The sequence below is a fragment of the Lepisma saccharinum genome, chromosome 5, assembly GCF_977018435.1.
Source record: "Lepisma saccharinum chromosome 5, izLepSacc3.1, whole genome shotgun sequence".
Taxonomy (NCBI): Eukaryota; Metazoa; Arthropoda; class Insecta; order Zygentoma; family Lepismatidae; genus Lepisma; species Lepisma saccharinum.
In genome coordinates this window covers 73,670,130-73,742,218 of record NC_139233.1, presented here as the reverse complement: position 1 = coordinate 73,742,218, position 72,089 = coordinate 73,670,130, and the positions used below count along the sequence as shown (strand labels likewise).

At 40.2% G+C, this 72,089-nt stretch overlaps 2 non-coding genes across 2 annotated transcripts; both read left to right on the top strand.

Moving 5' to 3' along the window:
• The first annotated feature begins 47,054 nt into the window (after positions 1-47,054).
• Positions 47,055-47,136, top strand: TRNAS-UGA (transfer RNA serine (anticodon UGA)). The gene has a single exon. It is a non-coding gene; the product is annotated as a tRNA-Ser (tRNA).
• A 1,868-nt stretch (positions 47,137-49,004) lies between these two features.
• On the top strand, positions 49,005-49,086 carry TRNAS-CGA (transfer RNA serine (anticodon CGA)). Its single transcript has one exon. It is a non-coding gene; the product is annotated as a tRNA-Ser (tRNA).
• Positions 49,087-72,089: the final 23,003 nt, after the last annotated feature.

Here is a 72,089-nt window from a genome sequence, read left to right as displayed (position 1 = left end):
CAACTTCCGGTTTTCCGGAATCACGTTGATTTGCCATACTCTAATTCCCATAACCTACCTTCAAGCCGAATTTCACTTCTCTATCTTAAGAAGTAACATTTTTCAATATGGCGTCCATCAACTTCCGGTTTTCCACAATCATGTTGATTTAGCCGTGCTCTAATTAGCATAATCTACCTTCAAACTCAATTTCACTTCTCTACCTATTTTAAAAGTAATGGGGCCTACTGCACATACCTCCTAGTAACAGGTTGCCTGAATGACGAATATCGACCTTCTGCGCAGGTCGTTGTAATTAGTATAATATACATGAGCTTGTTGAAACTAATTGTTTCTATTGTTAAAAGTTTGCCAGAGTGACGGTCTTCAAAATTTTTGCATAGCTGATACCATTATTAACAAATTAATGAAAGATAAACTAGATAGCATTTATACATATTTTTCGGATAAATAAAATCCAGAAAGATCACGAATTACTTTTTTCTAAAGTTATTATAATTAGTTTTAAACAAAGAAGTGTATATTTATCGGTATTCCATTTGCTGCTGTGGAATGTTGATTGACAGTAAACTGTTATGATACGTACTGTAAGTTCCTGTTACGAATGTTACCCGCTTCATCCATTTCTACCCACGTACCGGTATTTTAATAACAAGCGCTGGTCATTGTGCTTCTATACCGGTTACCAACTTGTGGTTCCATTTCGTACCCGGTAGCCACCGTTCAGGTACAGTATGTACGGGTACGATCGTACCCGTTCCATCCGAGACCCGTTCCACTCAGTACCTGAAGCGAATGGGTCGTTGAGTAACGGTACGCCTAATTTACCCAGGTTGTAGGTAGGTCCAATCTGTCCGGTACTGTGTGGAACGCCAATGCTATTGTAACGCATATCGATAGTTCCGTTCGTAACTTGACAGCGTTACAAGTTGGGTTACGTTACAGGTCCCTGGTTTCTTCACCTCTTGCACTTTCTTCCCCGTGTTGGTCACGACAATCATCTTCACTCACAGTTACATTCTCAGGAGGTTTTGGTACCGGTAATTCTTCATTGTGACATACAGGTCTCATGGCTGATAATAAATTTGCGTACTGCACATCGTTCCTTGTTTTCGACGTGATTCCAGCTATTTTGGTCAGGCAGAAATAAGTCTGTTGTGTGATCTGATGGTTCCCTCCAAACCATGGGAACAGCAAACGACATGTGACGTGATCCTTTTAACCAGCTTGTCAGAAGTGTAACACAGGTCAAACAACATATGTGGGGGGGGGGGGTGTTTTGTCCTGATCCCCAACTTTACACCCAAAATAAAGTTCATAGCACTTCTTTATAAGAGGGATAATTCGTCGCTTTTGTGACTTAAATGTTAACTCTCCACATATATAACAAAACTAATTGGGGCTATTTACGCAGGTACGAGGAATTTTCTTATGCACTAACACTACACACTACTTCTGAAACTTCGAATCACAACCTAATCAAAGGCAGTCAATTCCCACCTTGTCAGAATTCACAATGCTGAGACGCACGTGACAACAAACAACACTGCGATTCTATGTTGTGGGGCATGACTCATCGACAGTGTTGCCATGCATCTATCTTATTCACGATTTGGTTTGTTGCAATTGGATGAAGGTCCCTGGCCTTAGGAACGTGCTGGTCATTCTATGGTCATATAATGACTGTTATTCAACAATATCTGTAGAGTAAATATAGCTTAAGCCACAGCCCAATAGGCAGAATTTTCATAAATTGCATTAGTTTCAGGTTAGTGTGTAACAAGAAAACTGAGCCCGATAGGAAAAAACTGATTTCATTTTCGAATTCAGCACCATCGACTTACCTTAGAACACCATTCACATTCCTTGTAACAAATTTCATGTTGACCAGTGGCCCCTGACCGCCTTTACCACCAGGGTTTCCCCCAGGTACCCATGTCATTCGACGCTGGGTGGGCGCTGGAGCCGCTTCCAATGTTAGAAAAGTTCCCGGCCTTGAACCGGCCGGGAATCGAACCCGGGACCTATAGCATGGTAGTCAGACGCGTTACCGACTGAGTCACCGGCACAGATAGACTAATCTGAAGTGCATACAGTTTAAAGTGGGATCCGAACCACTATGTGCGATCACCTGGTATCGTACCCCAGACCCCTTGATTACAAGGCCTTACCACTACGCCATCAGTGAGGCGCACACAATCTTTGTATTTTGACCTTTTTAAACCTATATGTATCATATAAGAGGTTGTTTAACGTTGCTATGCCTCTATGGATTATATTTAGCCAGTATCCGAGCACATAGCGTCAGGTTTCATAGAATATAAGCTTCTCTTCCATGTTTATGGTTTCCTGTCTGCAGTAGAAAAACTGGCAGGTTCCCATAGCTTTTCTTTCAATAGTCTTCCAATGGTTGCATATCATATCACTCAAATTTGATTCATTCGTTTCGAACACAATCCCCGATGGCGCAGTGGGATCGTGGGCGCCTTGTAATTAAGGGATCCCGGGTTCGATACTCGGTGGAGGAACATAGTGGTTCGGATCCCCCTTTAAATTATAGGTCCATTCACGATTAGCCTAACAGGACATAAAGTGGACTTAAGACACCAAATCAAGCAACTAACACAATCCCGTTATTGTCCAGATTATCGAATCCAGATCCTTCGTCGCGAATAACATAAGCAGGAAGACAACGTGAAATAACCGAACAGAAACAGAACCTAAAACCTACATCGGATAGATTGGATTAAGTCGACGATACAGCACGGGTTCTGAAATGAAAAAGAATACGAAAGTTGAAGGACCTCTATACGCACCCACTTTTCCTCCAGAAGCCTTTACGTAGGAGTGCCCTGAGGGAACTTCAAGGCCACGACGATAAAGTGCAATGACGGGACCAAAACATACGGCAGATAGCTGTGTTCCTCCTTATTTCGTACGCCATTGATAACTGGAACACGTGACCTCGTCTTTGGTAGAGCAGAAGCCTGCTTGCTTGCCACCACCCTTTAGTTCAGTGACCTTCGCCCGTAGTCAGCAAGAGTGAATGACTCACCATATACTTGTCTGTGAGGCTACACAAGAATAGATATTTCGTTAGTGGCTGTAAGTATTGTTTCATCTGCAGTTATATCAGTTACCATTTCAATAGTTTCCTTCCTAATGGTTACTTTAGTGATAAACATGTAAATTAGTTCTCGAGAGTGAACGTTTTATCTATTTGAACGGGGGATTTTTATACAGCCTGCATGTATTATTTTTTCCTGAAACAAGAAGAAATTCGAAGACGCAAAAAGAGTTATATAAGAGTAGTTAACAAAAGGAAAAAAGAAGAAGAAATCGAAAATGTAAATGCTGAAATAAATTATGGTAGAGATCGAGTGAATAACATTTTGTCATGGGGCCTCCTCGATGGCGTAGTGATAACGTCGTCGCCTTGTGCAGTGGCGCAGGAACGGGGGGTACAGGGGTACATTGTACCCCACTAAATTTTTGAAGGGGGGTACTGTACCCCCCGAAATCCGTAAAACGAGTTGTACCCCCTGTACCCCCCTTGTTAATTTGACAGCAGACGCAAGGTGAAAGATCCTATTTTAAGTTCACCCAATAAAAAAAGTGTACAGTAGACTCGCGATTAACTGAGGTAGTGGTTGGAAAACATCGCGCTTCATAACGCAACCCCCTGTTTGTTTATGGAGTCAAGTCACCGTCCGCGCTGCACGTGTTCGTTACATTGTCGGTGTATCCGATTGTTACGGTGGTGTTTATGTCTGTGTAGGCCAATTCTAAGCAGAAAAAGTAATCTTCTCATTTATGTTGTAGTTTATGTCTGTGTAGCCCAATTCTAAGCAGAAAAAGTAATCTTCTCATTTATGTTGTACTAGTAATAAATAATTACTATACAGTTTTAAGTGTTGTTTCGTCATTTACGACCTATTAGCACATTATCTCCGTATTATCCGAGTTTTTCCGTATCCGAGGTAGTCTCGGTCCCAATTAGATAGGATAATCGCGAGTCTACTGTATATTGTTTATAACTTATAGGCCTAAACATTATCTTCCTTACCACAGAAATAAACCATTCTAAACTTACTCTACTACATTGTGATTGCTACTAGTTAGTTCATTGACCTAAGTTCTTGAAAACCTGTTTAAGGGATGAAAATTGTTTAAAATGTGTGTGGAACGATGGAATCAGATTTGCTCTCAGACAATCACGCTGCAGACGAATGCTCCTTTGCGTAAGGGGGGGGGGGTACACTTTTCTAAAGAAGTGATCGCGTCGATTCGAAGATAAGATACAAATCATCATCAGAAGAGTATATGACTGATCCCATTTTCTTTTTAATATTTAAAATGGAATTTTCCAAAACAAAATACTTACACGAACGAGACGAGACACTACAGACCAACTTGGGGGTACAATGTACTGCTGTACCTCACCCATATTTATCATAACTTTGTAAGAGGGTGTTCGGAAAACTATACTTAAACCTACTATATATTAATAAGAGATTTTGAGAATAGAGTCGCGATTAGCCTGTCTGAGCATGACGTGAATCTAGAATAAGTTTTAATAACACTGAGTGGAAACCGAAACAAAAATAAACACAAACATGAACGAGAAGGACCTCGCCACACAGGAGACGAGATGAGGCTGTGACTCATCGCATCGCGATATCATTCCTAGGTGTAATGAAATTTTCCCTAGACATTTAAACAGGGTTCAATTTGCAATATTATCAGAGGAGGGGGGAGGGAATTATTTTTACCTACGTATTAGGTATACTTATAATTGGACATTAATCACTTAAAATCTAATTTTGGTATCAATGCAACACAAACACAACGCCATTTTAAGTTATACCCTAAAGTTAAACTGTAAGTCAGATGAATGCACGAGATAAATTAAACTCACTGCAGGTTCTATTGGTAGATTTTGGATTGGATTCGCAAGGTCTTTGAGTGAGATGGGAATGTTTGATTGATTTATTTGGTTTATTTTACTTCGCATATCTGCCACTTTTGGCTAATCGCAAAGATGAGGATGGGTGATGATATGATGAAATTGATGAACACTCACATGCCCAACCTGGGACCTCTGGCGTCAAAGCGCGCTATGCTAACCCCTCCGCCACGGAGGCCAGCGAGGTGGGAATGTGTTTTGGATTTTATTTGTAGATGCGAAAATCTTTATCTGTGACGTGCACATGCTTTTGCTTACATTAAAGTTTACCTTTTCACATAAACGAGAAATTGACATGTCACCCTAAAACACACGCATGTATCTGCATTTAATACCACTACATACGAAAGGAAACCTTGGGCGGTTCTTCATATTGTCCACCAAAGATTGAAACGAAAAAAAAAAACAACTTTTGAGCGTATGCCTTTCCTTGCTTCCTCTGACATCTGAAGGATTTCGGTTTTGTATATGTAATGATAGTACTTTCAGTGCTTGAAGAGTGTTATTAGGTACAGCTAATTAGATAACAAATAAATGCTTTGTCAAATGTTTCACAAATATTTCAAACTTAGAATTTTTACGAGTTAATCGGGAACCATCTCAACTCAGTTTTTTTTCTTTTTTTTAAATACAACGGCCTATAGATGTCTGAGTAAATACCAAATACATGGCTTCTAAAAGACATTGGATGTGGTACACATCTGCCATAAATTGTTTAAAGATATTTTTATGCGTAGCTATGGGAATTTAAAATTAGAATGAACTCAAGTGGAACTCTATAAGTATGATATATTCAATAATGTGGTTTCTATATCCAGTGGGTGGGAGATGATTATTCCTGGTTGGGGTGGCTCAAGATCCTCCTCACCCCCTTTAATCTCAATCTGCATTAAAATGAATAGATGTATCTTTGTTCGAAATTTTCACATTTCGAACTCCTGAGTTTCCGTTCCGTTAAATTCAAATAAGGCCAGAACGAAGTCCAGAGCTATATATGTTTCAGAATTGTTATCTGGTTTTAAAATCTGTTTAAAAAAAACATAAATTCTAAGAAAAACAAAGAAAAAAATAGTTATGCAAATTTTCCACTAAATAACAGGACATTCGTGTGGTCTGTTCTAAATTAGAATATTTCCCATGTCTTCAAATTATACCTAAGTATCAAGGACGTATTTAGGAGGGGGTCCGGACACTTCCCTGAAAGATTTACCAAGAAGTAAAAGTAAATAATCAAAATATAATTGTTTAGCATTTGTTATATAATCGATGGTTATTTCCGCTGAACTTATTGGAAGGCAATGAATTTGGCTCATACGGCTTTGAAAGGTTCCAAAGATTTATGCACACAACTAATGATAATATTCATAAAATATTAATCAGATACTGTACTTTTCGTTAATTGGATCTAACTTTTGTTTGTTATTCAATAAATATTCAATTATTTTTCTATTTGACAATAAATTCCTTGCCAGAGCAGTTGTTTTTATGCAAATCTTGGCGATCTTCACTGCATGCAAAATAGATGCTGTTATATCTCTATTATTTTACTATCTTTTACCTATTCATGTAACAAAAACAATACAATATTAATTAACTTACATATTTAATTAATATTTTATTATTATTATTATTATTATTATTGCAACACTTGGTTGGACCCACCGAAATGTATTTCTAGGTGCAGTAGTATGTGTGTTTATATATATATGGGACGCTGAATTTTGTACCCCCCCAAATGAAAAACGTTCCTGCGCCACTGGCCTTGTAATCAGTGGATCCCGGGTTTGATACACGGTGGATGCACATAGTGGTTAGTATCCCACTTTAAACTGAAGGTCGAGTCCAGATTAGCATATCTGTGCACCAAACAAAAACTAAGAAAGAAATTGTCACAGTGTAAGAAAATTTCATGTTCAACCACATACGAAACACAAGGGAATAATATATTGCAGTTTGGAGTTCACATCTGTAGCATCTAACCAGCACAATTATGAATCGCAACATATCGTATCAGATCCATTTTTATTATACATGTATGATAATATAAGAGAAGTAGAGGAAAGAGAAAACCAAGCGAAACACGGACGCCTGCTCCAGAATTTCAAATCTCGTTACATAAGGTTCTGGGTTGGAGTCCCGAACAGGCATGACTTTCTTGTTCTTGCCCTTTTATCTGCTTCATTTCATCATAATTCATCGTTATGGTTTACCTGCAGGGGAAGAATACTGGCAATAATTGCCAATACAAAGCCAATGACAAACAGAACAACTCGATTACGGAGGTGCCAAGAAGAAACGAGACTTGACAGTTTCTCCGTCTCTCGGTTTGTCGAATTGAAAATTGCTCTCCCGTTCTCGGTCTCGATTAGTTAAATATAGAAATCGAAAATGTATGTGAATGAATATACATGTATTTTATATATTCCGGTTTTGTAGGAGATTTCGTGAGAGATGAAATAAGTACTCTTCCATCGTATTTATTTTTATAATTTTTATTCCCTGTTCGATGATCGCGACGATAAGGACGAGTGACCATTACATGAAATTGATGACGAAATAGTCAAACACCCCTGACAAGGACGGTACTCAAACCCGGGAACTTTGGCGACGATATCGAATGTCAATCACTTAATGAGCTTGACCACCGAGCCTGCTTAATGTTGTTTCTGTCAGGTAATTCGTAATAATATCCCACATTCACTATCATTTGCTTCATAATTTATCTTATTGTTGTGATTAACCTGAATTCAAAGAATTAGTTGAAAGGCAAAAATGCAAGATTGAATGTCTCTGATGTTACTTCGTGCCGAATAATATGACGTGGTATTATGATATGAATTTATTAATCATATAATATGCCTATTCATTCCATTGATTGATCCCAATTGAGCACACAAAATATGCTATAATGTCCACTCCATGGAGGAGTGGTTAGCACAGCGCGCTACGATGCCATGGGTCCCTGGTTAGAATCTCGACTTGGGCGTGGGTGTCCTTGGTAAGTGTCCCTTCATCAATTTCATCATAGCATCACTCATCTTCATCGTCGCTATTTGCCAAAAGTGAAAGAATAGCAAATCTAAATAACAAACATCCAATCAAATCGAACATCTCTACCGATTTAATTCTATACGGTACCGAATTCCCACTTTATTACTGCATCTTAAGTCATTTTACAGCATCTCAATTGTTTTCCGATTCGAAAACATTTGGAATGTTGTTTTGTGCAGTTGATTGTGCATTGTTTCGTTGTTTGGATTGTTTAATTAACGTCGCATTAATTAGTTTTAGACCAATCGTGACGGGGGAAGCAAGAGCACAAAGAAAACAAAAAAGACAAGGAAGAGACCACGGCTTTCTTTAAAGATAGCATCCCGTGAATACAACTCAAGTGGCTGCAGAATATTATGAATAAAATTTATTTCGCTTTTTCCTTTTATTTCTGTTTCAGTTATTTTACTTCGCTTTTCTTCTATCACTCGCGTTACTCGTGTCGGTGAGGAAGAATTATAAACTCGTGAAATGGACGATGGTACAAAAAAAAAAAAATATATGCCTCTCCCACGGTTCGAAACTGTCAGTACAAAATATTGTCTTATTTTTAAAATTTACGGGCAAATATGGTTTGTCACGTAGCAATTTTCGCTTATCTCTTTCTCAAGGGGTTCCATTGCCTCTCTGATGTCGTAGTGGTAACGTCTTCGCCATGTAATGAAAGGCTTCCGAATTCAATACCAAATAGAGAGGCATTTGGTTCGGATCCCATTTTAATCTGTAGGTCCAGTGCATGAACTGGACTTAAACAATTAACGTGTGGCATGTGGTCTGTGATGAGAACCATCATTTCAGCGAACCTCTTGACAATGACTCTAATATCACTTGAAAGAATAGTATTTCTTTACGAGTAGGTCTTGTCAAGAAACCAGTTCCTGAAATTTTCTTCTGGAGGCATCGTAGCACCCAGCTGTTTGTTGTGGCTGGGGCACGAGTCATGTGACTCATGCTATCAAAGCTCAATCCTTCCCGAGAACTCAGAATCACCAGGCAAACTTAAGCGAATATTTTGTTATTTGGGTTGCATAAACAACAGGCTTTAAGACGTTACGAAATTCTACGTCCCGTGGCCCAGGTATTTTTTTCTAAGACTGTACATCAGAATGAAAATTGAATGAAAATGTAATAGATGATTTTGAAGGACACCTGTGCTTCAGACTAAGGAACAAAAATTGAAAAAAAGAAATTAATTATACGTCGCGCGAATAGTTTATATGCCCCAGGCCCCGTAATGTACGATTATGCTCTGCCAAATACTTAATTACATGCAGTATTCGTTTCAAGACCTCACGCTAGTGCTTCTTTTCCCGTGAAATCAACAGTCCCTGTTGCTCATCAATAGTTAAGTTTTCCTACAGTCTAAATTCGCATTCGGTTAATTTTTTAAGGCATTGAATGTGACTTTCTGATATTTCGTGGTTTTGTAGTCGATAGCTTAAATGCCTCCAATCATCGAAGCGATCATTTGCCAGCATAGCCCCACCCTTGTACCCAAGTAGCTTACAACAAAAACAGAAAATCTTATCTTTACTCTTCGAGTACAACAACCACCTTCTGCCGACCGTTTCCCCATTTTGCATAACACGCTTATAATGTCCAGGAGAAATGTGTTGATTATCACCATTAATTGGGTAATCATGATTTATGTTTCGATTACTGCCCTTTTGAATTATAGAATCAATTCGGAACTGCTTAAAATGGACGGCCACTCACCTGGATCTGAAAGCAGAGGCAATAATTCATCTGACTCAGAAGATGAACATGAAACATACTCCTCCTCGCAAATAGTTCCTATATTTGGCACCTGGTTTACAGACAAGCTACAATTAAGGTCACCGCCGCCACTGGTACACACGACTTGGACTATATCACGAACACACTCCGTAACACCACCATCAACACTATATATATATATATATATATATATATATATATAACAGTTGGGCTGAAAAGTTCATAGGCTGACTCATAGATGGCGTTACTAGAATTAAATCCATGTGATTTTTACTTAGTACTAACCTTCAAAAGATACGTGTATAAATTTCACAGCTGCCGGATAATTAGTTCGTGAGATATAGCATTGTGAGTGAAGCAGCTTTTGTTATTGTGAAAAAATGGATAAAAAAGAATTTCGTGTGTTAATAAAGCATTGCTTTTTGGCGAAAAAAAAATACTGTTGATAAACATTATTCGGACTCTGCACCAGGAAAATCAACCGTTGAGAAGTGGTTTGCTAAATTTAAACGAGGCGAAATGAGCATCGAAGACGATGCACGCAGTGGACGCCCCAAAGAGGCTGTTACCGACGAAAACATCAAAAAAGTCCACAAAATAATTTTAAATGATCGTAAAGTGAAGTTGATCGAGATAGCTGAGACTTTAAAAATATCAAAGGAACGTGTTGGACATATTGTGCATGAATATTTGAACATGCGAAAGCCGTGTGCAAAATGGGTGCCGCGCGTGCTCACAATCGATCAAAAGCAACAACGTTTTGATGATTCGGAGCAATGGTTAGCGATATTCAACCGTAATAAACACGAATTTTTCCGTCGATATATTACAATGGATGAAACATGGCTCCATAACTACACTCCAGAGTCCAATCGACAGTTAGCCGAGTGGACTGCACGTGATGAACCGAATCCAAAGCGTGGAAAGACGCAACAGTCGGCTGGCAAGGTTATGGCATCAGTATTCTGGGATGCGCATGGTATTATATTCATCGATTACCTCAAAAAGGGCCAGACCATCAACAGCGATTATTACATAGCGTTGTTGGAGCGTTTAAAGGATGAAATCACGAAAAAACGGCCCCATTTGAAGAAGAAAAAAGTGCTGTTTCATCAAGACAATGCACCGTGTCACAAATCAATGAAAACGATGGCAACATTATATGAATTAGACTACGAATTGCTTCATCATCCACCATATTCTCCAGATCTGGCCCCCAGTGACTTTTTCTGTTTGCAGACCTTAAAAGAATGCTCGCTGGAAAGAAATTTAGCACTGATGAAGAGGTAATCGCCGAAACTGAGGCCTATTTTGAGGCTAAAGAGAAATCGTACTATAAAAATGGCATCGAAAAATTGTATGACCGCTATAATCGTCGTATCGCCCTCAAAGGCAACTATATTGAATAATAAAATCGAATTTTGTAAAAAAAATATTTTTTACTATGTTAGCCTACGAACTTTTCAGCCCAACTGTTATATATATCCCGTGCGTTCATTTCGACCTTCAGCCGAGAGACCGGGAGAAGTGTGGCGGGCGGCGCTGGCGGAGATGCCGACATTTGCGGCCTGTAACGCCCGTTTATTTTTATGGACATATGCAGACATTTATATAAATATTGCAAAACAGCACTAACCTGTGTTATAAGAGTACGGTTTTAATTTTAGTAGCTTAGTAGCTGTATGTGCTGATGATTTTTACACGCCCATCTCTCCTGTGAAACACGGCGTAGAGGTTTGTTTGGAGAACGTTCTAACACTGCACCAATTTCATCGAGTTTTGCTTCGGTTGGAATCCGTCGTTTTTGCTTAGGTGTTTTAAAATTTAACGATTCAGTTTCTCGTAATTTAAGGACAAGATGTCTAACGGTATCTCTATGTGGAGGTGAAACGCCTGGGAATTTCTGTACAAATTGCCTACACACGTCTCGACACATGTCTGTTTTCACGTAAGTGTCATACATAAAAATTCTTTGTTCTAAAGTGAACCTTGCGGCTGTCATTCCAATCGTCTCACTGACACAACACACATACACACTGCAATAACACAAACAAGTAACGGCAAGTAACCAAGAATAACACTCTTGCGCACAGTACGAAATTAACATGCTCTTTGTTTACATCTGCTCGCCACTATATTCACAGCTCTGTCTTCATCTAGTCGCGAAGGATAAAAAAACTCGAGCTCGGAGATTTCGGATTGCAAGGAAGCTCACGAACACCATTGACTTTTAACGGTTTCGTCTGCAGCGTCATCTTGATACAGTGTTGCACATTTGAAACCTCCAAACGATCCCCATCGACACAAAACTTTTTCAAGGATATAAACTTAAGCAGGACGTTACTGGTCAAAACTATGATTAAAATGTTTTATTATCTGTGGCTCTTAACATCGTTTTTAAAGCGTATTTATTTGTGTATATAAGGGCAGAACTTGGATGAATTAATTTTGCTGTTATAACACTAGTTAGTGCTCGTTTTGCAATATTTATATAAATGTCTGCATATGTCCATAAAAATAAGCGGGCATTACAGGCCGCAAATGTCGGCATCTCCGTCAGCGCCGAACGCCACGCTTCTCCCGATCTCTCGGCTGAAGATCGAAATGAACGCACGGGATATATATATATATATATATATATATATATATATATATATATATATTTGAGAATCTTGTCGTGCGAAGTTGGCGACATTTTTGTCATGTGTACATTCAATAACTTATACAGGCTGATTCAAATATATCTTGACATTTTCCTTATATCGCTAATAAATGGTGTTCAGGATAGGATAAATGACACTGTTGTTTTCCAGCAAGATGGTGCACCACCCCATTTCGCCAGAATTGTTTTGGACTACCTCGCTGACACTTCGAAATGAAAAAAATGTGTTTGAAAAAAATGCTTGCCCTTTCACCCTGGAAAAACCCTGCGCACCGTTCTGTCACACAATGAAATCAACTGATTGTATAACACTTCTAATCCAATAAATGGATATATTTGCGATTTAAATATTTTTATACGTAAAATAAGAGAACAAATACAGATCATGTATTATTATTATTAATGCTCTACTACAGAGCTACATCGTGGGGCGTGGACTCTCCCACCCCCACTGTGGGCACTCCCCTTGGTTTGTAGCATTATCGAGCAGTTGCATAACGGTTTCAGTTACAGTGACAAACATCTGCCTTTGCTGTCCGTGCATCGTGAAAACTAACATCTGCACAGGTTCAGTAGGGTCTTTCACTTGTCTTTCAATGTCAGATGTTTTGCATGCTGTTTGCATCACAATCGTGCACTGTTAGAAGAGGGTTCAACGGATCCAAACATCTCCATCTGTTCAGTAAACTTTGCGTATTGATTCGAGCAATGCTTCAGAAGGTTCTAATAATATTTTAGCCGGCGTCTCTCTTGGACATAGTTAATCCATTCTAGAATTTTTTTTCATAACCTGCGTATATTTATTTCATTATTACCACGTGTTGGGTGTTCCTTTGTTCACTTAATTCGCTGATCTCTTTAATAAAATACTGTGTTATAGAGGATATTAACTATGAAACTCTACATGTACACACTTAATAACCATACAACAATTAATTTATGATTTCTTTTCGGAATTGAATATGTAAGCACTGATGTTTTGAATGTTTGTAGAGGGTTGGACACGAAAAACCGGCCCGCCTCATCTTGTCAGACATTCTCAAACTATAATTTCTTCTACATTAGGCTATTCCACTCCTCTCCCCATCTGGCTACGTCACGTCACTCCTCCCACTGCGCATGTTCTTGTTTTTGAAGCACATTCATTTAGTAGAAAGTTTCCTTTCCGACCGGTGAGATGAAACGGGCTGGTGTTTCGTACCCAACCCTGTATACTTACAAATAAAATCCTAGCAGTATATAATTGAATGTAAGAATAGTATTTTTATGAAAAATAAATTGAACGTACTGGTACTTACGTGAAACTCGTTTTTATAGAAAATGCCTAGAAAAATATTAATTTGCTTGATATTAATAATTTTAAAATTAACATTAAAACTCCACACTGACCCATATACTGCCAATCGGGAGGATATTTACCTTGAGGGGTCAAGGAGAAGTTAGTCTTGGAGCAAAAGAAACCACCTCTGTGTCTGAGCTCATTGACTAGAGTCACGGCTTTTATTGGTACCTTCATCAATTTCATATAATTTTTATTTATTGTCTTCGCAATTAATCTAATAAGGAATAAAAGCAGTGTAAAATAATCAAATTCGAATAAATACTTTTCACAAATGAATGAAACTGGAGAAAGTTGAGAAAAACACACACACACACACAGAGGGAAACAGAAAAGAGTGAAAGAGAGTGGGAAAAAGGCAAGGAGGGAGGGAGAGAGCGAGAGAGAGAGAGAGAGAAATGAGAAGATGAAAGAAAGAAGACATAGGGGGAGACAGATGGAGAGAGACATAAATATACGGAAAAAGATATCAATAATATGGAGAGCAGAGAGAGGGAGAGAGTTAAAGCAGATAAATAAAGAAAGAGAAAGAAGGGGGAGTTAAAGCAGATAAGTAAAAAGAGAGAGAGAGAGAGAGAACGAGAGAGAGAGGAGTTAAAGCAGATAAATAAAGGAGAAGATAGTGAGTGAGGGGAAGTTAAAGCTGATAAAGAAAGAAAGAGAGAGGGAGAGTTAAAGCAGATAAAGGAAGAGAGAGAAACAGACGATAAAGACGAACCTACAGGGTGGTCGAAAAGTTCGGAACCGCTTTTGAAATATAGTCGCCATCTTGAAAGCCGCCATCTTGGATCGAGATCACTTTTTTTAAATGAGACACATGAGAGCCATGAGAGCCATGTGACACATGAAATTACACTGTAAAAAGCTCACAAACAAGATGGTAGTATTCATTTTCGCAAAATGTTATTCGTGTTCATGCTACAGGATGTTAAAGAAATGTTTTCAACGGTTTCTCTTATTGTTGCAGGTAAACTAAGAAATGGAGTTCACACAAGCAGAACGCGTGGAAATCATCCTGATGTGTGGGGAAAGAAGCTCGAAAGTCATCGCCGATGAGTTCAATCAGTGCCATCCAGAACGAGCTCCCATTGTTGACAGCCCTGTTCGGAAACTGATCGCTAAGTTCAGAGAGACTGGATCTGTTGCAAACAGTCCCAACTCAGGTAGGCCTAAAGTAGCCACAAATGAAGCGACATCAACAGCTGTGTTGGCGGCAGTTACGTTGAGTCCGCACCGTAGTACCCGTAGTCATGCTGCTGTTACTGGTGTGAGTCGTGCTTCCATTATGAGGATTCTGAAGAGGCACAACAGGCATCCATACAAAATCCAACTGTTTCAACACCTGCGTGAGGACGATCCTAACCGCAGGGTTGCATTTGCAGAAGATATGTCCCATAAGGTGTTACAAGACCCTACCTTCCCTCACAAGGTGTCGTTCAGTGATGAAGCAAACTTTTATCTCAATGGGGAGGTGAACAGGCAAGACATGAGATACTGATCTGAATCGAATCCTCATTGTGTGGATACATCTTGGACAGTCCTCCGTTCAAAAGTGATGGTATGGTGTGGCATGTGGGGGACCCGTGTGGTAGGACCTTTCTTCATTGACGGTACACTCAATGCCGAGGATTATTTGAACTTACTGGATACACAAGTGATTCCATCTCTCATGATGGAAGATGGCAACTTCCCTGAGTTCTTTCAACATGACAGCGCTCCCCTACATTTTGGTCGCAATGTTAGGGACTATCTGAACATCCAGTTTCCCAATCGGATGATACGTCGAAGGGGGCCTGTGAAATGGCCACCACGCTCACCGGACCTGACCCCACCCTCGATTTTTATCTGTGGGGCCACGTGAAATCACTGCTCTATTCCGTCAAAATTGTGATATGGAACATTTGAAAGACAGAATTGTCGAGTGCTGTGCAAGCATTACACCCGACATCTTATCGAAAGTCCATCAGGAATGGGTGAATCGACTCAATATGACACTGGCCAATAATGGTGGACACATTGAGCATATCCTCTAACATCCTGCAACAATGAGAGAAACCGTTGAAAACACTTCTTTAACACCCTGTAGCATGAACATGAATAACGTTTTGCAAAAATGAATGCTACCATCGTGTTTGTGAGCTTTTTCCAGTGTAATTTCATGTGTCTCATGCCTAAGTTCCCATTTAAAAAAGTGATCTTGATCCAAGATGGCGACTTTCAATATGGCGACCATATTTCAAAAGCTGTTCGGTAGGTTTCCCCCATCCCCAAAATACTAGATGTACATATATAAAATTTCAATAACCGCATGCATTTCGGTTTTATTAAGCCTGTTCCGTACTTTTGGACCACCCTGTATAGAAGCTCTGTGATGAAGTGCCTGAGTATGGGAATAGGACTCTCGAGTTGCTCCATATAATGAACTTAAATATCAATTTTTCCGACCTTTGAAGCGCTTATATGTATCTATCTCGTACATATCCACTTCATTTCATAAAATCAATGAATTACTGAAAATTAAAATTAATTTAAATTAACTAGCATTCTAGGCCAATCTTTTGACCAACTTTTTAACTCCCTATTACATCAATTTAGAACGATGTTTAATCTAAAACCATAGGCGTAGCTAGAACTTTATATTTGGGTGTGCACAAAGAAAAGAATGAGGTCTTGTTCCTTTTTAATAGTATATTTTGCAACACAATCACTTGGCTCTTTAACTACACTGATGTTTGTAAAGGAATATAAATTCACTAAATGACAGTGTTGAAAATTTCTGAATATATGTAGTAGAAAAAATCAAATTGCATAGAAATTACACACAAAAAAATGTTCATAAATGTTACAAACAAATACATCAAAATACACGTCATCTATAACAAGAGACGTCTGTCAAAAGGTACAATGTTCTTAAACTCATCAATAACTTCATTTTCATCAGTAGACTAAGCTTTTTCTTGTTCCACAAATAGCAAGAGCAGGGCTTCGAATCTATCCTGCTTCTGAGTTGCTCTTAATTTAGTTTTAACTTAAGTAAGCTTGGATACCTGTCACAAGCTGCTCACACGTGCAGCTTGTAACAGGTATAGAAGAAAGGCGGTGCAGTACAGAGTAGAATGCAGTAAATATCTTCTTTCTCCAATGACATCAAAAAATCGAAAATCTATAGACACTCGTTTCATCAGCGATAATGCACACGTTTGTACCAAGTAATGACATTTTCAACTTCTTACAAACTGTCGCTTATTTTCTCTCTTATTGAAATATCTGTATTTAATTCTCTTTGATAAAGCAGCCCATGAGGGTGTGCCTAGGCACACCCCGTAGCTACGCCTATGTCTAAAACGACTGATGTTATGCTTTAAAACACATCTATTTTATCGAATTTTGCAAATTTTGAAAAATGCCTGAAAGACGAGTTCGTACTTTGAGGCTAACCTTTGTACTGTGCCTTTTTTAAAGGTGTGTGTGTGTGTGTCTATCTTCTGTAGTTTCCTTTCGATCTACAGTGGAAACAACACTCTTTGGAGCCGTTTTTGACCTGTAATTGACTAGAATAATTCTAGTACGAATTCTTGAAAAGTCAACTTCAACCTAGTGTTGAAATAGGGACTCAGTTAATTGCTGACCTTCTCTTGTTCGGGATTACATATATAGCGGTAAGTTCAATTTTGAGAAGAGGAATTTCTTTAGCCATTAGAGTATAAAAATATATACATTTGTTTTTGATTAGGCAATCGAATAAATTGTGAGGATGTAAACATCTCTTTGTCTGATCTATCTAAGTCATTTAAGAGTTAGTATTTGTTTTAGAAAAATGTGCTTTGAAAAAATACATTCACACATACCATCGCTCACACGTGTGTGTGTGTGTGTGTGTGTGTGTGTGTGTGTGTGTGTGTGTGTGTGTGTGTGTGTGTATGTGCATTAGGATAATTGTTTTTTTAGATATGGGGCTAGCCTAATACGGATTCTTGAATATCCTTTGAGTCAAGTTAACTTTTTGCCAACTATTAATATATTGTAACCTATGTTACCTGAAAGAAAATAATGTAATTTTTTTTATTATTTCGATTTTCTTGATTTTAGTACATTCCTAAAAAGATGAGTTGTCTTCTGATGCTAGTTAAATCTTACCAAAATAAAACTCTATTCTAAACATGTTGGTTTGTTATCGCTAATTTGCATAGGCTGTTTACTAGATAGTCATTACGTTATTACTTGTTTTAGTTTGAATTCTATACCTTGCTGACAATACGCATTAATTCAACTAGATATATATAGGCGATCCGAAAACAGCGGTGACAACTTCTGACTAGAATAGAATAAGGTCGGAAGGTCTCTTGCTCTTTCTCCTTTTTACAACATTGGCGTCATCTGGGGATATGTTAAGCTCCGACGCCATTGGCGGCGCTGTCGTTATTGAAATTATAAATATTATCATATTCAGGTAATAAACGTATGTCTAAGAAGACTTTATGTTTTAGTAAAACATTCTTAGACGCCAATCGAACGTCGTTTACAACACTGGCGATAAACTATATCTAATATGACGTAACAACTCAGCGTAAACATCCACCGAAGGTCGTTTGCATCACTGGAAGGAGAAGCGCGCAATTTTGGAAATATTTCGAAAACAACAAGAAATAAGGACATTTTTAGAAGGTTTTGTCAAAAATAAATAGAATATTAATAAGGATATTCGAAGTTTTCAGATTTTAGGGCCAAGAGTTTTCATAAATTTGAGAAGCACACTCCCCTTCTTAAACATTGTGAAACAACTATATAATCTCGAACAAGAGAGGGTCAGAAATTAAACGAGCCCCTATTACAACTCAGTTGAAGTTTTTTTTTAAAAAAAAAATCGTACTAGAATCAGTCTAGTCAATTACCACCCCCCCAAAAGAAAACAAAAAAACAACAACATAGGAGGTCGAAAATTTCTCGAAACGGTATGTTTTTGCACTGCAGATTGAAAGGTGACTTCAGAAGATTCAATAAAGTATAGTTAAAAGAACCCAGAACACGAACTTCAACAGTAGATAAAAAAAAAGCTTTATAAAGTACAATGGATAGAGTGAGTGAAAATTGTTGTTCCCAGAAGGTCACCGTGAATACACGTAAAACAAAAAGTATAAATATGCTGACCAAGGCAGTAATTTATTTTATTAAAAACATAAACTAAACGTAACGTTTCAACCTTCTAGCAAGGTCTTCATCAGACTCTGTATCAAGTACAAAAGTAAAACAAAAAGGTCTTGTCTGAAGAAAAGGTACAAGAATTAGCTCACCTTTTGCCCATTTTTTAAAGAAGGAAATGTGGAAAATTCGCTAAAATAGATATGTATTTTATCTAAAAGCAGTCATAGGAGTAGGCCAAGAAATGGGTCTGAAAGATGTCGTTTCCACAAGGTTAAGCTCGGTTTAGTCGAAAAAGATAGTCCTGGTCTGAAGTTGATTGATTGACTTCAAGAAAAGGCACAAGGGCGCCCGCCGAAAGGGACCAGGGAAGGCGCTTGCCTCACTGAGATATCTGGAAAGACTTCATATAATTCAAATGGTGAAATTGTAACTTAGAAACATGGACTAATAGTGCTGTGGAAGACATGAAAGGCAACAGATTAAGTGCCTATGCAAGTTATCTTAGTGCTGGGAATGCTTATGAGAATTATCTTAACTGGGGCATAGCATCAGCCCACCATTTCCCCAATTCAAGCACTGAGAAAAATATCCTGCGGGTGTCCTTGCAAGAGCTTGGACCAAGGATAAGCTCGTCTTCTGGAATGTTTCGTACTTTGCAAAATTCTCTAAAATTGATGTGTTTCTAAATATAAAATCAGTCCTTTTAGATTAAAATTAGCTCTAAATGTGTACAAGTGTGACTGAAAAATGTAAGTCAAAACATTTGCTCAGCATGCAGAAAGAAAAATAACTACTAACCACTGTCAAAAAGAAAGGTCGGTACAAACAATTATCATGACAGAGGAAGTGCCATGTTTCAAAGCAGTATAATGTGTGATCTGTTGCAACCACATATTTCCGTGATTTTTATCACCAAATGCTCAAGCGGCAAACCCGCAAGGTGTTAACAGGGCAAAAAATCCAAAGAGTAAAGTCAATTTAAGATACGCTATCATCTTGTAAACAATCCAGAACTACAAGGCTCGGAATCCTACTATCACAAACGGTCACATATTTCACTTACATAGATTTTTAGCAGTGTTTCTTGTCTGTCATGTTTTTCACTATATGTAATAAGAACTGTCTTCGATACGGTGCCTCTCTACGGCAGTTTTATGAAGTCTTTGAAAGTTTTCAATAATTAAATAATTAAACTGGCTTTTATTTGAAATTTGTATACTTAATTATCAAGGATGTATTTAGAGGGAAAGGTTGAGTTGTTGTTTTTAAGTCCACTTTATGCACATATAGGCCAATCGGGACTGGACCTACAGTTTAAAGTGCGATCCGAACCACTATGTGCCTGCACCGGACAGGGACCCCTTGATTACATGGCGACGACGCTACCACTGCGTCATCGGGGAGACTAGAGAAAAGGGCTCTAGGATCCGGACTCCCCTGAAAAAGTTGCCAAGCAGGCTGCTAAATTTAAGTAATTTTCTTATGCTTAAAATTTTTTGAAGTTTATTTATTTCCGCCTTACGTGCAGGTAAGGATTCAATAAGGACGGATCAGTTTTGTATTCACAAAATATGCGATAATTAAATAAATATCATTCGAATGATGATGATGATAATCAGAGATTTCATTTTCGTCAGCTGGAACTAACACTTTTCTTATTTTATTCTAAAAAAAATATTTTCTACTTGCCTTAAAGCTAGATAATGAATAAATGCTGTTATATGATCTTACATCTACTTTTGCAGCACCTTTTATTAACAATTCATGTAACATTAATAATAAGTTAAGTCCCGATATGCGCAGATCGCTACGGAGCACTTCCTATTACGTCATCCTCCCCACCACTCTTCTACTCACTGGTCTGGCGTTGAGAGTACCAGTGGTGCCAACTCAGCAAAATTAAGCTAAAACAAATATGACAAACAATTTTCACTGTTTAGCGTGACGGTGCATGCAGGCTCCTATTATATCAGTGGTTCATTTTATTTAATCCGGCCTTTGGAAATACGTGCGGTGCGCCGATCGTAAACTGTAGTATTACGCACGTTCGTTAAGGTTTATAACGAAGAGAAACTACTGGGCGAATGGCGTCATTTTCTGAATGCGAAATCGAGCATTGGCCTGTTTTTTTTCTTTATAAAAAAAGAAAACCGAATGGGGGTGGTGGTTCGTTTGTTTATCGTACAACAATTACTACGAGAATGCAATCTGATAACACGCTTGTCTGTGTTCTTTTCTAAAGCATTGAAATGTTCATGCTCTTTACTCTTGGCTGCAAGATTCTTACTTTGAAAGAGATGGACTTATGGACGAGCGTGTAGAGGAACTGATAAAGGTGAAGCCCATTCAGACACGGACACAGATTCATCGTTAGACACAGACTCGGATGAGTGGGAGAGTGAAATTGAAGAAGGAGAACTGGAAAACATTTAGAAGGTGAGCTCAGTTCTATCGTTTATATATTTTTCATTTTTCTATCGTTTTATTTCATACATTTCTTATGCTGGTAAGACATATCCCTATATAATTCATTGAAGGTTTAAAGGGAAAATATCAAAATGTATTTAGAATTTATCGTAATCAATAGGTAGCGTAGGTGAGGGGATACTAAATCATGCCTTTCACATTCAAATTTCGTTGAAAATTCTCAGACGATTCCGCTCCCTCCAGGTTGAAACACTGCGAACCAAAGTCGCCGCAGACAATGGAGTGGGGAAATGTGATGTGAGGTGCGCAAACAATGGATTGCAGCGTCTTGTTTTTATTAAACTTGTCAAGTTATACTTAGGCGTATTATTTTAAGTTGGTGTTTTTTTAGTCCGCTTTATGCACAGTAAGGCCAATCAGAACTGGACCTACAGTTTAAAGTGGGATCCAAACCACTATGTTCCTCCACCGGGTATCGAACCCGGGACCTCTTGATTATAATGCAACGACGCTACCACTGCGCCACTGAGGCGTAATAATCTAAGTAATAAATTGTATTATCATTTTTATTACAAGTGAGACTCTTGGTTATTTTTGTGCCTGTATTTTGCGAATATAATAATTGACATATCGACATAATATCACTATAATAACTATTCAGTACATATAACACAGAATCACAATCTTTCTTTTCTGCGACCTTGAATGTTATTTTCCAATATATTCATAGACATTAATTAATCAAACTTGTCGCTGTGAAGTAACTCTAATAGTTGTAATAGTGAATAATTAGGATGTAGTAACTTTCAGGTACAGGTAATATTATCTTCATCCACGCAGCAAGGACCACTTATGTCATTTCGAATGAGACAACGCAGCAAGATTTGTCCCGCAAGTCATCGTACATTAACACAGTAACACACGTTCAATCATCATGCTGAGGAAAAAAGTTGAGAATGCAATTTGATACTTACGTAACATTAGTGATTTAGTAAGAAAAGATGATATTGGTTACGCAAACAGGAACTCCTGCAGTGTTGCCAGGCCGGATTAGTGCAAAAGGTCTAAATTGTACCTAAAAATTAGGGACAAGGCAACTGTTTAAGAATTGAGACAAGAATGAGTCGAGACTTAATCGAGACGAGACGGAGAACGAGAATTATTCGAATACATACTTGTCTGAATTCGTATCTTGAGGGATTTGAATCCGATCCAATATCTGATCTCGAATCCTAAATCCTGGATCCGATATCCGAAACCAGAATCCTTGATCCGATATTCAATAACCAAATCTTGGATCCGATAACTTAAACGGAATACTCGATCTGATATACGATAACCGAATCCTCGATCCGATATCCGAAACCGGAATCCTTGATCCGATGTATGATAACCGAAACCTGAAACCAATTACCTAAACCGGAATTATCAATATGATATATACGATAACAAATCGTGGATCCGAAATCGAGAATTTAGTAAATTAGAATATGAATACATGAAAATTTTGTCAAAATCTAAATTGATTTTCTGTATGACTTATTCAGACACAAATTATTAAAATATGAAATAAATATCTTTCTGTTTTTCCCTACTTTATGCCGGTCTTCTGTCTCTTTAGGCTGCTCGTGACGTTGAAAATTGATGAAACTCAGAAAGGAACTTAATGCCCAGACCAGGACTCGAATCCGAATCTTCGGCCACGAGGCCGTAAAAACCCAAGTGTCTGTATAAAAATTAATGTTTACGTGTGTTGGTTAGATCACATTATAATGCTGTTCAGATTCCTCTTTCCTTTTGAGTGACAGGGCCTGCCAACTGATTTTTCATTGGGTGACGTGTATAGCTAGAACATCAAGTCCCATTGCCGCTGTGGCCAATCGCACACCGGATCCATCTAAGTAGCACCCAAATAGAGGTGCTATTGGCAGTGTCGGGCCTCATCTCGAGTTCAAAATGCTTGTCTCGTTCTCGCCTTGTTAAACAACATTTACAGCATGCCACCACACGAACTTTCGCAGCGTATGGAGACCATTAAGGCAAACAACTTTTCTTAAATACATTTCTTTTCTTCGACGCCTCGTTTCGATTTTACGAACTCCCGATAAAGATAATTTTATGCTGATTGCATCCAACCATGCAGTACAGGCTCACAATTGGCACTAACGGATTGACTTTGTATTGCTAAATAGAGAATATGTGACATATGTAAATAATCAGGTCTCAATAAGACGTACAGTAAAGTTAATTTAGTTCAGGTAAATTTTGAAATATGGTACAAAAGTCTGAAATGACACTGGGAGTCTTGGACACGATTTTACACATGTCTATCTCCTCTCTGTCTTTATTTCGATAAGTCTGGAATAGTTTGGTTTCGTTCTCTTATCAATTTTTATAAGGCTGTTTCGGTCTCGTACTGTTTCGTACGGGTACAGCTAAGGGCGCCTGCAAGATTTTTTTTATTATTATTATTTATAATTATTAATATTACTATTGTTATTATTACTGATATTATTATTGTTTTTGTGGCTGTTATTATTATTATTATTATTACATTAATATTACTATTACTACTACTACTACTTCGTTTTTAAAATTACTTCCATATTCTATATATCTAAATACAATTTGCATAACTATATACAGCCGAGCGGGTTAAGGCGTTCACTCGTCTTGAGATCGTTCGCTGCGGGACGGCGTAGATTTGAATCCGGCTCTGGTCGGAATTTATTCGGCCTACGTATAGGGCCGGTGGCAACCCACCATCGTGAGGAAATTGGGAAGCTCCGAATGAGTGAGCGTAATCCGGTCACGGAGACCTACTACAACGGCTGGCGATACATCGGGTTGACCCCCCGACTATTCCAATACTGGTTGAAGATCTCCACGCTTAGAGGTGAGGAAGGAAAGCGTGGGAGGGAGACCGGCAGTCTAGACCTAGGTATGCCTAGGCCCTTCATGGGCTGTTGCGCGACGGATTATTTTTATTTATTTATTAATTCATGTAGGACAAAAAAGCTGTTTTTTGTAGTTAGATAATCAGTATAAAATAGACTCTAAGCTTAAATGTAACCCTATCTCAAATAATAATAATAATAGTTGCTGTAACTTACGGCCTGTAAGTCACAGAAAACAATACTTTTTGTTATAAAATATCTCTACAATTTTACCATTCGAATTACATTAACTCTTTCAAGAAATCTCGGGGGAAAGGGGGGGGGGGCATGGGTACAGCTATAAAACGACAGTACTCTGTCAGACTGAAATCTCCGACTTTCCCAGACCTATGTGTTGACACCATATGAATAAACGTACTGTACAGTACTTGTATATTAGGCTTTTTCTCCGGTCTGCATCTTGACAAATGGTAATTTAATGAAATTGATGAAGGAACAAACACAAGAAGGTTCATTCCTTGTTCACGATTCGAATCCCATTTAAGAGCTCTGTTTTATAACGCTCTACGATAACTATAGTTATAGAGACGTCGAAGTAGCAGTTGTGTTATTGCATATTGCTGTGAGAACTTAACGAAACGCCCTCTCTCAACGGGCTGAATATTCTCAGAACGTGCTTTATGGTATAGAGCGAACGACAGAACAAATGGCATGTGCAAACTCACGGGCACTAAAATTCTGCAACGCAAGATAAGTGAAAACGAACAATGATTGTTTATCCCGGTTCTTATCGAAAAGGCATTTGACTTTGATAATGAATGCCGGACGAGGATAAGCGCGTTTTCAAGTATTTTCAGTATCATAAGGTGCTTATTAGCAAAACTGTAAAATTTGAACTTTTCGAGTTATGTCCTGGTCTGAAGAGGATGAAATGCAAATGTAGTTAGCGGTGGCGTGAAGTGACATTCTCCAATTTGTAAGCAATCCTAGCATTGACTGTGCCTACTCAGCAACTTCAACTACCGTAACCAGTTTAAACATAATGAATTTCACAAATACCTACGTATATTAGGGAAATAGTATACTAGATCATTATTCATATCTACCTGAATATAGAGAATAAGCTGTAGCATTTGCTCTTTTCACAATCAACTGACTTCGATCAGAGGTGCAACCACGAATTTTTGTCGGGGGGGGGGCAAGTACCAGGATAAACGCACCAATACTAGTAATAGTAGTAGTAGTAGTAGTACTATTAGTAGTAGTATCAAAGACGTAATTATCCTCGTAAATTATGCAAAAAAGGGTGGAAGTCGGTGCTAAAGCATTTGTATTGGAACAAAGAATTTAGAATATTTTTTTTAAGAAGTTCAATTTCAAATTAATAATGGAAAACTTGCACACAAACTGTATTTTTTAAAGAAACATGGAGTAAGGAAATACTACATATGCAACATGCCAACACTAAATTGTGTACGTATTCAAATTGTCTTTAATACATAACATAACCCACAGCGCTACAGCCCTTGGCTTACCTACTGCTGGTCTCCCTCCCACACTGTACCTCCGTCACCTGTTATAGCGTGGAGATCTCAGACCAGTATTGGGGTGACGGGTGATCAGCCCGACGAACCCCCAGCCGTTGTTGTAGGTCCTCTTGACCGGGTTCGCTCACTCACTCACTCGGAGCTTCCCAATTTCCTCACGATGGTGGGTTGCCACCGGCCTTATACGTAGGCCGAATAAATTCCGACCAGAGCCGGATTCGAACCTACGCCGTCCCGCAGCGAACGATCTCAAGACGAGTGAACGCCTTAACCCGCTTTTTTTTTTATTATTTTTTTTAATTTTTTTTTTTAAAAAAGGAAAGCCCCCTAAGTGGAAGCTTCCCCCATCACATTCACTCATATCATTTCATTCACATTTCTATTTCAGGACTTTTTCAGGACAGACAATCACAAATACCCATGCCTTACCCGGGACTCGAACCCGGAACCCCTGGCGTTGTAGCGCGCTCTGCTAACCACTTCGCCACGGAGGTCGACAACCCGCTCGACTTCGGAGGAGGACTGTCTTTAATACATATACAACATATATTATTTAAATACATTACATAATGAATTCGTTCACCTCATAATAAACCAACAACAAAAATGATATAAATTGTATCTCAAATGTGCGCACTCCTCTCCCGCAAAACAATTGTTTATGCATTTAATTCAATTGCCATCCTAGAAAACAATGATATACTGCGAGCGAAGAGAGCAAGAAAATTTTTAAATCCAATTTTTCACAAACTCAAAACAACATTTATTTAATAGGGCGCAAATATTTTCACGGGGCGCCATAGCATTCTCATTTTACAACTTATTTAATTTAGATCATTCGACGCCCTGGGCCGACTCCCGCCGCCCCCTACCTACGGCTCTGAACTTGATGCGGTCAAAGGTGCTGTGTTTGGACTCCGACTGCGAGAAAGGCATGGGTTTAGTCTCTGGGTTTTCGGCCTGTGTATAGGACCGGTTGCAACCCACCATCGTGAGGCAATTGAGGAGCTACGAGTGAATAGCGAAACCCGGTCATAAAAATCTCTTGTAACGGCTGGGGGTTCGACGTGCTGACCCCACGTTGAAGATCTCCACACCTCTAGGTAGGAAGGATTGTGGGAGGGAGACTGGCAGTCCGGAGATAGGCCAAGGCCCTTCCAGGCCTGTCGAGCCACGGATTATTATTAAGAAAAGTAGGTATTGCGAGCGAAGCGACCAAGAAAATTTTACGAAATGGATTTTTATTTGTATAAAATTTGAAATCGAGAGGGGCAATTGCTCCTCTGTGCCCCCTGCAGGTGCACTTAACTCACTGTACACAGGTACCGGTATATTGCCTATCATATTTTATGCGCTGCATAAAAGAAATAATTCGTAATATTTGTATGTGATATTTGCACTTCACAGGATGCCTCGTCTATCCCGTATCGCACTAGAAATTTTTGTCACTTTCCAATAGAAATGATAAATATGATAAATGACAGGGTAGTAACTTTGTGGTTCATCGTCCTAATAATAAAAAAAATAGAAATAGAAATAAGCAAAACAAAAATTCGCTACAGCCCCTTCCCCGAATTTTTAGAAAGAAAAATCAAATGAGAGCAAAGAGTAAAGAAGTTGGGAAAATTCAAAGTAATAAGTGCAAACTCCCTTAAAATGACCCCCAATAACCATTTTTGTGTTTGAATAACTTTCAAAACGAACGTTTAATATGGTAATTGGACCTCATGTCTCATGGGAAAAAAATAGAGTCGGGTATCACCGATATTGATTTACGACATGATCCAAGCAAGGATATTTAATCTCTCTAGAGTGGTAAACAACATTGGTACATTGTAACAATATTAAACATCTATAATAATAATATAGCGTCGTCGCCTTGTAATCAAGGGGTCCCGGGTTCGATACTCGGTGGAGGCACACGTGGATCGGATACCACTTTAAACTGTAGGTCCAGTCTCAATTAGCCTTACTGTGCATAAAGTGGATTTGAAACACCAAATCAACACCTATAATAATAATAATAACCCGTGGCTCGACAGCCCTTGAAGGGCCTAGGCCGATCTCCCGACTCAGTCTCCCTCCCACAATCCTATCTAGAGGTGTGGAGACCTTCAATGGGGTGACGTGTTGCCACTGGCCCTACACATGGGCCGAGAACACAGAGACTGAACACAGGCTTACTCGAACCCATGCCGTCCCGCAGTTGGAGTCCAAAGTTCAGCAGACCGCACGGCCACGGGGGATGACTTTTAGACATCTAGTGTTGGTAAAATTTGTGTCTTTCACCAACGAGGTTCAACAATGTTCTCTTCTTAAATTAGTGCGAAATTGCTGCAGTTTGATCTCCCGGCTGCCAGTCTCCCTCCCACAATCCTACCTAGAGGTGTGGAGTTTTTCAACCGGGAATGGGGTGACGGAAACGCAGAAATGGTTTAAACACAAGATTTAACTTTCAGATTTTTAAAATTTCAACTGCACGATATTTCAATCCAAAAGTACTAAAAACGGCTGTGGTGTACGAGTGATGGGCGGCCCCTGTGGCGGAGTGGTTAGCACATCGCACTACGACGCCAGGGGTCCCGGGTTCGATTCCCGGCTCGGCCATGGATGTTTGTGATTGTCTGTCCTGAAAAGTCTTGAAATTGAAATATGAATGAAATGATATGAGTGAATGAAGTGTGATGGGGGAAGCTTCCGCATAGGGGCTTTCCTTTAAAAAAAAAAAAAAAAAAAAAAAGTGGTTAGCACAGCGCTGTTCAATGCCAGAGGTCCAGAGGTCCCGGGTTCGAATCCTGGCTAGGGCATGGATGTTTGTGTTTGTGTGTAATGAGAAAAAACGACAAAATAGTAATATTGATATGAGTGAAAGTAGAGAAAATGCGTGAATGACGGGGAATACTACCGCATAGGGGTATTCCTTTATATATAAAAAAAAAAGTGGTTAGCACAGCGCTCTGCAATGTCAGAGGTCCCGAGTTCGAATCCCGGCTAGGACTTAGACGTTTGTGTTCGTCTGTCCTGATCAAAAATGAGAATTGGAGAAATTGATATGTATGAATTGAATGTGTGGAGAAGGCTGACGCGTAGAGGTCTTCCTTAAAAAGAAAAAGAAATGGTCAAGGAGTTAGACTGAAAATCCACACAGGTTCGAATCCTGTCCACAGCGACACTTTTATTTTTCTCTCAGGAAACGAATACAAAATTTCAAATACAAGGTACTTCAATATAAAGATACAAAAAGAGCTGTGGTGTCCGAGTATTTAAGTAGTTGAACTTGAAATCCAAAATGTTCGACCGGCACCGTTTCGAATCCTGTCCACAGAACAATTTTATTCTTCTCTCAGGAGACGAGTACACAACTTCAACTGCAGAGTTCTTCAATCTAAAGGTACTAAATCAGCTGTGGTGTCCCAGTGGTGGCGGACCCCGTGGCCGAGTGGTTATAACATCGTGCTGCGACGCTAGGGGTCCCGGGTTCGAATCCCTCTCGGGCATGGATGTTCGGGTTGTCCGTAAAGAGAAAACTAAGAATAAGAGAAAATTTGATATGTGTGAATTATAAGATAAAGTATGAATGACGGGGATACCACCGCATAGGGATATATATAAAAAAAAGTGGTTATAAGGGGTTGGACTCTAAATCCATTGGGTTCAACCCGCACAGGTTCGAATCCTGTCCACAGCGAGACTTTTATTACGCTCGGGAAACGAATACAAAATTTCAACTCCACGGTACTTCAATCTAACAGTACTAAATCAGCTGTGGTGACCGATTGGAGTCGGTCCCTGTGGCGGAGTGGTTAGCACAAGGCACTACGATGCCGGGGGTCCCGGCTTCGAATTCTGGCACGGACATGGATATTTGTGATTGTCTGTCCTGAAAAGTCCTGAAATTGAAATATGAATGAAATGATATGAGTGAATGAAGTGTGATGGGGAAAGTATTTCACCGAGTCACAACTTTATACTTTGTTGTTGTTCGTGTGGCAAGGAGAAAATAATTATTGAAAGCATTATGCGTGTGGCATAATCTTGATTTAGAACGTATTTTTTCTTTATTGCGTTGTTACTGAAACTCCGTAAGAATCACTTCTGATGTTTTCTTCTGGTAACAAATCCCACCGAAAGATGAAACGTTATTCTTCTGTGAAAGAAAAATCACAGAATTTAACTTCGAAACTTTGGGTTACATCGATTAGTGAATATTAATGTTTTCGGTCATTCATTTGCCACTTCCCTCGTTCCCCCCCTACACACACACACACACACACACACACACACACACACACACACACACACACACACACACACACACACATTATATATATATATATATAATGTGTGTGTGTGTGTGTGTGTGTGTATGTGTGTGTGTGTGTGTGTGTGTGTGTGTGTGTGTGTGTGTGTGTGTGTGTGTGTGTGTGTGTGTGTGTGTGTGTGTGTGTGTGTGTGTGTGTGTGTAAAATGGAATATTTCACTTCCTCTGAGATTAACTGTTTGTTCACTCGTGATCTAGCCTCTTATAATTGTGGGTGAGATTCCTGGACCTAGATGCTGTTTACAGAGTCCCATTGTGCCATTCAAACTTAGTATGGTGATTAGCCAAAATGAAGAAAGGAGACAGGACTCTTACTCAGAATCTTCCAGGTGAAAGTCATTTGAGTGTGTCAATCAAACATGAATAAACAAATAGAAAGATTCAATTAGCGCCACCTACCCTCCCTTGAATTTGTGAACCTTTAAGCAAAGTTACAATATATATTCACATATACATATAACTTCTTGGAGAATTTCTGACAGAAGTAGGTGAGTAACGTCTGTCAGAATGGTTCTGATCTCCTCCCACCAAGCCGCATCCCTCCAGACCCTCCTGTTGAATCTACTGAAGCACAGCCCAAGCTCTGCTTCAGCATAGAGATTCGAGCTTTTGTAAACACCAAATAGGCGAACTTGCCACTGTTCGTTAATATCTGGATGTTTACTTTCCCCCCCACCATTCCTCTTCCCTCCCTTCCATCGCCCACTGTAGCTGCCCACCTACCTCTCCCAGTATGATAGTTGTTATTTTTTTTAGTTAACATTACTTTTCTGGCACTTTGGTTAATTGCAATGATCAAGTCGACTGGTTAAATGAAGCTGAAGGGACTATGACAAAGCAACGACCAGGCCCAGAAACTTCAACCTTCAGTGGTGAAATTGACCAGTGAATTAAATACGTGTGTAGAAAATAAGATTTTAAATTGCACAGGGTTGTGTTTAGATGAAAGTTCTGATTGGCCCTAACAATGTAACCGAAATACAATTTTTGGAGCTGCCCTGTACTTCCAGATGAACATATGATTAAGCCCAGAAAACAGGGACTTTATGGTGTGAATCTTGACATCTTGCATTTGATATTTGTATGTTAAGTAAGAGTGGGTAAAGCTACTTATCTACTTTTTATATTTTGGTTAGGGTCCCAGTATGTGGGACAAAATATACATGAAAATAATGGGGTGGAATTGTAGAGTGAACACTTCTGAGTTGTAATGTCCTACTGAGGGTCAATTGGATAGTTAAGAAACCAGAAGTTTCCATGGCTGTACATAGGATTAAAATAAAAATATGTATAAACATAAAATATATAAATATGTAAACAAGAAAATTGGATATTGTAGTTTTCCAAATTGCATTTGAGAATCCTTACCAGTAACAGTTGTAGTCCTACTTGCATACTGCAATTCAACATTTGTTGAATTAGGTTGTGGTTGTAGCTCTAGATAGCCCAATGCGCACAATACCTATTTACTTTGCTTCTGAAGTGTTTGGTGCTAGAAGTTGTTTGGTCTTAATTGTATCTATGTTGACTGGTAATGGTGTGCTGGATAGAGTTTGTGGCTAGGTGCTTCTGATACTGTTGCTTGAAGTCCAAGGTCGTAATGCCTGTTACCATATATCTACACACACATATATTTTTGGGTAAGGGGTCAATAATTAAAAGTTTCTATGGGAACACTGTATGCAAACTGTCTAAAACTTCCAACAAAGAATGTCATTTAGAAGTAATAATTAAAAGTTTGACTGTTGGAACATACACTGGTTATTAAAATCAAAATTTACTTTGTTTGATGTTACTTGGTAATGTTTCTATATTATAATGTTTTATAATAATTTATATTATATGGTGTAACAATAGAATATAATTTATTAGCCAAATATGCTACCATGCAGACACCCATGTCCTCTTGTCTATTTCTGGATTGAACATTTCTTCTTGTACTACGTAGGGGTCAAGTAAGACAAATTTTCACAATTTTAAATTTATCACATTCTTGCAACAATCTGTGACAATCTTACTTATAATCCTCAATCCTTTATAATATTTAATTCAAAATTATTTTAACTAAAATTAAATGTATTTGTGTAAGACACGACGCGTACGTCATAGCTAGATCTCGGATTTTTAAGTTCTAGAAAGTGCACTTTCAGGTTCCTAAAATAGGTTCGAAAAACCCTAAATAGGATCTAAAAATTTTAAATTAGGTCCTAAAAATCTTGTTAGGCTCGAGAAATCTTGAAGTAGGTTAAAAAAACTTAAAATAGTTCAAAATTACTCAAAAATGAAGATTAGATATAGTCGCAGGCAATGATAATGGGACACCTATATCCTGAAATTTGCACTATCTTGCATAACGTTATGTTTGTTGCCTAACCCTACAATGATGGCAGAACTTACCATTCTTTGCCGTAAAGTTAGGCAAAAATTGAACTTGGCAGGAACATGGCGCTTGTTCAAATCACATGTGAGGATTGCCTGCACTGTTCTGTATGACACACCGACAATGGCAGCAATATTGTGAATTGTTCTCTGACGATCATCATGCACAATTTGCCAAATGGTTTCGAAATTTTCGGGTGTTGTGCTCGTTGAAGGTCGTCCTAATCTTGCGTCGTCTTCCAGTGATGTTCTTCCACCCTTGAAGCATGCGAGCCACTCAAAACACCTCGCACGACTTATTGCAGCATCGCCATACACATGCCGAATCTTGTGAAGCATCTCTGTGGCGGATTTCCCCAGTTTCACACAGAATTTCACTTTCGCTCGTTGTTTTAACTTGCTGTGCATGAAGAAATCGCAGACGTGGTAACGCACGTGGTCAGAAGAGCACCACATCAGCTGCACAGCTCACGATGTACATAGGACGATGTCTCTTGGCACACTGACTTATGAAGGTTTGTGCTCCCTGTGCCTGTGCATGCAGCCTTGTACAGTCATCTGTTGGCGTGTTACAGAACTAGTCTCGAAACTTTTTGATAACACCTCTTAACTACAAATAATGTGGATTAAAATTGGTTTATTTTTAATAACTTATAATATTTGTTATTGTAAAATGACAATTATAACCACGGTAATAATTATAATTGTCAATATTATTTCTACTAATCCAGTTTTATCAATGGCCTGGCTCTTATACAAATATGTAAAGCATGAGCTCCCCCGCCAGAAATGAAATCCTATCTCTATGGGCCTGGTTGGCTGGTTATCTTTGTTGATGCTGGTAATTGGTGCTGAGGTGAGGCTGATAGCGAGAAGCACGTTACACTATATATCTATATATATAATGTGTGTGTGTGTGTGTGTGTGTGTGTGTGTGTGTAAAATGGAATATTTCACTTCCTCTGAGATTAACTGTTTGTTCACTCGTGATCTAGCCTCTTATAATTGTGGGTGAGATTCCTGGACCTAGATGCTGTTTACAGAGTCCCATTGTGCCATTCAAACTTAGTATGGTGATTAGCCAAAATGAAGAAAGGAGACAGGACTCTTACTCAGAATCTTCCAGGTGAAAGTCATTTGAGTGTGTCAATCAAACATGAATAAACAAATAGAAAGATTCAATTAGCGCCACCTACCCTCCCTTGAATTTGTGAACCTTTAAGCAAAGTTACAATATATATTCACATATACATATAACTTCTTGGAGAATTTCTGACAGAAGTAGGTGAGTAACGTCTGTCAGAATGGTTCTGATCTCCTCCCACCAAGCCGCATCCCTCCAGACCCTCCTGTTGAATCTACTGAAGCACAGCCCAAGCTCTGCTTCAGCATAGAGATTCGAGCTTTTGTAAACACCAAATAGGCGAACTTGCCACTGTTCGTTAATATCTGGATGTTTACTTTCCCCCCCACCATTCCTCTTCCCTCCCTTCCATCGCCCACTGTAGCTGCCCACCTACCTCTCCCAGTATGATAGTTGTTATTTTTTTAGTTAACATTACTTTTCTGGCACTTTGGTTAATTGCAATGATCAAGTCGACTGGTTAAATGAAGCTGAAGGGACTATGACAAAGCAACGACCAGGCCCAGAAACTTCAACCTTCAGTGGTGAAATTGACCAGTGAATTAAATACGTGTGTAGAAAATAAGATTTTAAATTGCACAGGGTTGTGTTTAGATGAAAGTACTGATTGGCCCTAACAATGTAACCGAAATACAATTTTTGGAGCTGCCCTGTACTTCCAGATGAACATATGATTAAGCCCAGAAAACAGGGACTTTATGGTGTGAATCTTGACATCTTGCATTTGATATTTGTATGTTAAGTAAGAGTGGGTAAAGCTACTTATCTACTTTTTATATTTTGGTTAGGGTCCCAGTATGTGGGACAAAATATACATGAAAATAATGGGGTGGAATTGTAGAGTGAACACTTCTGAGTTGTAATGTCCTACTGAGGGTCAATTGGATAGTTAAGAAACCAGAAGTTTCCATGGCTGTACATAGGATTAAAATAAAAATATGTATAAACATAAAATATATAAATATGTAAACAAGAAAATTGGATATTGTAGTTTTCCAAATTGCATTTGAGAATCCTTACCAGTAACAGTTGTAGTCCTACTTGCATACTGCAATTCAACATTTGTTGAATTAGGTTGTGGTTGTAGCTCTAGATAGCCCAATGCGCACAATACCTATTTACTTTGCTTCTGAAGTGTTTGGTGCTAGAAGTTGTTTGGTCTTAATTGTATCTATGTTGACTGGTAATGGTGTGCTGGATAGAGTTTGTGGCTAGGTGCTTCTGACACTGTTGCTTGAAGTCCAAGGTCGTAATGCCTGTTACCATATATCTACACACACATATATTTTTGGGTAAGGGGTCAATAATTAAAAGTTTCTATGGGAACACTGTATGCAAACTGTCTAAAACTTCCAACAAAGAATGTCATTTAGAAGTAATAATTAAAAGTTTGACTGTTGGAACATACACTGGTTATTAAAATCAAAATTTACTTTGTTTGATGTTACTTGGTAATGTTTCTATATTATAATGTTTTATAATAATTTATATTATATGGTGTAACAATAGAATATAATTTATTAGCCAAATATGCTACCATGCAGACACCCATGTCCTCTTGTCTATTTCTGGATTGAACATTTCTTCTTGTACTACGTAGGGGTCAAGTAAGACAAATTTTCACAATTTTAAATTTATCACATTCTTGCAACAATCTGTGACAATCTTACTTATAATCCTCAATCCTTTATAATATTTAATTCAAAATTATTTTAACTAAAATTAAATGTATTTGTGTAAGACACGACGCGTACGTCATAGCTAGATCTCGGATTTTTAAGTTCTAGAAAGTGCACTTTCAGGTTCCTAAAATAGGTTCGAAAAACCCTAAATAGGATCTAAAAATTTTAAATTAGGTCCTAAAAATCTTGTTAGGCTCGAGAAATCTTGAAGTAGGTTAAAAAAACTTAAAATAGTTCAAAATTACTCAAAAATGAAGATTAGATATAGTCGCAGGCAATGATAATGGGACACCTATATCCTGAAATTTGCACTATCTTGCATAACGTTATGTTTGTTGCCTAACCCTACAATGATGGCAGAACTTACCATTCTTTGCCGTAAAGTTAGGCAAAAATTGAACTTGGCAGGAACATGGCGCTTGTTCAAATCACATGTGAGGATTGCCTGCACTGTTCTGTATGACACACCGACAATGGCAGCAATATTGTGAATTGTTCTCTGACGATCATCATGCACAATTTGCCAAATGGTTTCGAAATTTTCGGGTGTTGTGCTCGTTGAAGGTCGTCCTAATCTTGCGTCGTCTTCCAGTGATGTTCTTCCACCCTTGAAGCATGCGAGCCACTCAAAACACCTCGCACGACTTATTGCAGCATCGCCATACACATGCCGAATCTTGTGAAGCATCTCTGTGGCGGATTTCCCCAGTTTCACACAGAATTTCACTTTCGCTCGTTGTTTTAACTTGCTGTGCATGAAGAAATCGCAGACGTGGTAACGCACGTGGTCAGAAGAGCACCACATCAGCTGCACAGCTCACGATGTACATAGGACGATGTCTCTTGGCACACTGACTTATGAAGGTTTGTGCTCCCTGTGCCTGTGCATGCAGCCTTGTACAGTCATCTGTTGGCGTGTTACAGAACTAGTCTCGAAACTTTTTGATAACACCTCTTAACTACAAATAATGTGGATTAAAATTGGTTTATTTTTAATAACTTATAATATTTGTTATTGTAAAATGACAATTATAACCACGGTAATAATTATAATTGTCAATATTATTTCTACTAATCCAGTTTTATCAATGGCCTGGCTCTTATACAAATATGTAAAGCATGAGCTCCCCCGCCAGAAATGAAATCCTATCTCTATGGGCCTAGTTGGCTGGTTATCTTTGTTGATGCTGGTAATTGGTGCTGAGGTGAGGCTGATAGCGAGAAGCACGTTACACTATATATCTATATATATATATATAATGTGTGTGTGTGTGTGTGTGTGTGTGTGTGTGTACAACCACAACCTAATTCAACAAATGTTGAATTCCAGTATGCAAGTAGGACTACAACTGTTACTGGTAAGGATTCTCAAATGCAATTTGGAAAACTACAATATCCAATTTTCTTGTTTACATATTTATATATTTTATGTTTATACATATTTTTATTTTAATCCTATGTACAGCCATGGAAACTTCTGGTTTCTTAACTATCCAATTGACCCTCAGTAGGACATTACAACTCAGAAGTGTTCACTCTACAATTCCACCCCATTATTTTCATGTATATTTTGTCCCACATACTGGGACCCTAACCAAAATATAAAAAGTAGATAAGTAGCTTTACCCACTCTTACTTAACATACAAATATCAAATGCAAGATGTCAAGATTCACACCATAAAGTCCCTGTTTTCTGGGCTTAATCATATGTTCATCTGGAAGTACAGGGCAGCTCCAAAAATTGTATTTCGGTTACATTGTTAGGGCCAATCAGTACTTTCATCTAAACACAACCCTGTGCAATTTAAAATCTTATTTTCTACACACGTATTTAATTCACTGGTCAATTTCACCACTGAAGGTTGAAGTTTCTGGGCCTGGTCGTTGCTTTGTCATAGTCCCTTCAGCTTCATTTAACCAGTCGACTTGATCATTGCAATTAACCAAAGTGCCAGAAAAGTAATGTTAACTAAAAAAATAACAACTATCATACTGGGAGAGGTAGGTGGGCAGCTACAGTGGGCGATGGAAGGGAGGGAAGAGGAATGGTGGGGGGGAAAGTAAACATCCAGATATTAACGAACAGTGGCAAGTTCGCCTATTTGGTGTTTACAAAAGCTCGAATCTCTATGCTGAAGCAAAGCTTGGGCTGTGCTTCAGTAGATTCAACAGGAGGGTACTGGAGGGATGCGGCTTGGTGGGAGGAGATCAGAACCATTCTGACAGACGTTACTCACCTACTTCTGTCAGAAATTCTCCAAGAAATTATATGTATATGTGAATATATATTGTAACTTTGCTTAAAGGTTCACAAATTCAAGGGAGGGTAGGTGGCGCTAATTGAATCTTTCTATTTGTTTATTCATGTTTGATTGACACACTCAAATGACTTTCACCTGGAAGATTCTGAGTAAGAGTCCTGTCTCCTTTCTTCATTTTGGCTAATCACCATACTAAGTTTGAATGGCACAATGGGACTCTGTAAACAGCATCTAGGTCCAGGAATCTCACCCACAATTATAAGAGGCTAGATCACGAGTGAACAAACAGTTAATCTCAGAGGAAGTGAAATATTCCATTTTACACACACACACACACACCCACACACACCATATGTGTAGGAAAATAGATTGTAAGAATTGGTAGGTGAATTCATGAACTTGCCCCCCACCCACTCTGAAATAAATTCCGACGTCCCTGCCTGGCGTCATAGCGCGATGTGCTAACCACTCCGCCACGGGGGCCGGCTATTGAAAGCACCGAGTTTGTGTGCATATGTTTGAAATAATCCATTACTTACCGAGAATTGACTGCATGAGCAAATGTCGAAACCACAGCACGTCTTAGAATCTGGGTGGATAATAATCATGATTTTTATTTAAAAAATATTTCTTCTTTTTTTTTACTTGAATCGGATTTCATTTATTTAAATCGATTTGTTTATCTAGAAAAGACACGCTTAAAATTGCTTGTATGATATTTGGAACCATACATATATAGAAAGGCTTTTTTCTAGTAAAGGGCCCTGTAAAATATTTGAAAAGTTTGATTAAAGATAATAAAGGATATTCGAAAACATACATTTTTCTGTTTCTGATACGTACAGTGTCAGAAACAGTACTGTGGAAATGTTTGTTGAGTGTGTTAATGAAACTAAAAATGATTTCAGTAACTTATCTTCCAGTCAAAATAAAACATTCTGGATGTTCTCTACAATTGCAACTTAAAATATTAATTTAAATATTTTTGTAGTCCTTGTAGCTAAATTTAGGGTATTTTTAATGATAATAACACTATTTATGGTTTAATATGATTAGTATTTTGTATATATTTATTCACAAAATGTTTGCTATTTTTACCTGTAAAAATTATTGAATTTTAAATCAAGAGCAACGTGTGTTTACATTTCCTCTCGTATGAGCTTCACACCATCAGTAGATATATTTTATTTCTTTTCTTTTCTTAGAGTTTAATAAATACCATTAAATGATTACGAGAGTAATGTACTTTCACCTAAAGTGATTCTAATATCTATAAAATCCTTATGTACATTATTCTATAAATTATTTACATAAAATAATCAACATAATTTAAATGAATCCACCTTCATTAGAATTTTCATCTTTGGAGCAAAACAATATGCAAACATTCAATAGTAATCGTGCATTGTTGAAGCTCATTACGGTAGCCATGAAACGACATCCAAAACTAGCGAGTTCACAGAACACAGAGGAACTCATTTCTACTTTTATTTAAGGTAACCATACTTAAGTACTTAGTTACTAATGTAGAAGTTTTAATTCCAGGGAAATAGCTGGTATCCAAGAACGACACAGATAAAATGGAAAGGCTGGAATCTACAGGATAGTACTTAAGAGCGTGTTTTTATTTTTGATAAAGGTTGATATTGGTATCGACACTAGTAATAACTTAGATTTCCTTGCACCAAAAATTGTTTTTAAGAGTGAAATAACTTTAGAGTTAACGTGTTTTCCTGTTCATATATTAGCTCGATTTTTAACAATCTATTCAGAATTAGGTGTCGACGCTCGACATGTAGGATATATAGGCCACATACGAAGTGTTAATGTTAAACATAAGATATCTCAAAATCAGTCAAACCGTTTAGGCAACAGGCACTGGGGAAGCTAAGACCTGCCAAGCAGCTTTAGGCTGGATGACGCCTAGTCAACGCACAGAGTCCCATTTTTTTCTGGTTTTTATACAGGATAATATTCGTGCGTCAACAGAACATTCCATGTTTTAGAATAGTTAATCAATTTTCTCGCAATTTTCATTCTTGACAGGGAGCTGTGAAGTGCAGATAGAAAGGAAACCCACGCAGTAGTAGAATATAAGTGAATTTTGCATCCAGAATTTGCCTGAAGTTATTTGGAAAATACATTTCTTGGCCTGACAACACATCACTCTATATAATATTACCGTATAGTTGACGGTGTATAGTTCGGGGATTTCACGATAGCCTAGAGGTTACGGACAGGATTCCCCATAGTCCCCTTGTCTCAGATGCAAGTAAAACTGTAGGACATTTCCCGAAAAGCATATGTCAGTGAAAGTGGACAAACTAGCCAAAAACTTTCACGGCATATACTTTCGCCCTCTTCAATCGCCGTCTGACCAGGAGCCATGGGGCTCTTGCCAGTGCAAACGGGAAGGGAGAGGAGCACTCCCCCGTTCAGGCGAGATGGGGGACTCGACCACTCGACCCTTCCTGCTTGGATCGGAGGCCTCGTCGGAAGTTCCACCATCGAGAGGCTCCACGTGCCCCGTGGTGTGATAGTACGCGAATGTGCTCCGAACTGGTATGAGTCCATCGGCTCTGGAATCCTCCCCAATCGGGAAGGTTTTGCATTTTACTCAGCATCCACTCTTGTTATGCTGACGAAATTGCCGCAGTTTCATTGCAGTCAGTTTGCTCTCTAAAATTCAAATTCAGAACGTGCATTTGATATTATTAGTGAAACATGAAGGCTAAACCTTTCAAACCGTTTCCATTCTTTCTTAACTGTTAATGGAAAAATTGCTTTCAATGTTGCAGTCGACTTCCCTGCGGTTGTACCTTCTCACTTCACGCAAATACTGGTATGTAATGTAAGTGCACGCACAATTCTTCCTTTTGGGTCTACGAAGCAAATCAAGTGTTATTCCAAGTACTTTCTGTAGTACGTACGACCTAGAGCAATATATTTTAGTCTTTGCAGACTCAAAACGAATAATTGATTCATGTTATATGACAAGATCCGTCGCTGTGAAAAGAAAGCATGGATCTTGTACTACAATGATGCAATCGACTCTTGTGAGTCGATTGCAGTTGGTTCTCCGGCGCAAGGCTGTAAGGTACAATCGGCCTTGCGTCCCTCTTCCAACTGAAATAATGAGGCCCTCACAGATGGTAGAGACTTTGACGCAGTTGTGAGGCTTTCCACCAGCATCTACCTGTACCAAAAATATAGATGTCATTACAGGGCGTTAGCAGTTTTTCACTTGAAGCAAATCAACATCCGTCCAGCAGACGTGTAAGAGCTAAAGCCTCTCAAGAGTGACAAGAATGAAGGGAATATATGACTGCCGGTAATACGTTGCTAGTGTGGTACACAATAACGTACTACCAGGTGTTTTGCCCGCAATTGTGGCAGAAGGCCTGTGTGACGTCATAAATCCAAGATGGCTACCGCTTCATGCACTAACTAAGAAAATCCATCATAACTCCTTTAATAGTGGTTTTGAATTTTTTTTATACATACATGTTTTGTTTAGAATTGAAAAAGGAACAAAATTAATTCTTACAGTTTTTTTAATATCTTGCACTGTTATGGAGATATATCTAGTGAAACTGTTTCGTGCCCTTTTCTGCAAGGATTCTATGCATATTTTACACTTTACTTGACATTCTGGCATATAAAGGGGGGAAATTACTGCCTGCGATATTTTGTTGATGCCTACTATTGTGGTGTATTGTCTGTGTGACATCATACATCCAAGATGGCTGCCTCTGCAGACACTAACAAACAAAAACGACCATATCTCCTTAACTCCTTCAGGAGTAATTTTGACCATTTGTAAGATTGTTGGGTTTTTACACGAAGGGAAGACATGTGTATGGGGGATGCTTTATTTGGAAGCATGCAATCATGTATTACTACAGGTGTTTTTTTTCTGGATAATAATCAGAGACCATGCATGACTTCCCAAATCCAAGATGGCCACCTTGGAGGTTCTGCACATGAAATACTGTCCATAACATGATTTAGAGTTCGTTTATCAGATTTTTCCTGAGGCACTTTCTGTTAATACGTAAATAACAATTGAAAATATTAATTATTATTATTATCATCACTATCATTACTATTATTATAAATATTACAGTAACGGAGTAATAACATCGTCTGTGAATTCCGCATTGTCTTTCGAAATTTAAGCAGCTCACCTGTCATAAAGATTGAGAGTGATTGTAATCTTTTGGGAAATATCATGTCATCAATATAGTCACTTTATTCAAATTCCTCGTCATTCTGATCTGAGTCTCTGTCCTGTAAGTCATTGTTTTCACACTTATCTTCATCTGCACTGCAAGGACACAGTTCAGTATGTCGCAGGGACTGATCCCGGCATATGCATGAATATTTCCTCTTTCCGCAACCAAATGTCAGGTGTAATCTTCTCTGAAGTTCTAGGTAGTGTGAATATGACAAGAATGATATTTTTGTTATCCTCATTTTGGGCTGGGTAGATTTGGATGTTTCTTTTCTGTTTATATTTCACTCCGATACATGGAAGTAACTCCTCCTGATGAAAGGTGCGAGAGTCACTTTGGCGGCAGCGTTTACACTATCTATTAATGGTATCCCAGTTTGTGTTTGTACTTGGAACGAAGGCAAAAAAGTGGTTGTTGAACGCATTTGATGGCGCAGAAGATGATGTGCTTGAATCTCTTGCAAATCTTGGTTCTCCTGGATTCGATGAACAAGATGACAGAATGAAAGAATGAATTGATTTATTTTACTTCTCGTTTCTGCTACTTTTGGCTAATTTCATAGATGAAAATGACTTATAAGATGAAATTGATGGAAGGAAAAAAAAACACATATGGGCAGCACACAACTCAAGTTCCATGGGTCCAGGCGCCAGAGCATTGATTGATTGATTGAGTTGGTGTTTTATTTAAGTCCACTTTATGTACAGTAAGGCTAATTGGGACTGGATCTACAGTTTAAAGTGGGATCCGAACCACTATGTGCCACCACCGGGTATCGAACCCGGGACCCCTTGATGACAAGGCGAAGACTCTGCCACTGCGCCATCGAGGAGGCATCACAATTAACTGAACAGCGACGAGAGGATAACGGTGTATAAAAAGTGAAAACGAAGGGCAGGGAATAAAGCGTAAGTGGCACTATCTCGGCAGTCGCCTGAATAGACTCAACAAGACAACGAGAACTCTTTAGGCTGTCGTGAGATGTGAAGCAGTAACCACCCAAATATAAATATACGTATATCCTTTACCGAGAAAAATGAAAAACGTAATACAAAGGGACCGATTCCACATTAAACTGTAATTCCAAACACGGTAAAAAAATATATGCTAACTAACTTACTCTATTTTATTTACACATACTCTGAGGAATTTACGTAGGGTCTTCGCCGATAGGACGTTGATCTTGTAAATATAGGTTCCAGGATTTGATTTCTTATGGAGTCACGTTTCTAGTTGTCCTTGTCGCACTTTGAATTGTAGCTCTAGTTCGATCAGACCGAGCATAAGGTGTACGTAAACTTCCGCTTGATTCGGTCAAAAATAATATGAAATACTGGGAAAATACAGATGCAACAGCATTAGGCTTCTTACTAATTTTCTGGAAGCGCCATTGAATTCATGGCAGAAATATACGTTATTTACTTTCCTTCACATTAAGACGATCCGATATTATGATGTTATTTATCTAAATTTAATTTTCCTTCGATTTCTTCCATACTTTTACTTCAACCATAAAACTTTACGTTATTTGACAGAATGAAATATTCAATGTTTGTTTCGTATGCTCAGAATATAATATAAAAACTTGGAGCTTAACTCATGGGGGGGGGGAGCAGAAAAGTTTTTGTTTTTTTTGCAGCTCATAGAAATATCGTCCAGCACTATTTTGATAAATAGGTGTTACATTTGCAAAATCATAAAATTACTGATTACTTTAGTCCTCGGGTTTCAGGAGGTTAACAAAAGTACCATTTTCTCGTGAATCTCCATAAACCTAAAAAAATTGGGAGCAAGTGTATCCTTTACCCCTGCTAAGTTACGCCTACGGTTGCTGCGCATAAATGCGTCGCTGAAAACCCTTAACAGTTTGAAGAATCAAGTACTCCTTCCTAGTAGGCTGGAACAATGATGAATACCTGCAGGGTACAGGTATCTGGATAACTTAGTGGTAGCAACTTTCGTCTTTGACTGTCTCTAAGTTATCGAGCAACTGGGCAACAATATTGAACGTACCATGGCATTGTTACATTCAAAAAGGCATATGTGAAAAAATATAAATTCTATTCACATTTTTACATCACATAAATTGGTATTGAATTTAATTGATAGTATTTATGTGCAGAGAATGTTCTGAGAAGGTTCAAATTCGATAGCTCCCTTAAACACACCAGTACCTTCAACAAAACGATTTTTTCAGAATTTTTCTAATTACTTTTGGGACAGAACTTGCATAATATATAGGCTGTGTCTTGGAGAGCAGTACGTTTACAGTCAAGAGACAAAGAACAAAATATGTATTAACCTTGATCTTCCCTCGTTTTTTAGTCTGTGGTTTTACTCCCTACACATCGCGGTAATTAAGTACCAAAAGACGTTTCTTCACTTCAACTGAATCTTAATCTTTTCTTGCTATCGAGGTTGAATCAAGAAGAAATAAGTGGGAAAAATAACTAAACAACATACGTATATTTACCCGTGATAGGGCCTCTCTAACTTTACACTTTTAACGGACGTCTTTTTAGCTCATGACTTCCTTCTGACACTAACACTAACATTAAGGCACACGACACACAATATAACCTATCCTAACAAAACATTACCAAACCAATTACACCCTTATGTGATTTTGTATCTGTATTCATAAATATTATTAATGTTGAACACTAACACACGTTTACCTTCTACTATTATTAACGTTTATTTTAATCTTACTTATCTCCTCGTAGAATGATGTAAAACGAACATTGTTCAGGAAAACCGAACAAATTTGGTTCTTCATGCCAATGTCACAGTGAATTACTGTAAACAAAAAATAAGGAAAATAAAGGATGAATCAAAGAGGGAATCCGTAAAAGAAAAATCGCGGAACTCAGGCCCTGACTTAATTTTCAGGTACCAGGAGGGCATAAGAAAATACCTCCGAAAGTATGGTGTTCCCCTTTTTCCCTTCTGATAATTCTAAACCCTTCAAAATACTCGGTCATCTGTAAAAGCAATGTTCCGCAACCTTCTTGTCCTCGCAGAATACCATAAATTATCCAGTACTGAACACGGCACATCATAAAATTTATTTATCTAAAAAAATACATTACGGCACTGTTGATATAAATTAGAAGTTTAGGAATGAGTTACAATATAATCAGTTAAAAATACTACTACTACTACTAATAATAATCCAATTCACTGCACTCATAGGTACTTTTGGTATTATTATTATTATTGAAACGATTTATGCAGCTGATTATATGAATCCGAAACGCCTGTAGAGATTATGTATGTGTAAAAACAAACTGACCCTTGCAATCAAGGAGCGTCTTATTTAAGTTATGACAATGACAGAGCGAAAAATACAAACTTAAAAAAACAAATTTGTAAAGTAAAAAAGTAAAGTGCTTCCCTGTGCATTGCACCATGCCATGAAGGAGTAAACTGGGTGTGGAGTTTGGACCCTACACTTTCTTGATCACGGTCGAAGGTGGGGGTAAAGTGATCAGCACCACGTCCATGGCCACCTTCTTTCGCCACAAGTTTTCTCCAGGTACCCACTTTATACGACGCTGGGTGGGCGCCAGAACCGCTTGAACAGGTGGAAAATATACTGGTTCTCCCCCGCTGGGGATCGAACCCGGATCTCTCGCATGGTAGTCAGATTAAATAATTTACATTCAATTTGTTACTACAGACAAAAGTTCGCAGCACACCCGTGATCTTGTGGAGGCACACCAGTAGCAAAACATATATTTAGATAGAGGGCAATGGCGCCAAATAATAAGAATTAAAAGTATTTCAGAAATCGAATTACAGAAAGCTGTGGGGTTAAAAGTGACCTTCATCCAGACACTGTCTCAACCTCTCCTGACGAGCGCCGATACACCTTCAATATCTTGGCCTTTGACCGGGAGGTGATTCTCCGGTACCAACAAGGTCTACTCGGAAAGAAATCGTGTGTATGCGCTCCCCTCTCACCGCACCACCTCCCGAAGCTTCCCTCCTTACTCCGCTTCCTCCCGGGTACCAACAAGGGTGATAAAACCAGAGCATGTGGCTGTGTAACGCGGACGCGATTTTTCTGTCACCTGGTGTGTAAAATAGTAAGCTCATCCCACACGTTGCATTGAAATTTGCCACCCTGTGGGGACACGAGAAAAACAAATTTGCCCAAGTAAGGATGCTATGCATCAGGTTCTTGTATGTATTTCCCATTAGGTAATTCCGTTATCATTCCTCAAAAATTCAAGGGCAGTGATCCGAGGCTTCGAAATGTATTTTCGTAACGATTTCCTTGTGGGGACCGGATTTTGGTCCCCACAAGTCGGTGTGCTCCCCACAAGGTGGATTCACAACTGACGAGTGTCCCCATTAGGTAGCATCTGCAAAAGCGCGTGCACACACACACACACACACACACACACACACACACACACACACACACACACACACAAACACTGACAGACTGATTTCACGCTAGATTACATATCAGTAATTCCTGAACGAGAGGAGGGCCTCCCCCATGGCGCAGTGGTAGCGTCATTGCCTTGTAATCGACGGGTCCCGGGTTCGATGCCCGGTGGAGGCACAAGTGGTTCGGATCCCACTTTAAACTGTAGGTCCAGTCCCGATTAGCCTTACTGTGCATAAAGTGGACTTAAAACAACAACTCAAACTGAATGAGAGGAGGAATTTAGTGTTTAAATTGTAAAGTCAAGACATTGCTGTCTGCCATGAAGGTGTTTTTATTAAAAACAAATACAAATAATCGTCAACTACTATTATTGGACGAAAATCATTGATTTTATGTTTAGAAAACAAACATAAATCCATTTTTATTCATAAGTATATATAATAATAGTCCTCCTCCGTAGTCGAACGGGTTAAGGCGTTCACTCGTCTTGAGATCGTTCGCTGCGGGACGGCGTAGGTTCGAATCCGACTCTGGTCGGAATTTATTCGGCCTACGTATAGGGCCGGTGGCAACCCACCATCGTGAGGAAATTGGGAAGCTCCGAGTGAGTGAGCGTAACCCGGTCGAGAAGACCTACAACAACGGCTGGGGGTTCGTCGGGCTGATCACCCGTCACCCCAATACTGGTCTAAGACCTCCACGCTATAACAGGTGACGAAGGAACAGTGTGGGAGGGTGACCAGCAGTCGGTAGGTAAGCCAAGGCCCGCCAAGGTGCTGTAGAGCTATAGGGTTATGTTATATATAATAATAATCCTTTGCGCAACAGCCCTGAAGGGCCATAAAAGGTACTACTCTATCAGCTGTGCTGTCCGAGTGGTTAAGGAGTTGGACTTGAATTTCAATGGGTTCTACCCGCACAGGTTTGAATCCTGTCGACAGCGACACCTTTATTTTTCTCTCAGGAAACGAATACAAAATTTCAACTGCAAGGTTCTTCAATCTAGCTAGAGGTACAAAATCAGTTTTGGTGTCCGGGTAGTTAGAAAGAAAAGAATAAGAGAAAGAATATGAAAAAAAAAAAAAAGTGGTTAAGGAGTTGGACTTGAAATCCAATAGGTTCAACCCACACAGGTTCGAATTCTGTCCACAGCGACAATTTTATTTTTCTCGACCTCCGTGAGTAATGAAAAACTGAGAATAAAATGAAAAACGGGGAATACTACCTCATCTACCTTCAGCTCATTGCATATCACGTGGATTGCAATCATTAAACTCCAAGGTAAATAAAAGAAATATCCTGAAATCAATTACAATAATAATGAACCATCAAGTAAGATTTTTAGTGTAAGAATTAAAATGTTATTTCTTGTCTTGAATTTTACGAAAACCAGAAAATGACCCAATAACATATGTCTTTAGTAAATGTATAAGAGATTAGAATATTTTCTATGTATTTCCTTTGGACAATCCAAGACTAGAATCCACAATTTTAATTATTCAGCTACACTTTTCTCTTTCTCTCAGGAAATGAATACAAGATTTCAACTGCAAAGTACTGCAATCTAAGGTACTAAATCAGCTGTGATGTCTGATTTGTTAAAAGGAAGAGAAGAAGAAAATATGAAAAAAGACAAGGAGTATCTAAGGAGTTCGACATGAAATTAAATGTATTCTACCCGAAGAGGTTCGAATCGCGTCCACAGTTACACTTTAATTATTATCTCAGGAAACGAATACAAAATTTCAACTGCAAGGTACTTAATCTAACAGTACTAAATCAGCTGTGGTGTCCGAGTAGTAGTCGGCCCCTGTGGCGGAGTGGTTAGCACATCGCGCTACGACGCCAGAGGTAGCGGGTTCGAATCCTGGCTCGGACATGGATGTTTGTGATTGTCCTGAAAAGTCCTGAAAAGTCCTGAAATTGAAATGTGAATGTAATGTAATGATATGAGTGAATGAAGTGTGATGGGGGAAGCTTCCGCATAGGGGCTTTCCTTTGGTAAAAAAAAAAGAAAAAAAGGAGTTGGACTTAAAATCCAAAGGGTTCTACCCGCACAGGTTCGAATCCTGTCCACAGCGACACCTTTATTTTTCTCTAAGGAAACGAATACAACATTTTCTACTGCACGGTTCTTCAATCTAAAGGTACTATATCAGCTGTGCTGTCCGAGTGGTTTGACGGCCCCTGTGGCGGAGTGGTTAGCAGGGTACTACGCCAGGGGTACCGGGTTCGAATCCTGGCTCGGACATGGATATTTGTGATTGTCTGTCCTGAAAAGTCCTGAAATTGAAATATGAATAAAATTATATGAGTGAATTGGCCGCGGTGGCTCAGTCGGTAACGCGTCTGACTACCATGCTAAAGGTACCGGGTTTGATCCCCGGTCGGTTCAAATCCGGGAACTTTTCTAACGTTGGAAGCGGTCCCGGCGCCCATCCAGCGTCGAATGACATGGGTACCTGGGGAAACCCTTGGAGGTAAAGGCGGTCAGGGGCGTGATGCTGATCACATCACCCCCACTAACGACCGGATCAAGAAAGTGTGGGGCGTTACCCCCACACCCCTATACGCCTTCATGGCGTGGTGCTAAGCACAGGGGAGCACTTTACTTTTTTTATGATATGAGTGAATAGGGGGCTTTCCTTTATTAATTAAAAAAAAAAAGTGGTTAAGGAGTTGGACTTGAAATCCAATGGGTTCTACCCACACAGGTTCGAACCATGTCCACAGCGACACTTTTAATTTTCTCTTAGCAAACCGACACAAAATTTCAACTGCACGGTACTTCAATCTCAATGCAGTCAATAAGCTGTGGTGTCCGAGTGGTTAAGGAGTTGGACTCGAAATCCAATGGGTTCTACCCGCACAGGTTCGAATCCTGTCCACAGCGGTATTTTTACTTTTATGACGTCTGAGTCACTGCAACAGGGGCAGCGAAGGTAGGGAAGATATAGATAAAGAAGCTCTCCTATGAAAGAATTTTCTAAAGTCTAGAGAATTTTCTAAATACTTGCCGCTACTTTGACTTCGACTCATAAACAAGATGAACGAATTTAATAGCTACTGTTCATATTCAGTGAATTTATTCTTCACCAAATTGGAGAAAAATAATATCTACTGTCTACATTTTCGCTCTTCACTGCAAATAAATTGTACAAAATAGTTTTACCTAATGTCAAGGGCTCTGACCGTCTGATGTCAGTTCCAGAGGAGGGTCAGACTTTCTACGAGCCTCTTTGAAGATAGTAAATCAGCTGTGGTGTCCGAGTGGTTGTCGACCTCCGTGTCGGAATGTTTAGCGCAGCGTGCTACGCCAGGGGTCACGGGTTCGAATCCTGGGTAAGACGCGGTGGATGTTTGTATTGTCCTGAATTTGAAAATAGAGAATTGTGTAAAGCTGACATATGAGATAATTGAAAGATATTGACAGGGGAAACCGCCGCGTACGTCCTTGATTTAACCTCGCACTTTTTGAAGGGAACCAGGCTAGCAGCAAACACCTTTCATACGTAATTTTAGTGTTTTAGATTTGGAAAGCGAGTTATTAAGAAGTTCGAAATTTACATATTTGCATAACTCCTATTTATTTGTCACTACTAACAAACTTTATCAGAAGAAATATCTTGCATGTTTTCTTACAAGATACATATTGTGTATATTATGTATTCTAGGACTGCTGCAGAATATGTTGTTGACATCAACAAGAGTGAATAAATATTTTTTTTTGTCCTTTGCATAATTTGAAACGAATATAGTTGAATGTGGAAATCTTCTATAACGGCTGGAGGTTCGACGTGCTGACCCCACGTCACCCCATTACCGGTTGAAGAACTCCACACCTCTAGGTAGGATTGTGGTAGGGAGACTGGCAGTCGGGAGATAGTCCAAGGTCCTTCTATGACTGTCGAGCCACGGATTATTATTATTATTATTATAATACCGTATTTATAATACTGTAAGGTTTTAACTTAAAACCGTGCTGCTACTTCGTTGAGGGTTAATGGATGATCCCTTTACTTGGCTCACGTGGTTTTCCAATTGAATGAATCTTTGAATTTAATTAATGTCTTATTATAGGAAAGTGTTGAAACACAAGAGAAACGCCGATTTTTTGGTCGTTCTGCACAAAGATTTATAGCAGCAAAATTTTAATATTAACAATATCACTGATAAGTGGTAAAATACAGTATTGGCAAAATATAATATTGAAAAATCAATATTATTAGAAGAAAACACTGCTGAAAGAACTTTACCTGGTCTCAGCAGGAAATGGGATATTGAAAATAATGGGATGCTCAATATTTTGCTCGTGTGGTTCAATAGAAATATGGCACAGTGATTGGAAGAAACAAATAGTTTTATACATATTGTAGAAACTGATTTAGACAATCAAATCACCAACGTTAATCATGTCAATTCTTCTACATAGCGGGGTGTAAGGGATGACATTCCACGTGATACACCCAATTGTCAATATCACTTCCATGTAGTACACCCTGTACGGCATTTTGCAGACTAACGAGGCTCTGGTGTCCTGTTTTTTGTCCATATGTGTTCTGAGTGACCCTTTGCAGCATCAGCTTTTAATCGAAGTCAGAATATTTTAATATTTTAGTTACACGACATTACAGTTATGTTATTTTAGTTATTGTAAGGTGCTGGATCCCGTGTAACATAACGGATGCAAAATACCCTAAGTGCTGACTCATCCAAAATTTTAAATTCAAATTCAAATCCTTCTAAATAGCAATTATTTTGTTCAGAGCTCGTTTTTCTTCTTTAATTGATTTTCTCTTGTTGACCCCTTTGAAACTCTCGGAAACAGTTCCACTTACTGACAATTACCCACAGACCGAAATAAGATATCATTACCCAAAACGATAGGCAGTGAAAGTCTTGTTATGCATTAAGGTTCTCCACATAATATGAAAGTAACTTGAAGAAGGAATTTTGATTTAAAGGCCAAATTTCCAACCGAGCTTTAAATTTGTTGGGGTGGGCAAAGGAATTTTAGGGAAGGCGGTTGCCCACCTGCGCCCTACCTTGGCGCCGTCCATGCACTACTTTCAACACCAGATTCCAAAGCAAGTGGTTTCAATAAAATGTTACAAGAAAGCTGTGTCCAAGTGTAGTTCGTCGGCCTCAGTAGCGGAGTGGTTAGCTCAGTGCGATACGACGCCAGGGGTCCCAGGTTCGAATCCCGGTTTGTGTTTCTCGGGGGATACTAGCGCATAGGAGTATTCCTTAAAAAAAAGTTGGACTTGAAATCCAATGGGTTCTACCCGCACAGGTTCGAATCCTGCCCGCAGGGATATTATTTTTTACTATTCCTACAGTCATCCGTTACAAAATTCCAACAGAAATATTTCAAATTGAGTGTAGTTGTAAAACAGCTGTGGTATAAGAGTGATTAGTTTATCTCCGTGGTGGAGTGGTGAGGGTCCAGGTTCGAATCCTGGATGTTTGTGATTATCTGTCCTGAATGAAAAAGTGGCGAATTGATATGAGTGACAATTGATATGAGGTTTGTGTGGGAAAAGCTGCCTCTTAGGGCTTTCCTTTTATATCTTCTTCTAATATATAAAAATGGATGTGTATGTGTGTGTTTGTTCCGGCATAACTCTCGAACGCCTGGAGCGATTTCAACCAAACTTGGTACGCGTATCACTTGCAATCTCGAAAGAAATACTGGGAGGGTAAGACACCCCTGGCACCCCTAGGGGTGGGGGTGGGAGGGGGTGACGTAAAAAAAATAAAACACGATCGTAATTAGTGTGGAATAAATAGTTTTTGGGGGTCGCTAAGATGAATAGTGACACTCCCAATGCCGTTCAACTCAAAGTTCATCACCTATCGGGATGGGGGGTGACAGGGGGTGAAAAATACAATGTCAAAAATGACCTAGATTAGTGTCGAATCCATAGTTTTCGGAGTCTCTAAGCTAATTGGTGACATTCACGATGACCAAACTTGGTACACATATGACTTGAAATCTGGAAAGAAATACTGTGGGGGTAAGACACCACTGGCACCCCTAGGGGTATGGGTTGGAAGGTGGTGACATGTAAAAATAATTGAAAACGACCGATATTAATGTGGAATCCATAGCTTTCGGGGTCGCTAAGATGAATAGTGACACTCCCAATGCCGTTCAACTTCAAGACATCCCTGGTACCCCTAGAGGGTGGGGTAGGAAGGGGTGACATGCAAAAATAATCGAAAACGACCGATATTAGTGTGGATAGCATAGTTTTCGGGGTCTCTAAGATGAATAGTGACACTCCCAATGTCGTTCAACTCCAAGACACCTCTGCACCCTAGGGGTGCGGGTGGGAAGGTGGTGACATGCAAAACGATCGATATTAGTGTGGAATCCATAGTTTTCGGGATCGCTAAGATGAATAGTGACACTCCCAATGCCATTCAACTCCAAGACACCCCTGGCACCCCTAGGGGTGGGGGTGGGAAGGGGGTGGCATGTAAAAATAATGTAAAACGACCGATATTAGTGTGGAATCCATAGTTTTCGGGATCGCTAAGATGAATAGTGACATTCCCAATGCCGTTCAACTCCAAGTTCATTTTACACAATAATTAGAATTCATTATATTCCTGTCTAATACAAGATTGGGATAAATAAATACCCGGGCAACGCCGGGTAATCAGCTAGTATGCATATAAAAGTGGTTAAGGTGTTGTACTCGAAATCGAATGGGTTCTACCGTACAGGTTCGAATCCTGTCTGCAGCGATATTTTTTTGTTTCCCTAATAGATTAATGGGCAAAGAAGCATCGGCATGAACCTTATTCATTTAATAAAGAAATTATCATCTGCTACAGACAGTGGCGGCGAGGAGGGGCAGTTGCCCCCTCACTTTTCGCCACTTTGCCCCCGATCTATGCTAAATCTTATATACAAAGGGAAATATACTGTCTTTGCCCCCCCCCCCCGGTTTTGGAACCCAATCGCCGCCATACAGAAGTTTGCAAAACTGTTTCTTAAAGAAACAGATCAAATACTTGCGTGACCTAACACAATTGTATTGGTAGTGACGATAATCCCCCCTTTGGTGTTCGTCATCGCCTTGTAATCAAGAGGTCGCGGGTTCAATATCTGGTGGAGGCACATAGCACAGTGGTTCGGATCAAACTTTAAACTGTTGGTCCAGTCCCGATCTGTGCAAAAAGTGGATTTAAAACAAACCTCTCTGGTGCTGTATCCCTAGAGAGAAGAAAACGACGGAAAAATGAAGATTATTTCTTTCTTCTTGTAAGTTATATCCTCTGGACACGCTCTGTTAAGCACACATAATCTACAATGCCTCTCTTGAAAAATAATGATTTATTTTCCATGCACGGCGGCAATTCTGATCCCTGGGTACTTACATGATTCTCTGTAAACAGCAGCGAAGTTGGAGTCAAGATTATGTAAACTGTCACTTTGAAGATTTACCTGGTGAATGATTGAATAGTTCTTGCCAAGTCATTATCAGATATTCGCGATAAGAAAGCAGACTTCCTGAGCTGGATCCAAAGTAAATACTTACATAACTACCCATAGGTAGAGTCAGTGGCGTGCGGTGATCTTTTTCGTTGCGGAAGCAGGTCCCGAAAGATTAAGAAAACCAAGAATTCATTGCATCTACATGGTACGCTATACTAAAAAATAAGCACTCTACCTGATACTGTTTCCGTAACGTCTCTAAGGGGAAAGATAAATCCCCTGGCGCAGTTGATAATTTTTTTCTAATTTCAGTTAGTCTGTTGTCAAACAGACGATCGCGCTATCATATTTTTGTGTTTCTCCTGTGTTTTGAAACTTTATAGTTTATTTATGAATATAAATTTTAACTAGCTTGGTGGATATGCTGCATCGCTGACAGTATACTTGGACTTGGACACTTAATCGTGCAGTTCGCAACACTGATGGCCGTGTGCACGAACGAAGATCAAATTTTAAACTCGGATCGGGAAAGGATCACTGGAAAATTCCATTGCACGAAGACGGTTCAACACTTGATCGCGATCTAGGAACATCAAAACGAGTTTATCTTCTGAACGGCCATTCGAGACCAGTAGGGGCAAATAGAGAGTACTGGGCCATCATTTGGAGCTCGAACCATCATTTGGAGCTCGATCGCCTTAATGGATTTCTCTTGTAAGGCATGAGCAGTGTTGCCAACTCCTTACCCGAAAAAATCACCAAGGTTGTGGCGCTTGTTGTAGCTTTTTATGATGTACATTTTGAGGGCAGAGTTGACAACACTGTGGGTTTACTGTAGCTTTTTATGAGGGGGGTTTATTGCCCTCTGTTTACATCTGGCAACACTACCGTAGATTTTTTGACAGTGTTGTTAACCTACTGGGTTTTTTTTCACTGTAAATTTTCATCAAAGGACCTGAGGGGTCCATGTATTTTTTATGTCTGGCAATACTGTTGGGGGCCTAGTGTTGGCGACACTGTGGGTTTACTGTAGCCTTTTATGAGGGGGGTCTATTGCCCTCTGTTTACATCTGGCAACTCTATTGGATGTTCCTTTTTTGAGGCTTGGGTTTTGCCAACCCATCCGAAGAAAATTCCACTATATGATCTTTCACTGGCTAAGCTAACCTACAAATAGGAATTGGTAACACCGACGAGTCTTGAATTATTATTTGAGGCTCGTCGGTGTTGCCTACCCACTCTACAAAAATTCTACTATATGATATTTTGAAACTTTTGAATGCAACTTATCGTAATTTTCCAACTGTGGGACCAAATGTTTATATATCGTGATTTTTGTAAACCTCTTTCGGGAACAATGTGTCGCACACACACACGTGCGCGCGCGTGCCTGTATTGTGACGCAAGCAAACAAAAAAAAACTTTGCGTGTCATTACAAAAAAAACTTTGACCGTATTCTTAAATAACTAACAAAGACAATATTTCTTTTTGGCTTCCGCAAACAGATCAACATGGAGACTGCACCACCAAATTCCAATAACCTCTTATCTTCCGTATTATCTAAACTCAATGGTTTACTGATTGTTCATCTCAACAGCATTTGGACGAAACTGAATGACGATGTGGGCAAGATGTTTTATGTTTTTAATAACAATTTACATTTCTACGAAATTCCGATCGACGGGAAACTTCAAATCACCGTGAATCCGGAAAACGCAGGCGAAATCAAAATTTCTACCGGCAAGAATATTTTTCGAATCAAGCACGACAAGATGCTTTCTAACATTACGTACGATGTTTCTGCAGGAGATTATCTTTACATGGAACTTCTCGGAGATTACGACAAACTTATTCCTCTTTTTGTAGAATTACGAATCGTCTATCCTATTATAAATAACCGTTAACCAAAAATGCCTAACGACATTTTCGGCAACACCAAGCGTGTAGACCACGCAGAAGAGATTCTCATGTTGGACATTCGAGTTAAGAAGTTGAGGACCGATTTGATTGCTTTGCAGGAGACCTTAAACAAAAGTTTAGAGTCGGAAATCGCTACGCTCCAAACGCAATGTCTCGACCCCATTCTGAAAATCGATTCCGAACTGAAAACGCTCATAAAAAATTATGTCGACGTACCTTCTTACGACAGCGTTCAAAATATACAGTTGAGCGTGGATTCGCTTCAAAATGATTTGGCCAAATTACAGCAATTTCAATCGAAAAATGAAGATTTGGAAAAATTGAAACTCGAAATCGAAGAACGAACTTCCGCAATAGAAAAGAATTTCTCTGAACTTCAAACCGTCGTGAACGATATAGACGCAGAACGCTTGCATGTCGTTGTTTCCAAATTACAAGAAGAATTCACCAGCACGTTGGAAGAAATTAAATCCAAGTTGCAGACTTTGGAAGATACAATGACGAACCTACCATCGTCGGACGAACTGCAGGTCATCGGTAAAAGCGTCGCGAACATAAAAATTCAATTGGAGGCCTATCAAGATTTCGAACACATTCAAACCACCATCGCCACGCTTCAGGCGTCCTTGGAATTGATCAACGAAGAAATTAAAAATATTCACGCTGAAGCGAGAGCGTTGACGAGCATTCAAGACACGTTGAGCACGGTTCAGCAGAAGATCGAATATTTAGAAAATTTGAACGTCGAAACGAATCTCGCTCATTTTCATCACGTACTCGACAACATACAGGGTGACTTGGAATCGTTACGGACGAGCGTGCCTTCGAGCGAAGATTTGGAAAAATTGAAAACGGCGGTGACGGCACTATCCGAATCGAGCGACATCAAAAGTTCATTGAGCGATCTCGAGAGTAGGGTGGCCAATCTCCCCACCTCCAAAGAATTGCACGCTTTGAAAAGGAACATATCTCGAATGCTGAAACGACTAGAAACGGAAACGGCGAACGTGGAACAGATTCGAGACGAAATTAGTTCGCTGGTGTCGACGCTACCCACTTCGCAGAGCGTCGCCGATCTTCACACGCAGTTTACAGAGATGCGAAGGATCGTGAACGATCTTACCGAGAAGAGCTCGAAATTGAATCAAGTCGAGAACCTTCAGAACATTGTCGTCAACATCAGAGATCAAGTCGGAGTGCTGGAATCCACGCAGGAATCGACGCTGGCCTCTTTCGGTGCCAAGTTGCAAGAACTCAACGAAAACTACAAGCAGTTGAACGTGGAAGTGAAAATCAAACCGTCGTTTTCTGCCGTAACGGATGCCATAATCGAGCATTTGCTGCCCATCGAAAATAAACTCGGACAAGTTCACAGTAATCTGCTCGGCGTCGACAGTAAATTCGCTAAACTGCATTCTCTGCAAGCCATCGAAATCAACAGCGTACCCAATCAACAAAGAATCTCCACGTTCGTCGAAGGTAACAAACTGTACATGTTGCATCCTTATCATCCGTACTACAAGTTTCTCCTCGATGGCACGATTCAGATAAACGAATTTTCGTACTGGTCTCACGGTAGAAAAGCTAGCGTTCCCACCATGACTTTGATATCGAATCGTGGTGTCCAGAAAGCAGGAAACATTCCTCTGGCACGTTGGAACGAAACGCGCAACATATATGAAATACACGAAGACGAAGATCTTACCGTTTTCGACGTGAGTGCCGGCGATAAGCTGATCATTCAAAACACGAGCGAAGTGCCACCCTCTTTGAATCCCATCACGCTTGTGCTTCTCTTGAAACGTAATCTCTAAGAAAAAATGTCTAGGCAAGCCATCGTCGAAGAATTGCATAAACCTGCACGCCGTAACTACGAACGTTTGGCTGTGGTAACCAAGGGCATCGACGACCTCTGGCAAAGCGACCTCGTGGAGATGAGTAGCGGCAATTTGAAAAACGTACATAAATTGAACAAGGGCAACAAGTACCTCCTCACCGTCATAGACACGTTTTCGAAATTCGCATGGGCTCTACCTTTGAAGGCGAAAACGGGAACATGCGTCACGGAAGCATTCAAATTAATTTTTCGCGAAAGCGGCGGCAGACAACCACGGTTTCTGCAAACGGACAACGGTAAAGAATTTTACAACGCCGTATTCCAAAAGTTTATTCAAAAACACAAGATTCGACATTATTCGACCTTCAGTCACATCAAAGCCAGCATCGTGGAAAGATTCAATCGAACCTTGAAAACACACATGTGGAAACGATTCACGCTTCGGGGAAATTACAAATGGGTCGACATCCTGCCGGAACTCGTCGACACCTATAATGAAACGGTACACAGAACGATAGGCATGAAGCCAGTTGACGTTACCAAGTCCGACGAGCAGCGTTTAATTTCTACCGTTTACTGCCCAAAGTACACGCCCACGACAAAAAAAAGCTAAATACAAAATTGGAGACCGGGTGAGGATCAGCAAATTCAAACGCACCTTCGAGAAGGGATTCACAAAAAATTGGAGCACGGAACTCTTTACGGTGGTTCGAGTTTTACCTGGAAACCGACACACGTATATAATAAAAGATGGTAGCGGCGAGATTTTGAAAGGAAGATTTTACGAAGAGGAACTCTCTAAAACGAAACACCCCGACACGTACCTCATCGAGAAAGTATTGCGTAGGAAAGGTGACAAACTGTTTGTCAAATGGCTGGGACTTCCGGAAAAGAGTTGGATCGACGCGAACGAAGTGATCTTGTGAGTACGTGGAACGTGGTGAAGCGTCTACCGGATCCGGAAAGTCAAACGAAGAAAAAGAACGGTGAGTTGCTTCCCGACAGCATCCGCTGTCTGATCGTAGGTCCTTCGGGGTGTGGGAAAACGACACTGCTCGTGGACAATTTTCTCCTCGCACCGAATTGGTTAGATTGGAAGAACAGGCACCTGTACGTGTTCTCGAAAAGTTTGGAGCAATCCAAATACCAGCAACTGATGAAAGTGTACGATGGTCTGGACATTGCAACGTTCGCCTCGGAAATAAAACCACTCGACGATTGTCGTGAAAATTCAGTCGTCGTGTTCGACGACGCCATCCTGGAAAATCAAAATGAAATTCGCAACTTTTTCACGCAAGGTCGTCACAAAGGAATGGATTGTTTTTACCTAGCTCAAACGTTTTCCAAAATTCCAAAACAGTTAGTACGCGACAACGCTAATTTCATATGTTTGTTTCGTCAAGATCACACCAACCTCAAGCACGCGTACGATGACTACGTAGGCGGAGACATGAACTACAATCAATTTTCGGAACGCTGCTGCTCTACTTGCTGGAACGGTGACGATTTCGGATTCGCGACGATCGACATGACGAGGAAACCCAACGACGGAAAATACAGAAACAAAATCAACGACTTTCTAAACGTTGCAACGTTGTGAGAAACGACGTGTATAAATAAAGTCATGACGAAACGAAAAATCGAAGACGAAAATCTCAAGCTTCGCGATTACCTCGCGAAACGCTTCAAAGGTTGGAAATCCGAGAATCGCGGATTCTACGAAGAGAAGAAACGTCAGGATCAACCTGTGATCGATGCCATCAGCAGTCTAGGTAAAGAAATTAAAAGTGTCACGGAACAAAATAAAAATTTGATCAATGAACTCGTACCGCTCGCAGCTAAAAGTTACGCCGTACCCACACCCATTTCGAGCATTCCTTCGACGCCGTTCGAACTGAAGGATGCACCGGCACGACGTCGTGCCATAGGCAGCACGTCTTCGGATAAAATCGAGTTGGGACCTTTGGCACGAGACTACCTGAGTACGGGGAAATTCGACAAGGATGAAGTGTTCGGATTGTATCCCAGCATGGAAACCAGCGAAGGCGGCGGTGTGGTGTGGAAGATTGGGAAATCGAAGGTGACCTTCGAAGGCAACGACATTAAAGTCAATTTAGGCGACAAGGATAGTTGGAACAGGTATCCGGGTACGGTGGGACTGTGGGAACTCGTCGCCAAAAAACAGCCGAAAGATTACACCGACGAAGATTACCAAAGTTACAAGGAAATTCTGATCATGACGGATGCCTTGTACCAGAACAACGACGCCTCGCAGAATAGGGTGAAATCGAGCAGCGGCGAGAAGTACAGGAATCTCATCAAACCGATTTGGAACCAGGTCAAAACAGGCAGCGGCGTCAAACGCTACAACATGTTACCCAAAGAATTCGTTTGGGTGGACGACGTTAGGAAACTCGTGGACCGATTGTTGGTGATAGCCGGCGAAGAGAATGCAGGCAATCGTAATTTCTACAACGAGAAGGTTGGCATCGTGGACATGATCAGCACGAAACTTTCCAACTTCATCGTGAACGACGACAAGGGCATAGGTTACCTGATCAAAATCATCAACACGCTGCCTCCGAAATTCTGGAACGTGGCCGAAGGAAAGGGACTCGTGAACGACATCATCAACAAGTTACCTTTCGAGATGCATCTACCTGGCTACCAGTACTGCGGACCGGGTACCAAACTCGAGAAAAGATTGGAGAGAGGAGACAAGGGTGTGAATCCGTTGGACGCGGCATGCAAAGATCACGACATCGCCTACAACACCACGCAGACGGATCTGGACGCACGTCACGAAGCAGACAAAAAATTAGAACATGCAGCTTTCGAAAGGTTCGTGAGCAGAGACGCATCGCTGGGTGAACGGGTCGCCGCACTGGGTACCACCATCGCCATGAACACGAAACAAAAATTGGGATGGGGTATATAAATAACATACCGTAAAAAAAAAAACTTGATATATAAATAACACACATCGTAAAAAAAATAATCTTCGGTATATATAAATAACACACATCGTGAAAAAAAAAAGCAATTAAATTTCTCTCTAACACTCTGACAACTGAAAAAATGAGCGATCTCCAAGCATTAAAACAAATGCTAAATTTGTCAGTCGAGTATGTAAAAATTCAGGAATTGGAAGTCGACAAACCTTACACGATAACTTCCGGTTCAATCGTTTCTACCCAGTATGGTCCCAAGGTACGCCTGTTGCTCAACGCACAATACAGTCTATTTTTACCAGATCGATACGCTAACATGTTATCCGACGAGAAGCTATCTATTTTAATCGAGAACAAAACTCGAATCGTGTACAAGGGGACAAAGGAACTTCTTGGCAAGAAAACGAAGCACGTAATAGAATTTGTGTAACGACTGCGAGGCCGTGAAAAAAAATCTCAGAACATTTATATATAAATAACATACCGTAAAAAAACTACACAAGAAAAAATCTCAGAATATAAATATAAATAACATACCGTGAAAATAACACATAGAGCATCAACATGAAGCCCAAGGGTGTCGTGTACCAGATACCATACTCCAATCTTAAAAATCTAGGTGCCCTCGATGGGTTACTCACCAAGAAACAACGCGAGAAGAAACGTTCTTGCTTGTCGAAAGGACACGGAATGAAATTGTTTCTCAGCACACCTCAATTGAGACGCTTGCAGCGTTCGCGGAAACAGCAAAAGGTCGGAGGTTTCATATTCAGCATCCCGGCCATCCTGGCAGCATTGGGGGCCGTGGGAAGTTTGGCCGGTGGAAGTGCCGCCATCGCGAAAACCGTCATCGACTCGAAGAAGAACAAGGCCGAGTTGGAAGAACAGAAACGTCACAACCTGGCCATGGAGAAGAAAGGGAAGGGCGTGATGAGAAAGTTTAAAAAAAAGAAACAGAAGCACTCACCAACCGAGACATTGAATCTCTGATCGAACCGTTACAAATCAAACACTTCAGAGGAGTTTTCATGTCCGACTCGTTACCTTCAAGCGTTAAAGGAAGAGAATGCGGAGTAGTCAACTTGGACGGTCAAGAAAATCCAGGCACGCATTGGATATGTTACCACAAAAACGACAATGATAAAGCATTCGTTTTCGATTCTTTCGGAGGTGTTCCACCTACAAATTTAATTCATTATCTGAAAACGAACAAAACCTCTATATACTACAACGACGAACGCATTCAAAATTTCGGAGACGTGAACTGCGGTCATCTCTGCCTCTCCGTGCTCGCGTTTCTCTCTAAAATAAATAACCCTACGATCGAGGATTTCCAGAAAGCATTGTGGAACCTCAAACAGCATCACTAGGATGGGCGTGTTCCATCTCACGAGCGAATCTTCAATCTTGAAACTCACGCTGCACGACGACATCGTCTATCCTAAATCCGTGGCTCTGCGTGCATTCTACAGCATGTACCTCATACCTAACGTTACGCAGCACAACAACAAAATTAGCGTCGGAAGCGAACACATCGTCGTCACGCCAGGACAATACAATCTTTCCACTTTGCAAGCTCAATTACCCAAAGGCACATACCTTTCTCAAAATTCGGTCACGCACAGAGTGGAAATCCTATCCGCGACGGAGACCGTGGACCTGGGCACCATGGGAGAACTTTTAGGTTTCGAGAACGACACCAAACTCGAAGCTGGCATCAAGCACGTAGCAACCAACATTCCTAAATTCTTGGCCATAGAGACTCTGAACGTACACTGTAACGTGGCCGAATGTATGATCACGAAATCTTCGGACGGATTGTTAGGAAGTCACAAGCAGACGGGAATCATAGCCACTTTCAAACCAAGTTCCGAGTTCATGGAACCGATCATCTACACGCCCTCTTCGCCGATCTATTTTCCAGTATGTCGCAACCGCATAGACGACATAGAGTTGGTGGTGACGAACGAGAAAGGAGACGTGGTGGATTTCGCAGGTGCCACTACGACGGCCATCGTGGAGATCAACGTATAATAAATAACCATACATGTAAAATGGAGCAAATCGAAAGTTACGAATTGCAATCTTTCCCTCCCAACCGTCGCACGTTCGCCAATCTGAACGAAGCGAACAGGGAGATCGAATACGACGTGGACGTAGGCGACGGGTTCATTCATCCTCACAGAGCGGACCTCTACCTTCAATTCGACGTGGTGAAGAAAGAAAGCGGAGACGCGTTTCCCGCAGCAGCAAACTTGATACTCGTGGACAACTTCGTGCCTCACCTGTTCTCGCAGGTGGAGGTGAGGAAACACAACACCGTCATCAACAGAATAGATTATCCAGGCATCACGTCGACGGCAGTGGGAACGTTGAAATTATCCAAAACGGACGCAGCGTACTACCAGGCCGGGGGATTCGAAGCCGGAACCAAAATATCGACGAAAAGTCACACGGTGCTCTTTCCCATGCGTCTGCTGCCTGGTTTCTTCTCGGACTACAAGGAGATCATGTGGAAGGGAGGACTGAGGGTTACGTTTCGAAGAGCGGCCAACGACAACGACGCACTGATGCGATACGCTACTTTGGGTCCGGACGGCACCACGCCGATAGCCAACACTTTACCCGAAGCGGCGAAATGCGTCATCCGGAGCATGGAATTGAGAATGCCGGTGGTGGAATACGAAACGAACTACGCCCTCAAGTACAAAGCGGAGATCTTGAAAAGTCCGCAGGTGCCGATTCACTTTCACGGTTACCAGTGCGTGCAGAAGATGGCGTCGGGAAGTCACATGGAATTCGACGTAACAACGCAGTTCAACAACATACAGTTCGACATGCCAGATTTTGTCGTAGTGCTTTTTCAGACCGGACGCGATAACGATCAGGAAAAAGATTCCAGCAAGTTCGACGACTGCAAGATCAAGAATGTTTATCTGAAGAACGGTAGGAACGAAGTGTTCCCGCGCGAGAATTACAACCTCGACATGACCAAAAACGATTACCTCAAACTTTACGAAGCTTACACGGCTTACAAACGCGTGACCGAGGGAAGCGTGGACGTGTACTACGCGCCCAGCGAATTCAAAGCACGGAGACCCATGACCGTCATCAACACATCTAAGAGGAAGCAAGTGGTGGTCAACGATCGTACCAACATCAAGATTGTATGCGAGTTCCACGATGCCTTGCCTGCAGATACTCTGTGCAGTGTCATTCTTATTGCAGAGAAAACATTTGTGTATGACGTCAAGAATGAAAGAGTGACTGAACAGTTTTAAATAAATAAAAAAAAATAGCACACAATAAGAAATGTGGAATTTTATATATATAAGTACAAATTGCAATTAGCAGTTTCCAGAAGTTTAATTTTGCTGTGCCATGCATGGATGTAATCGAGGAAGTGGAAGTAAATTAAAATTGTTTTTTTTTTTTTCGCATTGCCTATTACTTTTTGTTGCACTCTGGGCAGGCCTTACTAGTTTGGAGGCGATAGTGGCCCCACGGAAGTGTGTGGACCCCACATTCAAGAATACACCTCTTGTCGTCGTGTGCATCCAGAGCAATTTTCCTGACAATATTAGTTGTAAGCACATGATCGACGCTTTGGATACGATGCTCTTTTTGTAGAATGGGCGATTTTGTTCTGAGGCACTCGAGGTAATCCTCAAACTTGAGGTGCTCCCGAACCACTTGCCTGCTTACACCCTTTGCCTTTTTTGTTACAGAACCCTCAGCCCGGATCGCATAGGCTTTGGCACGAAGTCCAGCAAACTCCACAATCACATCCCCGTCTTTCTCGTCCTTGAGTTTGCCGGGTATTTTTTTGTTCCGGGGCAGAATTCCATACCGGTTTAGCTGGGGATAGCCCGATGTGTCGAAGAGCTTGACAAGAGCTGGAACTTTGGCTATATCACCATATGCATCGGCCGTGCGAACATGGTACACCAAGCTGTCTGTGTCTGTGTAGATGAGCGAGATATTGTGGTTGTAGTGTGCACGTAGTATGCCGTAATATGTCTCGAACATGCACAACTTGCTCAGATCCAAAACTGCAGCTCCCACATAGATGGGCTTGTTGAGTAGCACCTTGCCCCGGTTCATGTGAATCAGAGACATCTGTTCGTTGTAAATTGTTCGAGACCCGAACAGCGGGCTTGCAACAAGTCGACGACACTGTGTTTTCTTCGTCACCAACCTCACATCAACGCGATTTCGCACATTCTCCATGGTCTTCCCAAATACCGCATTGTTCATTAATTTGAAAAAATCGCGATCAAGTTCCGAAGTGGCATCAGTGCGATGGTTGGTGTTCAGTTCGATGTACGGCTTCAACCATGGAGACTGCCTGAACAAGAGCACGCCGTAAACTGCTTTGACCGAGACCCCTTGCTGCATTAACCACTGGAGGTTCCGGTAGTGTAGCACATAACGCTTTTTGGGCTCCAAGTCCATGACGAGCTTCGGTTGATCCGAGCCAGGTGGGCACTTCAATTCCGGAGCAGGCGAAAGGTCACAGAATGTATCCTGCAGCTTCTCGGGGAAGTCGAGGTCCACCTCGGCAAAAAACCCAAACTCGTCGCACTCTTTTTCGATGTCGAAGTTGGAGGGGTCAGCCCACTCAAACTGTCCTGTTGGGAGTGGCTGCATCATGGAGTGCCCGTAAAGATTATTCACGTCAGTGTACATGATGTAGCTTGATGGTTGGGAGGGGTCGTAACCAGTGGCCATGTGGTGATTGTTGGCGTGTGCGAAGCGTTGCGACACTTGGACCATGCCGCCCCGGATAGCTCTCTCGATGAAAAGCATGATATCATTATCGGAGATAAGTGAAAGTTTAACTTTAGTCAGCAGGAGCATGGCCGACCACGCCAGTCCAGGAAGGCTGTAAAAATATACAGGGTCCAGGTTGTAAATGTTTATCGCAGTCGCCCGAAACGCCTGGAACACATCGGCAAGAAGCGTCACATCAAGCTTCAGGTATGCATCGTGGTAATCACCGAAAGTTCGGCAACCCAACTCGACCCACATAGACTGAGCATGCTTGTACTCCTCGTCGGTAATACCAGAACCTCTCAGCTGGCTGTAGAACTTATCCTGGGGAGGCAGCAACTCTTCTTCGAACTTGGAAGGGTCTGTGACGTATTCGTAGGGGTAGACCCCTTTACGTCTGATGAGTGCGACATCTAAGTTCGGGAAACTTGATGTGGTAATGGCTAGTTGGTCGTCTCTGAGCTTCCCAGCAAGAGCATCGAGGCTTGCCTGGAGGAACCTCAGAGAGTCGAGGAACCGAAGCTCGATGCTGCTGCTTGAGTTGGGGATCGGCACCCACTTGCTGATGCTAATATAACGCTCCTCGTTCTGTGCCAGGACATTGATTCTCGCACTGTCGTACCCTAGATGTGTGACCAAGTGATGGAAATCATATCCCGAGCCATTGTGAAAAAAGACCGGTATGAAGCGCGGGTCCCTGGCTCTCAAGTTACATCTGTTGCACCACGGGCCAATGTAGCTTCCGGTCCCATAATGGTCATGGTGGTGGACCTTTTTGTTATCGTCAGTGAAGACCGACTTGCAAACAGGACAATTTAGAGCCATTTCGTGCTGATGCTTGTTTTTGGGAGACAGAGGCAGCATGGGCTTGGGGGCCAACAGCACCTTCCCTATCTTGATGGCTTCCTGTTGCATTCTCTCCAGGAAGTGTTTGGCCGGGTCGGGACCGCGATACACATAGGGCTCGGAGGCAATATGTTGGTCTCGCCACACCACAACATAGGAGTAACTCGAGGCCTCGTGGATTTGGAAAGGAATGGTAGAGGATGTTTCGGGGTTGGGCTCGCAGTTAGACAGAGGTTGAAGAAAGGCCTCGAAGTCTGCTACAATATAGGCAGGATGCTTCACCATAGCACTGTGCATGCGAAAGCACTCTACTGCACCAGGTTCGGGCAGGATAATTCGTGCAGGCTTGTTGGTACCACAATAGAACATGTGGCGAGCTAGCTTCTCAGCAGCAATGTTGGGTCCTCGAGAGTGTTTGAATTTATAATGGTTTTGGTTGTCGAAAGTGGACAGGCACCTGCGACACACCACGATGTGACCATTATGTCTATTTTTCTGATTTGAAACAAGTCTGGAAAGAGAGCGAATAAGGGTGTAATGGTGATGGGTTTCGTCCTTGATGAGCAGGAGGTTGATTTCTCGTACCTCGTTGTTGTTGCCCACGTTGCTCACCCGGATGGGGTGGACCTCATTTTTGTTCTCGGTGAGACCGTAAACATTGATGGCTAATTGTAGGCCCAACAAGTCACGAGCATGAACCTCAAACTTGCGAATATGCGAGACTTCTACAGGGTAGGCAATCCCGGCCATTGCATCCTCCAGTTCCGACTCATACTGCTTGTAGTGTGCAACACGGTACGAGTGGTTTTCCCTAGGTATAGGGTGCAATGCTGCCAGCACCGACCAGAGGAAGCATTTGGTGTCTTTGTTCTGAATATTGAGAACAGCTTTCCTTGCTTCAACCTCGGGTGGCAGGGCAATATAGCTAGACCCTGCCAGTGGTAGGAACTTGCTAAGTGTCAGACAAAGTTCGTGGGGGTCGCCACACAGCGAACCGCCCGAGCCTTTAGCCTGATGCTCCTCGTGCTTTGCCACAAACTCCTCGACAAACTTGTTGTAGATGCTGTCGAGGTCAGTGATATCTGCCTGATGCAGTGTTTTTGCTTTTGTGGCATGGAAGAATTTATATATTTCATCAGACGGTTTCTTATACTTGCAGCATAGCACAGCATAGAATTTAGTGGAGTATGTAGCCAATGCATCGTTGAGGATGGATATTATCTTAGCTCGCTCGCTCTCCAGAAAACTACGCACATCGCATGAGCTGTCTGATGTTATGTTAAAGTCTTCTAATAAATGCTCAAACGCAAATCGGTCTGCTTTCTTCGCCAGCTTGACGCATTTGGCAGGTGGCGATGCATCGAGGGAGGTTACTTCTACCTTTCGCTTGGAAGGTTGCGGTAGAGATGTTCCAGTGCTCTTGCAAGTAGGCTGGTGTCGCTTGAAGTTGTCAATAGAAATATTTTTTCCACACTTAGAGCACAGTTTGGTTGCACATATTCGCTTTCCCGGCACACAAGTACGACAGTGCCTTTGAAAATGTTGACTTGACACACCAATTTGGCACGTAGGGCAATTTTTTACAGAACGCATAATGCAGAGATTTTTTGGGGGTATGTTATTTAATACCTAATGCTGTGCAATGCAAAATATAATTGCTCACTTTTTTTTTAACTATTTTCTATGACCTTACCCGGGTTTTTTTTTTCGTCAAATTATATGCTTCTAGTCTCCTATACAATACAATATACGTACAATATTGTCAACAGTATTATATTTGAGCAGGTCGTTTGTCACCTAAACACTACAGCTCACAGGTTGGGAAAATCTGACGTGAAAGCAGATAATACGCTTATGCCTTATTTATATATAATTTTCACGGGGCGTTCAATATTGTCAACGGTATTATATTTGAGCAGGTCGTTTGTCACCTAAACACTACAGCTCACAGGTTGGGAAAATCTGACGTGAAAGCAGATAATACGCTTATGCCTTATTTATATATAATTTTCACGGGGCGTACAATATTGTCAACAGTATTATATTTGAGCAGGTCGTTTGTCACCTAAACACTACAGCTCACAGGTTGGGAAAATCTGACGTGAAAGCAGATAATACGCTTATGCCTTATTTATATATAATTTTCACGGGGCGTTCAATATTGTCAACAGTATTATATTTGAGCAGGTCGTTTGTCACCTAAACACTACAGCTCACAGGTTGGGAAAATCTGACGTGAAAGCAGATAATACGCTTATGCCTTATTTATATATAATTTTCACGGGGCGTTCAATATTGTCAACAGTATTATATTTCAGCAGGTCGCTTGTCCCCTAAACACTACAGCTCACAGGTCGGGAAAATCTGACATGAAAGCAGATAATACGCTTATGCCTTATTTATATATAATTTTCACGGGACGTACAATATTGTCAACAGTATTATATTTCAGCAGGTCGCTTGTCGCCTAAACACTACAGCTCACAGGTCGGGAAAATCTGACATGAAAGTAGATAATACGCTTATGCCTTATTTATATATAATTTTCACGGGGCGTACAATATTGTCAACAGTATTATATTTCAGCAGGTCGCTTGCCCCCTAAACACTACAGCTCACAGGTCGGGAAAATCTGACATGAAAGCAGATAATACGCTTATGCCTTATTTATATATAATTTTCACGGGGCGTACAATATTGTCAACAGTATTATATTTCAGCAGGTCGCTTGTCCCCTAAACACTACAGCTCACAGGTTGGGAAAATCTGACGTGAAAGCAGATAATACGCTTATGCCTTATTTATATATAATTTTCACGGGGCGTTCAATATTGTCAACAGTATTATATTTCAGCAGGTCGCTTGTCGCCTAAACACTACAGCTCACAGGTCGGGAAAATCTGACATGAAAGTAGATAATACGCTTATACCTTATTTATATATAATTTTCACGGGGCGTACAATATTGTCAACAGTATTATATTTGAGCAGGTCGCTTGTCCCCTAAACACTACAGCTCACAGGTCGGGAAAATCTGACATGAAAGCAGATAATACGCTTATGCCTTATTTATATATAATTTTCACGGGGCGTACAATATTGTCAACAGTATTATATTTCAGCAGGTCGCTTGTCGCCTAAACACTACAGCTCACAGGTCGGGAAAATCTGACATGAAAGTAGATAATACGCTTATACCTTATTTATATATAATTTTCACGGGGCGTACAATATTGTCAACAGTATTATATTTGAGCAGGTCGCTTGTCCCCTAAACACTACAGCTCACAGGTCGGGAAAATCTGACATGAAAGCAGATAATACGCTTATGCCTTATTTATATATAATTTTCACGGGGCGTACAATATTGTCAACAGTATTATATTTCAGCAGGTCGCTTGTCCCCTAAACACTACAGCTCACAGGTCGGGAAAATCTGACATGAAAGCAGATAATACGCTTATACCTTATTTATATATAATTTTCACGGGGCGTACAATATTGTTAAGAGCGTTAGTTTTTGTAGAGCTCTCTTTTTCCATCTTTCCTCTATACAGTAAAGCTGTAGAAGACACAATTAGCTAACCTAGCATACAACATACCTTCCTAATTAATATGGATATTGTCACACATTCCTCTTATTTTATACTGTTGTAAATAGAAAAAATTATGTACGGTAAATATTTTGTACATTATAGGAAAAAATTGCAAAATATCCCCCAATTTTAATTCGAATTTTATCGAATTTTTACATATTTCTACGCCGCCACATATTGTCCTATTTGCTTCTTTTACTTGCCTGGCTTAATTAACTCTCGCTAATTAGCATTTTTTTTGGAAGAAGTCAACTAGAACAACATATGGCGGTATGAGAAATATGTAAATTAAAGAACATTTTAGCAATATATGGGCCCTAGCAATTAGCTTTCTCGACTAAGAGTACTCTTTTAAACGTCTTCTGCTGATCGTATTACTAAACGAGGACGTTTAAAATGTTTGGGTGTTGAAAAAGTTTGACCCTACTTTTTATTTCTATTGTTTGCTAATAGATGGCGCTAATAGTACCCCCTCCCCTCCCCTCTCCCCTCTTCTCCTCTGCTGTATGACAAATAGCACAAACATAAAAATCAAGATTTTGGAGAGCAAAACATAAAATTTGCATGCATCTGATGTCGAACCAGGAACTTTTATCTTTCGGGGCGTCAACATTATTTTTTTACTCAGTCGTCATATAACATGAACACACGCAAAGATTCACATGTGCTTTTTTTATTATTTTGTGTTCGGTAAGTACAAGTATATTCTTACATAAATTATTGTTTAATTTAATAAATTGTAAACTCGGAGCCTGCTATACTAACACTCCTTCTATGTTTCATTATACTATTGAAAGCGAATGTTGCGTGCATGCGGAAATAACACAGAAAAAAAAAGCGGATGGAAGCAATTTAAAATCAGTGGGGCAAGGTCAGTATTACGAGAGGCGTAAAAACATGTGCTTCCATTCAACTTCGAAAAATAAGAATAAATGTGTGCATACAGAACACATATGCTTTCTTTTCACAGTTGTAAAATCATATAAATTTTACATGAGGTAAGTTACGGGAAGGCTCTCTCTTTTATGTCTGTGTATATGTTGTACAATTAGGTACAAGTTGTTGTACAATTAGGTACAAATTGTTGTACAATTATTTTCCCCAGTTGTCCAGTTGGAGTTGGGGGGCATAACACTGGTACTATTTGTAATCACAGTGCTTACTCATGTATTTTGTTTAATATTTTATTTCAAATTCACTGTCAGAAACTAGTGTTGCGAGTTCCTGGATGTAGGTTTACCTACTCTGTTGGTTGTCACTGTCAAGCTTCCAGTATTCGTACAGCATAAAAAGCTATAACCCCCCCCTCAAAATATATACATTGTATACGCCAAGATGCCCAATAGTCTAGCAACACATCATGAAAAAAACATGCCAAGAAGACCCAATGGGTTTATAAGTCAGTGCTGCCAATTCCTATTTGTAGGTTAGCTTAGCCAGTGAAAGATCATATAGTAGAATTTTTGTGGAGTGGGTACGCAACACCGACGAGCCTCAAATTATGATTTCAAGCCTCAAATAATAATTTCGAGCCTCAAACAAAACATCCAATAGAGTTGCCAGATGTAAACAGAGGGCAATAGACCCCCCTCATAAAAGGCTACAGTAAACCCACAGTGTCGCCAACACTAGGCCCCCAACAGTATTGCCAGACATAAAAAATACATGGACCCCTCAGGTCCTTTGATGAAAATTTACAGTGAAAAAAACCCAGTAGGTTAACAACACTGTCAAAAAATCTACGGTAGTGTTGCCAGATGTAAACAGAGGGCAATAAACCCCCCTCATAAAAAGCTACAGTAAACCCACAGTGTTGTCAACTCTGCCCTCAAAATGTACATCATAAAAAGCTACAACAAGCGCCACAACCTTGGTGATTTTTTCGGGTAAGGAGTTGGCAACACTGCTCATGCCTTACAAGAGAAATCCATTAAGGCGATCAAGCTCCAAATGATGGTTCGAGCTCCAAATGATGGCCCAGTACTCTCTATTTGCCCCTACTGAGACCGTTTTGGTGGCCGATCCTGGTTCACGATACTGACGCTTCGACTGCAGGCAGTTGTTTTTGAATATAAACAAAGCGGAAAGTGATATCGAGGGCGTGCAAACGCTAGAGATGTTGGATGTACAATGCTGATAATTCGAGAGTTGTGTAAAGTAAACTAAAAACTGCCAAAATAATAATAATAATTTGTGGTTCTGTGGTGTAAAGTCGAAATTTTTCTAAATACTGTACTTTCTATCCCAGAACACAAAACATGTGCAAGTGCAAGGTAAATTAGAACAGAGCAATGTTACGATATTGCTACATGGTGTTGCTACACGACATGACAATATAAATATATAAGAATTAAGAAATGAAAAATTCAAATACTTACCACAATACAGTAATAATAATAATAAAATATCTTTATTGAGCGGGCGAGTTTCAGCGTACGCTGTTCTCTCGCGAATGCATTTCGTAAGGCATTGAAGTCCCGTAGAAGAAGGTTCCATGCTTTCTCCTTATTCTTTTGTCTTATGCC